At 63.8% G+C, this 65,755-nt stretch overlaps 17 protein-coding genes across 17 annotated transcripts in view; 8 read left to right on the top strand and 9 right to left on the bottom strand.

Annotated features, from left to right (window-relative positions):
- The window catches only part of PFL1_06711 (uncharacterized protein), a gene marked incomplete at both ends in the record, with an annotated part of 3,639 nt that extends 2,384 nt beyond the window's left edge, over positions 1-1,255 (bottom strand). Inside the window, one exon of the mRNA XM_007884257.1 lies at positions 1-1,255. This exon is cut by the window's left edge and continues 2,384 nt beyond it. Within this exon, the coding sequence (XP_007882448.1) occupies positions 1-1,255 (1,255 nt within the window).
- A 1,701-nt stretch (positions 1,256-2,956) lies between these two features.
- Positions 2,957-7,621, top strand: PFL1_06710 (uncharacterized protein; the record flags this gene model as incomplete). The annotated part of the gene is made up of 2 exons (XM_007884256.1): positions 2,957-3,209; positions 3,321-7,621. The coding sequence occupies 2 exons, from the start codon at positions 2,957-2,959 to the stop codon at positions 7,619-7,621; spliced, it is 4,554 nt and encodes a 1,517-aa protein (XP_007882447.1).
- Positions 7,622-8,549: 928 nt separating this feature from the next.
- On the bottom strand, positions 8,550-10,673 carry PFL1_06709 (uncharacterized protein; the record flags this gene model as incomplete). Its single annotated transcript, XM_007884255.1, has 2 exons — positions 8,550-9,765; positions 9,874-10,673. The coding sequence occupies 2 exons, from the start codon at positions 10,671-10,673 to the stop codon at positions 8,550-8,552; spliced, it is 2,016 nt and encodes a 671-aa protein (XP_007882446.1).
- A 3,466-nt stretch (positions 10,674-14,139) lies between these two features.
- On the bottom strand, positions 14,140-24,059 carry PFL1_06708 (uncharacterized protein; the record flags this gene model as incomplete). Its single annotated transcript, XM_007884254.1, has 4 exons — positions 14,140-14,712; positions 14,854-15,384; positions 15,524-16,684; positions 16,776-24,059. The coding sequence occupies 4 exons, from the start codon at positions 24,057-24,059 to the stop codon at positions 14,140-14,142; spliced, it is 9,549 nt and encodes a 3,182-aa protein (XP_007882445.1).
- A 917-nt stretch (positions 24,060-24,976) lies between these two features.
- PFL1_06707 (uncharacterized protein) lies at positions 24,977-27,101 on the top strand (the record flags this gene model as incomplete). The annotated part of the gene is made up of 6 exons (XM_007884253.1): positions 24,977-25,107; positions 25,219-25,274; positions 25,394-25,507; positions 25,651-25,799; positions 25,925-26,076; positions 26,225-27,101. 6 exons carry the CDS (start codon positions 24,977-24,979, stop codon positions 27,099-27,101), a joined length of 1,479 nt encoding a protein of 492 aa, XP_007882444.1.
- Positions 27,102-27,297: 196 nt separating this feature from the next.
- On the bottom strand, positions 27,298-29,736 carry PFL1_06706 (uncharacterized protein; the record flags this gene model as incomplete). Its single annotated transcript, XM_007884252.1, has 3 exons — positions 27,298-27,477; positions 27,600-27,674; positions 27,832-29,736. The coding sequence occupies 3 exons, from the start codon at positions 29,734-29,736 to the stop codon at positions 27,298-27,300; spliced, it is 2,160 nt and encodes a 719-aa protein (XP_007882443.1).
- Positions 29,737-30,209: 473 nt separating this feature from the next.
- On the top strand, positions 30,210-30,764 carry PFL1_06705 (uncharacterized protein; the record flags this gene model as incomplete). Its single annotated transcript, XM_007884251.1, has 2 exons — positions 30,210-30,329; positions 30,405-30,764. 2 exons carry the CDS (start codon positions 30,210-30,212, stop codon positions 30,762-30,764), a joined length of 480 nt encoding a protein of 159 aa, XP_007882442.1.
- Positions 30,765-30,990: 226 nt separating this feature from the next.
- PFL1_06704 (uncharacterized protein) lies at positions 30,991-31,571 on the bottom strand (the record flags this gene model as incomplete). Its single annotated transcript, XM_007884250.1, has 2 exons — positions 30,991-31,337; positions 31,478-31,571. 2 exons carry the CDS (start codon positions 31,569-31,571, stop codon positions 30,991-30,993), a joined length of 441 nt encoding a protein of 146 aa, XP_007882441.1.
- A 1,265-nt stretch (positions 31,572-32,836) lies between these two features.
- PFL1_06703 (uncharacterized protein) lies at positions 32,837-35,019 on the bottom strand (the record flags this gene model as incomplete). The annotated part of the gene is made up of 2 exons (XM_007884249.1): positions 32,837-34,747; positions 34,993-35,019. The coding sequence occupies 2 exons, from the start codon at positions 35,017-35,019 to the stop codon at positions 32,837-32,839; spliced, it is 1,938 nt and encodes a 645-aa protein (XP_007882440.1).
- Positions 35,020-36,610: 1,591 nt separating this feature from the next.
- PFL1_06702 (uncharacterized protein) lies at positions 36,611-40,314 on the bottom strand (the record flags this gene model as incomplete). The annotated part of the gene is made up of 2 exons (XM_007884248.1): positions 36,611-38,834; positions 38,978-40,314. The coding sequence occupies 2 exons, from the start codon at positions 40,312-40,314 to the stop codon at positions 36,611-36,613; spliced, it is 3,561 nt and encodes a 1,186-aa protein (XP_007882439.1).
- A 1,028-nt stretch (positions 40,315-41,342) lies between these two features.
- Positions 41,343-42,878, bottom strand: PFL1_06701 (uncharacterized protein; the record flags this gene model as incomplete). Its single annotated transcript, XM_007884247.1, has 2 exons — positions 41,343-42,065; positions 42,186-42,878. 2 exons carry the CDS (start codon positions 42,876-42,878, stop codon positions 41,343-41,345), a joined length of 1,416 nt encoding a protein of 471 aa, XP_007882438.1.
- A 750-nt stretch (positions 42,879-43,628) lies between these two features.
- On the top strand, positions 43,629-44,342 carry PFL1_06700 (uncharacterized protein; the record flags this gene model as incomplete). The annotated part of the gene is made up of 2 exons (XM_007884246.1): positions 43,629-43,837; positions 43,967-44,342. 2 exons carry the CDS (start codon positions 43,629-43,631, stop codon positions 44,340-44,342), a joined length of 585 nt encoding a protein of 194 aa, XP_007882437.1.
- A 1,682-nt stretch (positions 44,343-46,024) lies between these two features.
- PFL1_06699 (uncharacterized protein) lies at positions 46,025-49,279 on the top strand (the record flags this gene model as incomplete). Its single annotated transcript, XM_007884245.1, has 3 exons — positions 46,025-46,130; positions 46,236-46,389; positions 46,540-49,279. The coding sequence occupies 3 exons, from the start codon at positions 46,025-46,027 to the stop codon at positions 49,277-49,279; spliced, it is 3,000 nt and encodes a 999-aa protein (XP_007882436.1).
- A 488-nt stretch (positions 49,280-49,767) lies between these two features.
- On the bottom strand, positions 49,768-51,434 carry PFL1_06698 (uncharacterized protein; the record flags this gene model as incomplete). The annotated part of the gene is made up of 2 exons (XM_007884244.1): positions 49,768-51,102; positions 51,225-51,434. The coding sequence occupies 2 exons, from the start codon at positions 51,432-51,434 to the stop codon at positions 49,768-49,770; spliced, it is 1,545 nt and encodes a 514-aa protein (XP_007882435.1).
- A 2,882-nt stretch (positions 51,435-54,316) lies between these two features.
- PFL1_06697 (uncharacterized protein) lies at positions 54,317-55,795 on the top strand (the record flags this gene model as incomplete). The annotated part of the gene is made up of 1 exon (XM_007884243.1): positions 54,317-55,795. The coding sequence occupies one exon, from the start codon at positions 54,317-54,319 to the stop codon at positions 55,793-55,795; it is 1,479 nt and encodes a 492-aa protein (XP_007882434.1).
- A 7,245-nt stretch (positions 55,796-63,040) lies between these two features.
- PFL1_06696 (uncharacterized protein) lies at positions 63,041-63,442 on the top strand (the record flags this gene model as incomplete). The annotated part of the gene is made up of 1 exon (XM_007884242.1): positions 63,041-63,442. The coding sequence occupies one exon, from the start codon at positions 63,041-63,043 to the stop codon at positions 63,440-63,442; it is 402 nt and encodes a 133-aa protein (XP_007882433.1).
- A 448-nt stretch (positions 63,443-63,890) lies between these two features.
- On the top strand, positions 63,891-64,298 carry PFL1_06695 (uncharacterized protein; the record flags this gene model as incomplete). The annotated part of the gene is made up of 1 exon (XM_007884241.1): positions 63,891-64,298. The coding sequence occupies one exon, from the start codon at positions 63,891-63,893 to the stop codon at positions 64,296-64,298; it is 408 nt and encodes a 135-aa protein (XP_007882432.1).
- Between the last annotated feature and the right edge of the window lie 1,457 nt (positions 64,299-65,755).

The raw sequence follows: 65,755 nt of genomic DNA, 5'->3' as shown, positions 1-65,755 counted from the left end.
CCATCGAGAGCCCAGAGGGCGCAAGCGACGCACGCGAGCGCGAGGGTCGAGGCTTGATGATGCGCAGAGGCTGCGTCTGGCTCCCAGCTCCCACCCTCTGGTCGTCGGCACCGTTTCCATCTGCAGCGGCCGCTTCGGCATCGGCGCCGTCGCTTGCCAGCATCGAGCCATCAAAGGCGCCCGGCATGGAGCAGTCTGCTGGCTCGTCGGCGAGGTCCTGCGCGCTGCTGCTCGAGTCCTGGTCGTGCTTGGAGCCGACGTCGACATCCTCCCTGCGCCTCTTCTCGCCGGCAGCCTTTTTCGGCCCGCCGCCCTTGGAGAGCGAGCCCATGCGCTGCAGCCCGTTTTTGAGACCCTTGAGGCTGCCGCTCAAGGTCTTCCAGGGCGACGAGGTGGAAGAGGCTTTGCTCTGGACCGATGCCGAGGCGGGCCGGGAAGCCTCGCCGACAATGTCCATGGCGGCCATGGAGCCAAACTCGGCCATGAAGGGTTCCAGAGGCGGCTGCTGCGGCTGCTGTTGCGCCGCGGCCGAGACCTGTAGGGTAGGGGTCTGCCCTTGGACGTCCATGGAGCAGTCCTGGACGTCGGGCTCGGCTGGCTCCGGGCTGTGGATGTCCCTGAGCATGCGGTCGATGTCGAGAGAGAGGTCTGCGACCTGGGCCTGGGCCGACGAGGGCCTGTGACCGGCCTTTGAGCTGGAAGCGACGGGATCTGAAGCAAAGGGGCGAGGGCCCTTTGTCGATTGTCGGAGGGGCTGTGTTGGCTGGAAAGGGGCGGGAGGGTCGGAGTGCATGGCGATGCTGCTGTTGATATTGCGCTTCCTCGGTGAGCGACGCAGGCTCTGGGAGGGCTCGGAGTGCTGAGAAGACGAGGGGATGGCGATGATTTCTGCTGCAGCGTCCGGGGCTGGGGGCGGCGGACGGGGTGGTTGCGAGGGGGATGGTGAGCGACGATGGCGGAGCGGGTGGGCGGTGGGGCTTGTGGCGAGGTTGTCGGCGTCGTCGTCGTCCGAGTCTGGCGCTTCCTGGTAGCTGGGCCTGGAGCGCTTTACGTGGCGGAGGAGGGCGAGGTTGCCCCTGGTTGGGCTGTTTGGGCTGATGTTTGCTGCTGCAAAGTGCTGGAGCCTGTGTATGAGGTCAGCGCTCTTGCCGTTTGCCTTGATGTCGAGCCTCCTGCAGAGGCTGACGAGCTGCTTGCGCTTGAGGCAGTGGAGTGCGTCTGGATGGAGGAGGATGGAGTCGTCGTCGGCGGCCATGGCGTGCGACGGTCGAGGCGGGCGGGCCGCGTTGGTTGTTGGTGGCTGTCGAGGTGGTGGTGGCGGGTGGGGTGGCGGTGGTAAGGTAGGGTGGCGGTGGTAAGGTAGGGTGGCGGTGGTAAGGTAGGGTGTTGGCGATGTTGCTGGTGGTGGTGTTGCTGGTGGTGGTGGTGATCTTGGCTGGGTCTGGTGGTGGTGGTGTCGGGTTTGAGCAAGAGGTCGACGTGTGGCTGGCTGGCTGGCTGGCTGGGTTGTACGACGCGGTCAGAGGGGATGAGGCCGAGGGGGGTTACGTTGATGCACTTTCCAACTGCGTCTCGCCCCGAGGCTGTGTGGTTTGCAGGGTTCTCGGTGGGAAATCACGCCGCGCCGCCCTGCCTGGCTGCCTGCCTTTTTCGGTGACTTGTGCCTGCCTGGTGCGTGGACCCTCGACCTGCCCCGTCACGTCGCCAGACCAACACAACGCCCCCAGCCGAGACCAACACAAGGCGCGCACACGCCCGCCGTCTGCCTCGCTGGCCCAAGGTCGGACTGTCGGGCGACAGAGGGCCACCTGATTCATAGGCGCCCCGAGGCCTAGCCTGTCTGTGCGCCGGGGCGCAGCGCCCGGGCCTACCTACACCTTGGGCCATGTCCGCCATGCACCCTTTCTTGGCTCTTTTCTTCGTCGTCGCCCGGCCTCTCTCGTTTCGTACGACCACCATCTCAGCCCCGCTCGCCCCATCACTCTCGGACCTCGTTCATTTGGCCCGTCTCGTCGGCCTGTTGGTCCTCCGCATCCAACGTGCCTCGCCCAGCTCGCCCCTCTTTTGGCTCTGCCTCTGCATCTGCCTCTGTCTCTGCCTCTGCCTCTGCCTCCGCCTCTGCCTCCGCGCCTCACCGCACCCGCGCACCCGCGCACCCGCGCACCCGCGCACCCGCGCATCCGCAACATCCGTACCCGCATCCTCGTCGCCGGTCACCATGCTCGCTCCGCCCCACTAAGCCATCTCAAGGTGCGCCGCTCCACCCACGATGCGCCACGCTCTTCATCGTCCAGCACGGCCCTACATAGCCTGCCTCGTTTCGGTCCATTCGTCTCTCTCCCTGCCCCGATGCGCAGCCCGTCACGGACGACACCTCAAGTCGCCGCGCCGCACCGTTCCCTGCGCCTCAAGCTCGTGCCCCTCCGCCTGCGCATGCAAAGTCACGGAAAGCAAGCGTATGTAGCCTCTTCCCTCGCACCAACCTGTCAAAACTCTTTTTCGCCCGTACCGACACTCCCTCCATCTCAACAGCAAGCCGCGCCTCGATCATCAGCCGATCCGCTGTTCTATTTGGCTCATCTGCACATGCTCCTACACGCCGTCAACCACCCATCACATCTCCCTCCCTCATCCTTTCTATCCTCTTGGCCTCAATATCCACCTTTGAGCTTCTTGTCCCATCACAACCACGACCCGGCCGCTTCTATCCTTGCACACCCTACGCACCGGCAGCTCGACGTCGCCCTGCTTCCCATGCAACCCTCGACACCCCTCGACTGCTCGATCCGGATCATCCCTGCCCCCTGACTACGCTCGCCTCGATCCCATTCATAGACACGATACCCTGCACCGCCCTGCATTGCTCCCCTCCTGCTCGTCTCCTTCGGCCACCACCTCGACCGCATGCCCCGCCTCGACCCTCTCCCTGCCCTCAATACCGCCTCTCATCATCATCATGCAAAGGACGCCTCGATCCACCCTCGATCAGCTCAGGAAGTTCCACGCCATCTCCTCGGCGAGGGAAGCTGCCCTCCTCGCCCTTCTCTCCGGAGACGATCAGGCCACAAAGCACGAATTCTTCGCTCTCCTCAAAACCCTCCAGAGGGACCTCTTACCGCTCTCCGACGACGAGGAAAAGGCCGCTCCGCGCAGGCGCTTCGATGCCGGCCTCGCGACCCTCCTGTACCGATCCAGACTGGACGAGCAGCGTAGGTAGCAAGCCACAGTCGCCCGCCTTGCCCAGCGTCCCTGATCTTCAGCTGAACAACTCATGAGCCTCGCCGTGTCCTAAACTTGACTCTCAAACATCTCCCTGGCAGCCTCCCGCATCGACGCCTCGCGCGCACCTCCTTCCAAGACGCCTAGTCCGCCTTCCAGCTCGTCATCGAAGCTCACATCGACGACGGCTGTAATCACAAGCTGCACCGCCAGCTCTGCCTCCAACAAGCGCCGCTCGCCGTCGACGCCGTACGACGATTCGTCCCCCGGCTCCGAGCTCGAAGTCTCGCCAGGCAAGCGGATCCGCACCCTTGATCAACGCACCTTGCCGGCACGCTCTCCTTCGCCGACCGACAAGCGCGGAACCGCTGCTCGCCTCCTAGCCAGCCGCGGCTCGTTTGCCGCGCGCGGCAGGCCGCAACGCACTCGAGCCGGTGAGGCTTCCACTGCAGCGCGTCTTGATCGCGCGCAGGACACGCTGACCGGAGTCACTGCCAAGCTATCGCTTCGCTCCGACCAGTCCAAGGCGCCGGCGACCCGCGTTGATCCAGCCTCTCATAGGCCTGGTCCGGACTCGGAGATCTGCACGCCGGAGCCGCAGCGGCGGCCGCTGCCCGCGTTGGCCCCGGTGGCTGCGACAAAGATGCCCGCGCTCAACAAGGCCGGAGCGTCCGCAGGACCGACTTCCGATCCGACCTGCAGGATGCCCGCCGCAGTCAACGACGTCGTCCCTGCCTTACACCGACTTAAGATTATGCAAAGGCAGTCCGACGGCCGCAGCGGTGTGCCGTGGGGCACCCAATTCTTCCTGGCATCCCTCGTGTCCGATGGCTGGATCACATGGGACAACATCAACATTGTCGACGGCATCGGCGCGCTCCGATCCGAGTCGAGCCTTGCTTCGATGCGCCAGTTCTACGACCGTCAAGTGCAGGCCAAGCTGTGGGACGATGCTGAGCAGATATGGCTACCCGCGTGGCAGACCATTTCGCAGCAAGAGGCCGACACGCACGCCGAGCTCGATCGCGAGAATCAGGCTCTCCGTCGGTCCCCGGTTGCCGGCGTGGGAGCGAGCCCGGACCCGAGAGATGACTGGTTTGGCGGCAAAGTCCACTTTGAAGCGCAGGTGGCGCTGGCGGAGGGGGCCCAGCACAAGGGCTGGAAACCTTCCGCCGTTACGCAGGATGTCAAGTTCGAAGTTCGCCTCTTGCCCCCTCGGCTCGGTGCCAGCTGCCGCCTGACGAGGCGATTTGGGAGCGAGCGTTTCATTCGGCTCAAGGTGGCGCCGTCGCTGCTCAAGTCGCTGCAGCGGTACGACCCGAGCAAGGAGGCCGAGCGCGATTTCCGCGACTTTCTCCTGCGACCCTTCCACATCCTCGGCCGCATCTTCCGCCCCTGCCTGGTCAAGGAGAGCGCCATCTGGCTGCTGCAGGTCGACGAGATGTATCCGTCATTCTACCCCCTGGAGCTGCGCAGCGTCTTCTCGCTTTACGATCACCACGGCCCTTGGGAGGAAAACAGCGGCAGCACGCTGGGCAAGTATCTCCAGAGGATGCTCCTCGCCATCTCCATCTCGACGCCGGCTGTACTCGTCGACGAGATCGTCTACGAGGATGACGTCCTGGGCGACGTGTACGAAGGCCGCGGCTCTCGACGCGTCATGACTGACGGTGCGGCCTCGGCGTCGTACTCGGTGTTCAAGGCAATGGCCGATCGGCTCAACTATCCGACGCTACCGTCGGCAGTCCAGGCCCGCGTCGCCGGCGCCAAGGGCGTCTGGTTCCTTGTCCCCAATACGGATCAGCGCTACGATGCCAACGCACCCCGGGTCATCCACGTCCGAAGCAGCCAGAACAAGCTCAAGCTGCCCAACTTTGACGACTGCGACCCCTGCCATAAGGTGATCGATCTTCTCACCAACGCCAAGACGACCCTGCCCTCGACGCTGAGCCAGCAGATCCTCATGGTCATGAGTCACGGCGGGGTGCCGAACGAGACCTTTATGGCGCTGCAGCGCGACCACCTGTCCACCATCGTCGAACTCTTCGCCAACGTGGACGCCGGCGACGGCGAGGTCTTGATCAACCTTGCCAAGGAGGTCGACGACTGCGCCGGCGTCGCGATCGGCCGCGTAAAGCGCTCGATGGAGATGTCGGCCCAGCGCGCACACGGCCTCATCTCTCGCACGGACGACGATCGCAACGACGCTCGCCGCTCCGACGGGCAGGACAGCTTCTTTTCCCACGACGGCTACCATCTGTGGTCCAGCCGACCACTGCGCCGGGCAGAGTGCGCCTACGAACTGCTGATGGCCGGCTTCCGTCCGACCGAAAACCGCTACCTTGCCGACGAGATCTTCTCCATCGCCGATCTGGAGATGACCCGCGTCCTCAGGAACTTTGCCATCCCCCTGGAGCGCAGCGCCGAGGCAATGTGCATGCCGGACCCGACGGGCGTGCTGGAGGAGGGCGAGATGCAGTTCCGCTTCAGCATCGAAGGCGTCGTCGACCCGGACACCAAGTTGCGGATCCACCACGTGCCCGAGGGCGATGTCCTTGTGACTCGCCACCCCTGCCTCCTACCCACCGACATCCAAAAGGTCCGAGCCGTGGTCAGGCCGGAGCTGGCCGTCTTCCAGGACGTCGTCGTCTTTTCGACCAAGGGCAAACGGCCGCTGGCGGACCTGCTGAGCGGCGGAGACTACGACGGCGACCTCGTGCGCTGCTTCTGGGACCCGCGCCTCGTCGAGCCCTTTCGCAACGCACCGGAGCACTTTGCCGACCTCACCCCCAAGCTCAAGGCCAGGTTCGTCGACAACAACGTGGCGGTCGCCGACTTTCTCGATCGCCACCGGGACAAGCCGACCGGGGAGCGAGACGACGAGCTGACCCAGCTGCTGATCAAGTCGCTGTTCGCCCGTCAGCTCAAGGGCTTCTACGGCAACATGCACCTGGTCGCGAGCTACCGGTACGGCTGCGACAGCGCAGAGGCCGTCTCGCTCGCCCACACCTTCAACCAGTGCATGGACTCGTCCAAGACGGGCCTCGAGCTCAAGGAGGACGTCTACCGGGCCGACTCGAGACGCTTCAACCTCCAGCTGCCCCCTTGGGGCGTCAAGGACGATGGCCTCGAGGACCTCCGCAAGAGGAATGCGTTCATCTACGATGGCGACCGGCTGCCGACCGTCAAGAGAGCGGCGCGGCTGCCTCCGTGCATCCTCGACATCCTGCACGAGCAGGCACAGAAGCACTGCATCGAGCTCAAGGCACAGCTGCGTCTGCGGCTCAACATCCTGGAAGGTGCTCGCCTGGACGAGGATGTCGCGCTTTCGCGGCCGTGGAAAGAGGCCATGGAGAAGGGCCGCCTCGAGCAACACTTGGTCGACGCCATCTGCCGGCACGTCGACTTTGTGCTCGAGAGCGTTCGCCTGACCAACCGACAATTGGCGAGCGATTACGAGCGGGAGGGCAAGGCTGCCATCGCCGCCGGCGGGCGCGGCGGCAAGGCCGACGTGAGGCGCAAGCCCAAGCAGCGAAACGCGCGAGGCGCCAAGTCGATGCAGAGGACCAAGTCGGCGCCCTTTCCTCCTTCGTCGCAGCGGGACGAGATCGGCGCGAGTGCCGAGCACAGGGGCGGCAGTGGCAAGCTGACGAGGACCCGGTCGGATGCCGGAACTTTGTTCGATGAAGCGCTCGAGAGCAGCGACGACGGCTGGGAGGCTCTGCTGCGCGACCCGTCGGCGCTGGCCAAGATTGAGGAGGTCGAACACGGAGCCCACGCCCGCCTTAGCGCGACGGCCATCGCCGAGCTCGAGGACGATGGCGATGGCGACGACGAGTTTGTCGATGCGCGATGCTACCCTCCGCCGTCGTCTTCGTCGACCGAGGCGGGCGATACGCCCGAGACGTCGATCCTCTTTCCCTCGACCTCCGCCTCTACCTCCGTTTCGACGCCATCGACGGCGGCCGTATCGAGCGGGAGCGCAACAGGCACCCTCATCTCTTCTTCTGTCTCTTCGCAGCTCGCCCCGGTCCCCGGCCTCGCCGACGGGTCGTCATCGTCGACGGAGATCAGCTTTGCCTTCGTCCCTCCAATGGCGCCACGGGCATACGACACGATCGACGAGCTGGTACAGGTCTTCCACGCATGGCCGCTCGAGCTGCAGGGCTACCTGCGCGGGCTGGACCGCGAAGAGGTGGAGCGGCTGCAGCGGCTCCGCGCCTCGTACGCCTACTCGTGGTGCCTGTCGCGGTACAACTGGTCTCCGCACAAGATCCGCGACCTCTTTGAGCTCGCATGGAGGGACTTGCTCGTCCTCAAGGCCAAAGAGACGGGGAGGTCCGTCACCGTCAGAAAGGAGGCGTGGCTGCACTGTAGACTCAAGAAACCCCCGGGTCGTTAGGCGGCGGCGGCGGCGGCGCCGGACGTGGCCTCATCGCGTCGCGTCGTGCCGGCCGACGCTCGATTCCGCGTACCTCTTTTCGTTACGACCATCGTCTAGGCTCGTCTTGATCGCCTTTGTCGTCTTGATTCCTCGGTCGACGTGGGCGTTTCGGGCCCGAGCCACGACGCCGTGTCGCGCCTGCCTTTCAGCACTGGAAGGCCTCCTCCCTCGACCCAGCTATCTTCAGAGGCGGGGTGCCACAGCGGTACACGACCGCCCTGTACTCCGTCATCGAGCCCATTTCGCCCTGCCATGCGCATCCATACCATCGACGTTCCATCGTTCCCCCCTCACTCTGTCCTAGCAAGCTGCCACACCATCCCCGTTCTGACATCCCGGCGTGCCTCTGACAATGCATGGGCTACAGCCCTCTGCTACGCGTCGCTGCACCACGATGGGGGCCAAGTCGGAATCGAGGCGAGGCGGCGCAACGATGATTCCCCCCTCTTTCTGTTGCGAATCCGAATGGGGTGCAGCGCAATGCGCTGCAAGGATGCCTCTACGTGCCGTGCCACCCACCGGTCGTCGAAGCGTCGCTCTTCGTCGCGTCGAAACCAGTTTCGGCGAGCGCGAAAAGGCACACGACGGCCTCGTCGGCGTCCAGAGCGGGGACACTTCGTTTCAGGTGCGCAGCGCCGCGCAGCCCACGTTTCCGGACTTTGTCGGGCGCCGTCCGTGTCGCCATCGAATTGGAACCCGCTCTTCCTCCTCTATAGACACTCGATGCGGGGTTTTGGGGAGGGCCAAAGGGGCGTCTGTGACGAGTCTCGTCTCTATGGAAGTCAAAGTGTGGATCGCGCGCGCTGATGTTCTTGTCTGTCCCTTCCCTCCTGGCCCCTCCTGCCCTCTTTTCTCGCCCGCTCCGACGAACATGGCAATCGCCGCTTCAGTCCCGTTGTTTCTCCTGACGCTGCGACGGCAGGGTGGTGGCGGTGGCGTTGGCGGGTGGAACCGAGCGGCTGGCCTGCTTGGCTGCCGGACGGGCCGGAGGACGCCATCCGCACCTGCGCAGCTCGACGACGGCGCGGATCCACTCCTTGACTTCGTGGGCATACTCGTTGCGCTTGCAGAGCTCTTCGAGCCGGTCCATGGCCTGCTGGAGCAGCCGCGCACCGTCCCTGCCATCTCCGACCGCTCTAGACTGCGCTGCAGAAGGAGTAGTGGCGGGGCCATCGACGCCGGAGCGCCGAATATCGAGACCGCTTGAACGGGCTGCGTGCCGCTTCTCCGGGCTAAAGAGGCTCGCTTTCCGGCCTGGACTCGGAGTCGGCGGGCAGCGGATCCAGTGAGAGGCGGGCGCGCTGTCCTTACGGCCTGGAGAGACTGGGTGGCCAGAAGGGCCGCTGTTGAGGAGTCCCTCGACCGGCAGCGACGACTTCGAGGGCGTCTGGAGAAGGCGGAGGTGGATGCGATCAGCCGGACTGAGCTGGATCGGCGGGCCCGGCCGGCCGTCGCGTTTGGTCCTGCTGTCGCTCTCGAGCGACTGACCGCAGGTGATGAGCAAGGCGCAGGCGCACTCGAGCTCCCACACCGACGGCAGCTCCGGCCGGGCGGTGTCGTAGAGCAGCCGCTGCAGCCAGTCGCGGACGCTGCTCAGAGGCTGCAGGCCCAGCTTGTAGAGCTCGCCGAGGAAGCGCACCGTATCGATCGGCATAAACATGTGCCGCGGGCTGCCGCGTGCCGCCGTCTTGAACTCCATGTCCCTCCGCTCTTCGTTGGTCAGGCCATCCTGCCTGATGCGACGTAGCTTGTCGAGGTGATGCTCCTCCCGGGCCAGGCTTGGCTCGGGAGCCACGCTGAGCTTCCGACGAGGAGCTCCAGATCCGACGGTGAGTCGGCTGACGCGATCGCGGATCAGGTAGCCGCGCTCCAGTGCCTTTTCGAACTCGTTTTGCAAGCCTTCGAGCAAGACTGATGACGGCTTCGGCATGCCCGAGGCGCAGGTGCCCTTGCGGCCCATCGGGTGCTGCGATGATTGAACTCCGGTCCCGTGCGATCCTGGGCTAGCCTTGACGTCCGAGGCGATGGCCGCATCCAGCCGCCTATCAAGCGTGTCGCAGAGTCGCGCCATGGCGGCGGGACCGTGATGCGGCATCATGACGCTGGAGGAGGGGAAGGAGAGACGGCGTCGCCGCAAAAGGGTCAGCACTGCTGGCAATGTGGGCGGTCGTCTTACGACGCGGAAAGTCTCGCATCGCCGTCCTACTCACTCGGCGAGAAGGCAGCTGAACCCACTGACGAGGATGTCGCAGAGCTTCTCCACGGCTTGAAGGTGCAGGAAAGCCTCTGCCGAGGCCTTGCGGGCGCGCAGCTCTTCGTCGGGCAGCGCTCGCTGCATCGGCTCGGAGAGGAAGAGCTGCTCCCCTCGGAGACTTGGCGGCGACATGGCCGAGATGTCTACCACGCCCGCGCGGGGACGAAGGGAAGCGGGGCTTGCCACTTGGAGCTCGCGTCGAGAGGCAAGGGTGATGAGCATGACGAGGCGTTCAAACGTCTTGTCGAGGTGGCGAGGCTGTTTGAAGTTGAGAAAGTCGCTGAGACAATCGTCGATCTCCCTCGATAGCTCGAAGAACGCCCGGGCATCTTGTAGGTTGCGGATCCGGATCAGCAAGGCGAGGCCTTCATCCCACTCGCTGGCGGCGTCCTCGCTCATACTTCCGAAAGGAGCTTCCTCGCCTTGAGAAGCTTCGACGTCGGTGGAAGAAGGCTCATCGACCATAGACATCGCCTCTGAGGATCCGACCTGCGTCGTGCGCGGAAGAGCTGCCGAGGGGAAATGGCGAAGTAGCTGCGCCTCATCTGCGCGATCCTCGAGAAGCTTCGGCTGGAAGTCGAAGAAGGCCCGGCGGAGCAGTTGCGTGTCCGTGCTGGAAGCGATCGATTCGAGCGGAGCGTGGGTGATGCTGATGCTCGGGACGCAGACCTGGCGGATGTCGCGACGGACCATCTGGTATTCGTCGCGTCGCTCTGCGTCGCTGCCGAAAACGACAGACGAAGTGCTGCAGAACATGCGGTCTGTGGACGCGGCCGGGATGCTGATGCCTCTGCAGCTGCACGGAGGGGCCGGGACGGTGCCGAAGCTGATAGGTGGCCGACACGAACAGCTCCGGCTGTCGGCAGCGGGCCGCACTGGTGAAGGCAGGCAGGCGGTTCGCGAGGGGGAACCCGAGTTGCTGATCTTGCTCGCTGAGCCAGGGCGAAGGTCGATTTCTCCCTTCGTCAGAGGCGGCACCGAAAGACGGCTGGAGCTCTTCGATGCTGGCAAAGTCTGTCCTCGGGCGGAGCTTTCGACTGCAGAGGGGCAGAAGAGGGAGGGTAAGCGATGCTGCACCGTCGACTGACCGATGTATGGCGGCTGAGACGTCGACATACCTGAATAGAGCCGTGAAGCGATGTCTTGAGCGACGGGGCCGTCGTCGGAAGAGGATGAAGTTGCGAGCTCGAGAGTGGTGGAGATGTCGTCTGAGGTCATGAGCGGGCTGATTTGCAACGGCGGGCTCAAGGGTCGAATGTCGGCATTGAAGCTCGGGCTGTGCTGCCCTGCAGGGGAAGGTCGGGATGCCGGGTCGAGAGTGCCGGCTGTCGCGCCTCTCGTCTCGGTATCAGCCTGCTGCGAGGAGGCACCCGGGTCTAGGGCGTTCCGAAGCTGTCCAGCTCCGTCGCTGTGACGGACGTTGTCGTATCGCAGGGCTGAGGAAGTGTAGTCGCCTGTCAGTGTGCCTTTGGGTTGGGTTCCACCGTCCCGTGACTCGACTTTGGCGCCCAGCAGCTGAACTCGGACCTCGGCGGCCTTTGCATCGCCCAGCGGGTGCGGGGTCCTGTACTGGAGCGGATGGAGTTGGCTATCGTTGTCGATCCGGGGAAGAGGAGAGATTGGAGCTAGGTGACGGTCAGCCTCGGTCGGTCCGTCGTCCGATGAGCAGAGCACCAGGCTTGAGGGGGGGTCCGAGGGCTGTGGCTGCGTCTGCTGAGGATTCGACGGGCCATCAGCCCGGCTCGCCTTGCTGTTGCTCGCCTTGCTGAAGCGAAAGGACAGGGGGATCGCCTTGCGAGTGGTGGGGGCCGGTGCGATGATGCGTGATGGCTTGACGTCCACAATGTCCGAATGCACGGCGGCCTTGATCTGGAGCGGGTCTTGCAGCCCGACTAGCATACCTCCATGCGGCAGAGGAGCGATGGGAGGCGGAGCAGCAGACGTGAGAGGTCTTTGTGGCGCCACGAAGAGGTTGCGAAGCGAGGGTCGAGGCTTGGATCGAGCCGGAGTGACGGCGCCGACCTGGCCGCGCGCGGTAGTCTGCTTGGCGTCGCCATGCTCGTCGAGCCTAGCGCGGCGGCCTGGAGCCATGTGTGAGGCTCGGAGCGGGCTGGAGCTGATCTGATGGGCCGTCTTGGTGAGGAGGGGCAGCTTGCTTCGACCGGTGTGGGTCGATGGCGTGATGGTAGTGCGGCGGACCGGACTCGAGGAAGAGAAGTCCAGGGGTCCCCTGGCTACCTCCATCTTGCCCGTGCGGGGCGGTTCAGCCCGTGCCGTGTATGCGCAGAGGATGGGTGTCAGAAATCGCCGTGCGAGATCGATGGAGGCTGTGCAAGCGCTGATCTGGAGCGTGGTGGAGAAGGCGGGCAGGCGTGTGCAGGGTTGGGAGCAGGGAAGGACTGGAACGGCAAGACGGGGAGCGAGGTAGGGACAGTTGGGGTCAGGCTGGGAAAGGCGAGCACGATGAGGGAACTGGACAAGTGGAAGAAGAGAAGAGGGAAGGGGGAACAGGGAAAGGGTGGGTCCAAGAGCGACGATCTGGCCAAGATGCGGGTTGGTGGTCGAGCAGAGCAAAGGAGAAAGCCAGAGAGAGAGGCGATCAAGGTCGTGCGACGATGCGGCGGCGTGCTCGGCGTAGCGTAGACGCTCGTCACCCTCCTGGCTCTGCTCTTGGAGCGTGTCGGTGGTTTTGAACCTGCGGGCTGGTAGCAGCAAGCAAGGGTGCCGACGCCGTCCGGGAAGCCTCGCCGACCAGCGCAGCCCAGCTCAGCCTAGCCTGGCGTGCGTGGGGTTTTGTTGGCAGGCCGGCAGGTCGAGGCCTAGACATCCGTACCCGACGTGACAACCCGACCCGGCATCGGACAGAGCAGTGCATACCCTGCCTGAGCTGCTGTCGCTGTCAGAGCAGCGGCGGTACAGAAACAAGCAAGCAGCAAGCAAGCAAGGGTGCAGCGCGGTGCAGCGCTTTGCAGCGAGTTTCCAGGGGGGTGGTAGTAGGGTGAGGTGTGGGACGATTCGACGTCGATGGTCGGTGGTGGTATTGATGGCGGCGGTGGTGGTGGTGGTGGTGGTGGTGGTGGTGATGCAGCCAGCAAGGGGCTCGACTGTGCGCCCGCCAAACGCTTGAGTGCCTGCATGCCGAGAGGCCAGCCGTACAGCCTGGCGGTGCGTGATACCTGTTGGCTGGCTGGCTGGCTGGGCAGCACGTCGCTGTAGGCCCTTGCTTGGCCGTCGGTGTGGCGGTGCTCGACTGCTGCAGGTCGAGGGCGTGCTTGACGCAGCGAAGCCAGCCGGCCTGGAAAAAAAGGTACGGTACGGTGCGCTGCAGAACGATGGCTGCCCTTGTTGGCCTGGTGGCGTTGGCTCGTGATAGCGTCCGTCCGAGTGTGGCTGCATCGGCCACCCTGCACGGCCTCTCCAAATCATGTCGCTCGAGCTCGACGATACGAGGTAGGCAGGCAACCAGGCTTGGGCGGTGCGTCGCTCGGCCTCGGCGAGACCAGCTGGCCCCTAGCCTAGCCTGGCCTGGCCTGCCACTCGTTCGGTAGGCTGCTCGTCTACCCTACCCTACCCGGCCCTACCCTAGTCTTCTCCGTCAAGCCACGCTCGCCCACTCGACTCAAGGCGCGACCGTTGGCATGCATGCACGCACCACCGTATCTCCTCGATCGGTCGGTGGATAGGGGTTAACTTGGCTCCATCCAAATTTTCCTTCGCGCGCCGCCGCCGCGATGCTCCTCGACAACGAGCCGCCGACCCGTTCTCACGACTATCTGCCTCGATGCCCCATCGTCCCCGTTGACCAAAGCGATGGACCCTGCCGCTGCTCTGAAGGCCACAGAAACTTGCAACGCCAGATCCGAACGATCGTCGAAGCCAAGACGATGTCAAAGACTCGGGTGCGGCCAGCCAAGGCGAGGTCGTGGCTCGTCTTGCACTTGCAGCGTCTCATCCGGCCGCGCAGGCGATCGCCAACCCTCGCCTCTCGGATCAAGGTGCAGGACCTGCTCGATGTGTACACACACGGCGCCGAGACACGCAGACACACACCCGGCTCGCATCATCGGAAGCGGTAACACCAAGTGGCGCTCTGCAATTCCCTGCCTGGTCCGTCGGTACGCATCGTCCGTCGATCTCTCATCCACCTCCTTCTCCATCCAAATACCGCCACCCTCGACGACGCGGTGCCGACTGTCCCGCTGTCCGGTCCATCTCCCTGGGCCTACAGGGCAGCCTGCCAGCCTTGGAAGATGGCCGAGAGGTTACCGGCGTCCATGGCCTGCTGGATGAGCTCGTTGACCGTGTACTCGACGCTCAGGCTCGACGAGAGCTTGGTCATGACCGACGTAATGGCCCGGTCGGCGCTCAGCTCCGCCGTGTCAATCGTCATGAGCGACGTGGCAGAGGGATTAGGCGGCGGCGGCGGCGTAGGCTCGACGCTAGGCGCGGCACCGCGTCCGTGGTCGCTCCTCCTGCCGCGGCCTCGCGCTCCCATACCCACCGCGCTCTCATCCCCGCCACCGCCGTTTGTCTCGTCGTCGTCGTCGTCGCCGCCGCCGCCCGCAGCACCCTGCGCCTTGAGCACCTTGATCGGGTTCGACGTCCATACAAACAGCGGATCGTGCTTGAACACCTCGAGCACCGTCTTGACCACGTCGCGGCCGTCGCGCAGCACCCGCAGCGTCTCCTCGCAGCACCGCCGGTACGTCCCCTCGATGCCCGAGAGGCCCATGCCGTCGACCAGGTCGCGCGTCAGCCGGAACGGCACCAGCTCCGGAATCGGCAGCAGCTTGCCCTGTCGTCGTGGTAGCAGGCGGTCGGCGAGAAGGGTAGACCACAAGCGCGCGCGCGAGGTGGGGAAGGGGGCGGGCAAGAGCAATCTGTGTCAACACTGCACCCGTCTCGACCGCGGCGTCCCGCGCCTCTGCAATCTCACCTGGTCAAAGGCCACGCCAAAGTCGATGTGGACCAGCTCTCCGCTCTGCTTGTCGAGGAGGATGTTGGACACGTGGCGGTCGCCGAGTCCGAGGATGTGGCCGACGATCGACGTCGTCGCCGCGCTCCGGGTATAGTTGAGGCGCATGGCGAACCAACTGGGCGGGTCCTTTTGGCGCTCGGTGAAAAAGAAGCGGAACGCCGGCGGCATGCGCTCGCACACGTCGAGGAACACTTCGAGCTTCTGGCTCGCCGTCAAGCCCTGGGCCTCGCGGATCCGCGTCCGCGCCTCCATCGGCGACATGTCCTTGGGCCCGTACTGGCCGTGCATTCGGATCAGCACCTCGCCGATGGGCACCGTGTTGGTGACGAATTCGAGCAGCCCACACTGCGGGCCGAGCGGGATCACGGCGTACGTGCGGACCGTCAGGCGCCGCTGGCTGGCCTTGCGGTCGCGATCCAGCAGGCCGTTGACCAGCCGGAACACCTGCTGCATGACGGCGTCCTGCCGCAGATCGTCGTCGCGCTTAAACTGGCGGAGTAGGCGGGCCGATGCAGGTGTAGGAAGATGCGCGCGAATCAGACAGGGGGGCACGAGCATGAGATTGGCATCATCATCAGGCCAGCAGGCGACCAGGCCCGGCTCCACTACCAACAGGCGCACCACTCACCAGCTGCTTGTACCGCTTGCCGTCGCTGCCGATGCACTCGTTGATCTTGGGGAGGTGGATGCCGCCGGCCGTGGTGAACGTCTCGCTGTAACGCACAATCGAGACAATGTCGCGGTACTCGCACGACCGGTCGATGGGCACCTCGGCCGTCGCCACAGGCACATCGACGTCGCGCAGCCGGACCAGCCTGAGCTCCGAGGCGGGCGGCATGCGGAGCGGACCGCGCTTGATCGCGCCGTTGGGCGTAAAGTACCGGCTGAACTGCTGGGCAAGGTTGACTTCGGCCCACTCGACATAGGCCTGGCAGACTTCGTCGAAAACCTGCAGGCGCCGCCGGAGCCGGTCCGTCGTCCGGACACGCACCCAGATCGATTCGGCCGCCATCGACCTCTGTCGCTGCGACGACTCGGCGCCCTGCGAGGCCGACACGTCGCGCCGCTCGCTGGCCTTGGCGTCCTTGCCCGCCTTGAGTAGCGCGAAGAGCGCGTACAGCGTGTGGAAAGGGTGATCGCGGCACACGCGCAGCACCAGATCCGAGAGGTTGGTCTGGAACGTCGACAAGCCCTTGCCTGCGGATCCCTTGGCGGTCGAGAGGCGCGCAGAGAGCTGGTGCGTGAGCGGTATGAACTTGTGCGAGGGAATCTGCGGCAGCGTCGCCGAGAGCGGGCGGTTGGCGTTTTCGTCAAACGCGTTGTCGAACCACAGCGACGTGAGGCGGCCGACGGCATCGTCATAGCGGTCCGACATGGTGAGCGAGCGCGAGTACATGGCAATGGCCCTCTGCAGAAAGAGGGTGCGCGCCGACTCGAGCTCCTTGAGGTGGTTCTCGTCCTGACGCAGGATCTTCTCCGCCTGCCGCTGGAACTGCATCAGCCGCTGCTTGAGGCTCCGCGAGACCGTCCGGTCGCTCTCGACCTGGTTCTGGCGGATTTCCTCCTTGCGGCGGTCGATGTACACCTTGAGCCGCTCAATCTCTTCGGCGTCGACACCGCGGTACTGCTCGTCTGCGAATTTGGCCCATTTGTACGCCACCTTGGCCTGCTCCTCGGTGCTTTGTGCGTGTCCGCTGCTCTGCGCGACCATGAGCTCGAGCGCAGGCTTAAACAGCGTCGTGTCGATGGCCCGCGGCTGCTGCGATCGCGCCGTGGCTCGCCACTCGCCCTAAACGCCATCGCCATCGTCAGGCCATGGTCAACGGTCAGCGCTGCATTCGACGTGCAGGATCGACGATGACCAGAGCGGAAAGACTCACCAGCCTCGCCATGAGCACAGCCTTGCGGTACCTCGAGCGGACTGCCGACTTCTCGCCAACCTGGAAGGCCTCGATGATGGCGCCGAGCGACTCGAGCGCGAACGCATGCTCGCCCTGCGCCCAGAGGACCGAGGCAAACTCCTCATCGGTGAGGTTCGATTTGTCCGACAGCGCCGCCTGAAGCCGCTGCGCCTCGGAGGTGGCATTGATCGAGACCTGGATTCGGCCCTGCTTGCGTGCGGCAGCGCTGAGGCAGATCATCATCGACCTCTCGAGCCTCATCGATTCCTCGGCAGCAGGGGAGAGCAGATTGCCGATCTCGTGGAGCTGTCCACGGGTCCGCTCGGCCTGCAGGATCGACTGACGCACCGACAGCACCCGCTCGTGGCACTCGATGTGGAATGTCGGCCGGGGCTCGGCCCAAAAGGCGGTCAAGTGGGCGACAGCCTCCTCTGCGCCGAGTTGCGAGGCAAGCTGACGCCACTCCCGCACCTCGTGGAGGCTCAAGAGATCGAGCTGGACCTTCCGGACATCGTTGATCGCCTCCGGCTTGGCGCCGGCGAGCCCCTCTAGCTCCCGTGCGAATCCTCCGGCCACTGCTCGATCAATCGATGCGCCCGAGCGGTCGCGGTGAAGCGCCTTCAGTGCAGCGTACGTGCCGCGGCTAGTGCCTGCGACATAAGGGTCGCTGCATGGGAGGTCCCAGGAGCCCATCCTCCACGCCATGTCGTACTGGAATCCGCCGTACTGCGGGCCCGCGGCGCCGAGGACCGGCGCGCTTGAGGCCGGAGTGGCGGGGCCTTGCAGCATCGAGGCCAAGCGGTTGAAGCCAAGCATGTGGAAGTCTTTGGCGACCAGCTGGCCGATCCCCTTGCCGGCGGACTTGAGCAGGGTGGCCGACGCCTCGTATGCGGCGGCGTGCAGCTGCAGGGCGCGATGCCACTCGCCTTCGTGATGGAGCCGACGAGTGAGCGACTCTTGGATATCGGCGTTGACGACGCCGTAGAAGCCGTCCGGGTCCTCGACGTTGCTGTAGGCGTCGTAGAGAAGCGACGAGATGGCGCCCTGTTTGGCCTCGGCGTCGCTGGCGTCGGTCGAGTGCTCAAAGTAGAGCTCGACGAAGAGCAACGCCGCCGTGTACATCTTGCAGTCCAGGCCGCGGCGGGCAAGGAGGAGAAAGTCGATGTCGAACCACAGATCCGAGGAGGTCGGGTCGCTCTCGAGAACACTCCATCTACGAACATGCAGCAGGCCCTCGATGATGGCGGACCAGGCGCGTGGATCGGAGCCATCGCTCGTCAGGACCTCGCGGAAGTGGCGTGCAATCGCCTCTCTGGAGGCGTCGAGGTGGCGGATCACCTCGTCGCCGCCCTCGCACGACTCGTCGGCGGTGCAGAGCTGCAGCAGAACGGGCAGCACCCGGCTCGCAATCTCGGCTTCGCCCTCGACGAGGCCCTGGATGTGGTGAAAGAACGTGCTCGTCGACGACTTGATCAGCATGTGGCTGATGATGCCAGTGATCTTGCGGATCCAGACCTCGAACGCCGTGGCCGAGGCTACGAGGGTGGGATCCTCCAGCTCCCTTGCCGACCGTGTCGGCGCCGAAGGTTCGGGCGCCTCGAATGCGGCGAGGAACGTGAGCTCTTCGTAAGCCTGGTTGGGCCACTTGGGCAGCGCGGCCGTCAACGTCTTGGCGAGCGAGAGGATGCCGCGCAGGGCGACGTAGGCTTGCTCCGCCGGCGTGATGCTTCGGCCTCGGAGGTGCTGGAGGACGATGAAGATCGTGACGGCCTGCAATGCCCGGCTCGGATTCTTGAGCGACATCGTCGACTCGAGAGCGGCGTGCACTTCGGACGATGGCAGGCTCTGCATCGCGCCGAGGCCTGGTGTCTGGAGGCGGCCCTCGCAGATGTTGAGCATCTCCGAAAGCGCCTGCCCCATCTGGGCAAGCTCATCAATCCGCTGGCCTTGAAGCTCGTCCAACCGGAGGCGCTCAAAGAGCAGCCAGACCGTCGACCGCGCAAATGCCTGCCGCTCCTCGGCCGAGGCTGCCTTGAGGCTGACGCGCAGCCGGTTCAGCACGGCCGCCGTCACGCGCACATCGGGGCATCGCTGGAGGGCGGCAGCGATGTCTCGAGGTCTAGCATCGGCCGGCGCGAGCGACTTGAGCTGCGGAGGGATCTCGTTGGGCCACATGTGCAACGCCAGCCGGACAGCCTCCGATGCCGGCGGCAGCGCAGCGATGGTCGTCTCGGCCCACCGGCAGGTGGAGCTGGTGGCCCGGGCGGTGTCCATGATTTCTGCCGGGCCCTCGTCCGGTCCGAACGCCGCAGTGCGCGCGAACTCCGTAAGGATCGAGGCCACGCGCGCCTGAAGCCAGTCCTGCTTGGCACACGCCGAGATGGCCCAGCTCGCCAGCGAGAGCGCCGCTTCGTGGACGGATGGCTGATCGACCAGGAAGCCGATACCCTGCAGCAGCACGTCCAACAGCCGCGGACTGGAGCTGACTCCTTCGGCGCACATGGCAACGTACAGCTGGACCGCCTGAACATAGCGTCGCTGGTCGTTGACGAAAGGCGCGTTGCCGATCCGGAAGAACGTCTGCCGCAGCACGTGATAGGCTACCTCGGTGCCGGTGGGGTCGACGCCGGACTCGGCGAGGACGAGGATTGCCTCGTGCACCGTCGTCGCGGCGAAAAAGGGCCGATTGGGCTCGTGCGCGGCGATGCGGCGATCCTGAGACCCGATGGTCGGCGCGATGAAGATGAGGTTGCGGTGTGTAGCTTCGTCCTTGATCCGCAGGCTCTCCGGAAACGCTGTCGACGATGCCGGCTCGTAAAACATGGCGAGAAGAGCGGTCACGACCTGATCGGCGATGGACGTGACCAGCTGTAGCATCTGCGCCGCGTCTACGTCTGCGCCTACGTCGGGATCCCACTGCTTGATCGTGTCGAGGACGCGCGCCCACAGCGCTGCCCTGGAGCTTGTCGGCGCACCCTGCGCTTCCTCGGCTGCGAAACCGAGCTCGCTGGCAGCCAGAAAGGGCAGGCACTCGCGGATGCCCTCCTTGACCGTCTTCCGCGCCGTCCGGGCCATGGTGGCAAAGTAGTCCCTGCCGGACCCTTGGTCCGAGGCCAGCAGCATCGCCCCGCTCTCCCGGAACGTCTGCTCGATGCACTCCTTGCGCGAGCGGAAGCCGAGGATCTTGTAGGGCACCTTGAGCGGGTCGTACGAGTTGCCCACCATGCCCCACGTGATCTGCCCAGCAAAGCACTTGAAGAGCTGCCGAGGACCCGCAAAGCCAAGCCTCGCCGCAATCTCCTCAAACGCGCGCCTCAGCGTGGGCTCGAGCGAGCCGGTGGCGAGAAAGATCTCGAGCAGGTGAAAGAGCGAGACGTTGCGCAGCGACGAGCTCGAGATTGTCACGTTGGAGAGGCAGAGGACGCGTGTGGCGACGTTTTCGCGCTTGGCATGGTCGAGGGGCAGCCGCTCCTTGAGCTTCTCGTAGAGGGCGGCGAAGCCGTCGTCGTCGCGGTCGAGGTGGTCAAACAGGCCCGCGGTGATCGTCGCGCCCGAGGCCCGCACGCGCACGTCGGCGTCGCAGTTGAGGTGGAGCGCGGCCTCGGACGGCGGGCACCGGCTGATCAGCTCCTCGTCGTCGTTGATCCAGAGGCGCTCCTGGGGGTCCGCCTGGATATAGTCTGCGATGAACTCGGCGGCCCGGCGGCGGGTCTTCCAGGGGGAACGCCACTTTTGCTTGGTGACCTGCTCCGTGAAGAAGACGCAGAGCTTGCGCAGCTTGTCGAGCAGCTCGGTCGTCAGGCGCTTGCCGCCAAGCCACATCGGCATCGTCGCGGACACCAGGTCAATGGCCAGACATCTCGCCCTCTGGTCGCGCGCAAAGTGGTAGGAAGTCAGCAGATCCGATCCGATCTGGTCAAGCAGGTCGATGACGTCGCGCAGCGTCAGCCAGAGGCATCCGCTCGACACCGCCGCGACCAGGCTGGGACCGAGCTTCACCAGCGAGTCGAGGGACCCTTCAAACATGAGGTTGACCAGGCGCTCGTCTTGGGTCGGCTCATCGCTCCCCGCGGCCAGCTTCGGCGCCTGGACCAGAGCGGCCACGCACAGCGCGATGAGGTCCTGGGAGTAGCCCTTGGCCGCCCCCTGTTCGCGTTGAGATCGAGACGTATCGTGCGACGCCATCCTCGCCGTGCCGATAAAATCGTCGTCGTTATCGTCGTCGTCGATCGTGGCGCGGACATCGCCGCCGCTCGATTCGCCCCTGCTCAGGCTTGCGTTCAGCGATGCCGGCTGCGAGGCGTCGACCGTCCCATCGGTGAGGTCATGGTGGACCGAGTTGTAGAGAGATTCCAGTAAAGGCTTCAGGCCCTGCGCCGAGAGCAGCGTTCGCCAAAAGCCCGTCGCGAGCGCCTGCTTTGCAGCAGCACTCAGCGCTGGCATTTGCGCGCTCCGCTTTTTCGACGATCCAGCGTTACGCACTCCAGCCCTGGGTCCGGGCTGCACCAGGAGGACGTCGCTCGACGTCGGACTCGCTGAATCGGCGAGAGGCAGCGGCAGAAGAGGGGCTAGCGCCTGCAGAACCGACAATCGCTCGGCCGGCGTCCAGTCGTGCCGGCCCAGAACGAGATTGACGGTGTGGTTGAGGAGCTTGGCGGCAGCGCTCGCCATCGCGCCCAGTGCAGCGATGCGCCTCTCTGCAAGCACCGCGTGGAATGCAAGGGCAAGCAGCGCCAAGTCGAGCAGTGTTGCTGCTTGCTCGGGTTCGAGCGACTTGGCCAAGCTCTTCTCGCTCGAAGCCGATGGCATCATCGACGCTGCTGCATCGGCCCCCGACGGCATCAGAAGCGCATTGGCGCAGAGTACGCCTCGCTCCAAGGCGTTGCAGATGCGGCGCTGCTCGGTGTTCATCGGCGACAGCTGCGGTGTCGATTCTCCCGACGCGTCCCCGGGAGGCGTGACCTTCGCCTCGTCGGGCAACGGCGACGTCGTGCTGCCTGATGGGCGTCGATCCGACTGCACCCTCTGGAAAAGCAGAAAGTTGCGCAGGCTGTCGAGCTCCTTTTCGTCGGCGATGCTGGCCGTGAGGTCCGTATGCCTGGTGTGCGCGTTGAACGCCGAGTAGGCGAGGCCCGGGGCGGCGTGGTCGACGCAGGCCGAGAGGAGTGCAAGCAGATCCGTCCACTCGAGGTCGGAGCTCCGCGGCGGCACGTGCCTCATGGCGAGCACGACGCCCGTCCGCCAGATGACCAGAAGCCAGTCCAGCACCTTTGGGCGGAGATTGAGCGAGAAGAGCTGCGCGTCTCTGCTAGCCCGATCCAGAGCCGCCACGAGAAAGTCTGAGCTCGAGTCGCACAGCACCGAAGGCCCAAGGGCGTGGATCTCGGCGAGGATGGAGCGCAGGTCCGCCAGCACCGTCGCTTCCGGCATCCTTGACGAGCGAAGCAGCGTCGAGAGCAGGTGAGCGGCCGGACGCGTCACGGGAGCCGATGGCAAGCGTCGGCAGGCCAGCGTCCACGCCTGCGCCAAGGCGGCATCAACGCCGGCGGCGACGGTGGTGTCGTCCGATGCTTGATCGTGGCTCTCTTCGGGCTGTCGATCCGCAGGACAGTGCCGGGCAACCTCGGCAAGGCAGACAAATGCCCAGGACTGGATCACTGCGTCCGCGTTGCTGGCAAGGCCCAAGACGGTCTCGGTCAGGCCTCTGCGGACTGCCGCGTCCAGCTCCGGCCAGCGGTCGATGACAAAGAGGACGAGCTGCAGCTGCCAGAGCAGGGAATCTTGGCCCTTGCTTCCGGTGCGCAGCGACGTCGACCGCCTCAGGTCGCTCAAGAGCGCGCCGATCAGGGCCGATCCGGTCTTGCTCAGGACCACGCCGGTCCCAGCTCGTCGCCTCTTTGTCGAAGATGGGGCGTCTGGCGTGGTCCGTCTGCGTTTGGTCGGAGACTGAGTCGCCGTCGTCGGAGGCAACTCGTCCGTGTCGTGCACCACCGAGGGCTCGCGCGAGCTTGGGTCCTGGGTCGCGGCGCTTCGCCGAAGCTGCAGCTGCAGCTGTTCCGGAGGCGGCGGCAGCAGCCCGATCAAGGCGGTCGCGTTGAGCTCGAGGATGGCCCACGCCAGGGCATCCGACTCGGAGAAGGCAGCACCCTGTCGCAGCGTGAGGAGCTCGTAGGGCCTTCGTCGATCGGCAGGTTCCGAAGGTTTGAGCCTGAGGCTGGTCAACGTGATGGGCCGCGACCCGGATCGACTCTCGTGCTCGCGGAGAATGGAGCGGTGCAGGTCGACGAGCGTCATGCGGGCATCGTCTTGGACTGCAGGCAGCGTGGCCTTCTCGGCCGCGGGGCATTCATAGGTGGGGCTCAGGCAGCTCGACACGACGGGAACGAGGATGCGCCAGCAGATGACGAGCTGCTCCTTGAGCTGGCGATTCTTGGTGTGCCAGAGCGCCAAGAGGGTCCTGGATGCGCGGCTCGAGAAGCGGATGACGTCTAGGGCCTCGTTGAGCTCGAGCTCCCTGAGCAGCCTGTTGAGTCCGGCGAGGGCGGGCAGGTGGCTCGAGGTCTCGACCGGGTGGCGTTCGAGGAAGGCGGCGTAGCGGTCCAAGAGGCTGAGGCCGCAGCTGTCGTCGCCGCGCAAAGGTGCGGTGGGCGACGCGACGAGGTGGTGGAGGCAGACCATGTGCTCGACGTCTTCGAGGCCGAGCGGGCGGTTAGTGGGCTGGGCGGGGGGCGTGTGCTGGGCGAGGGGCGTGTCGGGGTCGTCGCCGAGGACGACGTTGGAGCATAGCTGTGCGACCATGGACCACTCGTCGACCTCGAGGTGGTCGACGTGGGGTGGGAACTGGAGGATGGTCGAGAGGGCCTTTAGGTAGGACATGGAGACGGGCTGGAAGACGGCGCCGTTGTGGACAAACATCTGCACGATGTGCGAGAGGATGGCCTTGATGGCCCTGCGGTTGAGATGGCGTACGGAGCGCTCGACGAGCTGGCGAAGGGCGTATGCGGCGTCGCGGAGGCGCGAGAGGGCGATGGGCTGGGCGCTGGCGATGGAGCCCTTTTTGAGGCAGGTGGCCCTTTCGATGACGACGCAGGCAAAGAGGGACTGGAAGGTCTTTAGCCAGGGCTTTCCGTCGCCGCGCGGATCGAGGTTTGCGACGTTGGCTGGGTCGGCGAAGATCTGATCGAGGTTTGCGAGTGCATTCTGGCGGTCCTTTACCCTTTCGGAGCGGAGCTGCTCGAGGGTGTCTTGGAGGGAGACGACCATGGTTGGGGATGAGTTGGCCGGGGGGTTCGAAGGGGGATTGGGTATGGGTTGGGTGGCGGTTGGGATGGCGCTGGAGGCGGCTGAAAGCGCTGTCCGGCTCGAGGGCACTGCCTAGGTGGAGCCGGTGGAGCGGCCCAAGCCGGTGGACCAGGTGCGGCGAGCGCGCATTCGGGATGGCGGGATGACGTGGGCCTGGATGTGACAGAGGCAGAGGCGGAGGCAGAGAAGAAAAGGAGAGGCGATGAGGCGGATTGAGAGGGTGGAAGCAGGAAGACGAAGAGAAACCAGCCGCCGTTGAACACTACACTCACTTTGGCCCCAAAGGTGCCAAGGGCGGTCGAGGAAGCCAAGGCGACCAAGAAGGCGGGCGTGATTGCGGCTGGGGGGAGCTTGAGCTTAAGTGGGCGGAGCGGGTGGGCGAGGGCGAAGCTAGGGAGCCAGAGCAAGAGAGAGAGAGAGAGAGAGAGAGAGCACGCGGGTGACCCGGTGGCAAGAAGGAAAGCAGCCAGTGAGGCCAGCTCAACCAGGGCTCAACCCGACCTGGCTAACTGCTGGGGCCTTGGTGTTGGTCTCGGCGGCGGGCCGACGCCGGCAGGGCAGCAGGCCAGAGGCTAGGCCTAGGGCTGTGCTCGCCGCCAGACCCAGGCCACGCGCCCTCCACACCTTCTTCTTGGCTGGCTCTTCTCCCTGCCTCTTGGCCAAAGCGGCGGCGGGGGAACGGCCCTCTTTTCCATCCCTTCGACCACCACCCTCCTCTCCTCTCCTCGCTTCCCCTGTCCTCGCCTCTCTTCTCGACTCCCCTCTCCTCGCCATCACCGAGCAACCAGCCCTCCTCTTCCTCTTCGTCCCCGTCTCACACACCTCCTTCCAGACTGCCCCTGCTTCCCGCCCTCGCCCAGGCAAAAACACCGCCCAACATGGCCACCACTTCAACAACACCCCCGAGCGCCGCCCAGCACGAAATGGACAACGTCGAGATCGGCATCATTGGCATGGGCGACATGGGCCGCCTCTACGCCCGCATCTTTCGTGACGCAGGCTGGAAACGGTGAGCACCCATCATCGCCCAACCTAGACCGTTCCCCCTCCCGCGTCCCTCGCCCATCCTCACCCTCACTCCTTGGGCCCTCCGCCCCGCCTCGCCTCTCCCCTGCCCCAGGATCAACGTCTGCGATCGGCCAGAAAATTACGCCAAGCTCAGCGCAGAATTCAAAGGTGACGCTGCTGCACCTTCCACTCCACCGCCCTCCTCGATCCTTCGTCTGGTCACTCGCCAGCTGACCTAGGCTCCATGCACCTTTCGGTACCCTCCCGTCCCCCCTTGCCCCGCACAGATTCTGGCATCACCGTACACCCCGATGGCCACCACGTATCCAGAAGGAGCGACTACATCATATACTCGGTCGAGGCCGCCTACATCGATGCCGTCGTCGAGCAGTACGGCTCCTGTGAGTGCCACGGGCCACTCAGCCCCATGTTGCGCCTCGCTCTTTGTCGCTGCACCGCACCGCACTGCAATATGCTGCTGCTCGCTGCGCCAGTACCCAAGCCCGCACGCTGACCGATCCCTGGTCGCTCTCCTCGCCCACAGCGTCCAAGATGGGCTCCATCGTCGCCGGACAGACATCCGTAAAGGCACCCGAGAGGGCCGCTTTTGAAAAGCACCTCCCCGACGACGTCTACATCATCTCGTGCCACTCGATGCACGGGCCCAAGGTCGACCCCACCGGCCAACCCCTGGTGCGTCATCCGACCCGCTTTCGCCAGCGTCTACCAGCTGGGGCGATGCGGACCCGCTCTGACCGCCGCCGACCAGACCCGCTTCCCCGCCCGCGTTGACCCCTTCCTCGAACCCCGCACCGCAGATCCTGATCCAGCACCGTGCGCCAGACGAAAAGATGCGCCTCGTCGAGCGCATCATGGCCGCCTTTCGCTCCAACTTTGTCTACCTCTCCTACGAGGAGCACGACACCGTCACCGCAAACACCCAGGCCGTCACCCACGCCGCCTTTCTCTCGTGAGTGCGCCGGCCCGCCTGCCCGCTGCTGTGGGTCTGCATCGGTGCTCGCCCCGACTGTGTCTGATGCTGATGATGATCATGCTTTCGTGGCTCCCGCCCGTCTCGTCCCCCGTGGCTGCCTCTTCCGAATCGCCTCTCCGTGCAGCATGGGCACTGCGTGGGGCTGCTCGAACCAGTACCCGTGGGAGAGCGAGCGGTACCCGGGCGGCATCGAGACGGTCAAGATCAACATCTGCCTGCGCATCTACTCGGCAAAGTGGCACGTCTACGCCGGCCTGGCGCTCCTCAACCCGTCGGCAAAGACGCAGGTGACGCAGTACGCCAAAAGCTGCACCGAGCTCTTCAAGCTCATGGTGGCCGAGCGCGAAGACGACCTGGCGCGCCGCGTCTTTGCCGCGCGCCGCGGCGTCTTTGGGTGGGACGACGACGAGGACGACAGCACCAGCGTCAAGACAAAGAGCAGCGGGTCGCGCGTCGAGCGCAAGCCCATCCTGATGAGCGACACGATGCTCGATCGCTTCCACATTGCCGCGCGCAGGGCGGCCGCTGCCAAAGGCGAGGCGGCAGCAAAGAGCCCGACGACAGCGGCGAGCGGGACATCCGTCGACGCGCACTTGGACGCCACGTCCGGTCCGACGCCGGCGGCCGCGTCGCCGCCCAACTCGCACCTCTCGCTGCTGGCCATTGTCGACTGCTGGCACTCGCTGGGCATCAACCCCTACGATCACCTCGACCTCGCCGCGACGCCCGTCTTCCGCATGTGGATCGGCGTGTGCGAGTACCTCTTCCGCTCGCCCACGCGGCTGCGGCAGGCGTGCCGGGCGGCGGCGCGGGACCACGACTTCCGCGCCGACGACACCGAGTTTGTCATTGCCTCGCGCGGCTGGGCCCAGGCGGTCCAGTTTGGCAGCTTTGACAACTACCGGCGCCGATTCGAGGAGACGCGCAGGTTTTTCGAAAACCGCTTCGACGAGGCCAGCGTCGTTGGCGCCGAGATGCTCAAGGTCGTCCTGGCCGGGTGAGGGGACGCGATGGGATGGAGAGGGGTGAGGGACTGCAAAGGCAGGAAAGCAGGTCTAGTGAATTCCCAGGCGGACGACGAAAGGGGCCGGCCAGAGTCTAAAGGCCGGGTCAATGGGGCGGCCGGGCCAGGCCAGTCCGCGAAGCGGTGAAGGCAGGTTGGCCGGCGGGCTGACTCGGGCGCGCGCGCGAGGCGCGTCATTCGCCCTCGAGGACCCAACGTTGCAGTCCGTCGCTGGCGCCCCAGATGCGGTCGAGCATGACAATCTGGATCCAGGATTGGAGCGACTTCCGGCGCGCCTCGAGGTACCTTGGGTCGTACTTGTGCAGCAGGCCCTTTCGCTTCGACGGCAGGGGGGGCAGATACCTCGCTTGGTCCTGCGCGGGTCGCGACCCGCGCAGCACAGTCGTGTGCGTGGCGAGATGGGGGAGAGGGGGAGGGCGTGATATCAGTCTGGGGCATCTCTTCCTCTGACGACTTGAGGAGCTCGTCTTCTCACCTTGATTTCGTTGCAAAGCACCTGTCGTAAGCGGACAAAGGAGCTGAACCTTCGGAAAATGGTAATCGTCGTTCCCTGGATGCATCGTCGTACATGGCAAGGGGGAAGCGAGCGAGGTCAGCCTCTCGTTGTCGTCGGTCGTCGAAAGGCCCCGAGCTCGTTTTCCATGCTGCACTTTCTGCGTGCAGGCAGGCGACAGGCGACTGAGCGAGGGCGGGGCGGGCCGACTCACCTGTTTGGAAATGATGCGGATCTCAAATACGACCCAGCCTCGCGCCTGGGATCCGACCTGCTTCCAGCCTCGTATTGCTACATCCCTCGCAAACCTCTCCCCGTTTCCACCGGTAGAGGTGGCATCTTCGGACCTCCCACGCCCACCCCTTCTCCTCCTCGAATTGGACGAGATCGATCCACCGCCGCCGCTGCGTCGTCGTTCGAGACTCGATGCCAGACTGGCGGAATGCGACGACGACGTGATGGTAGAGACTGGTAGCGAGAGGAGCGAGGCGGGCAGCGAGTCGAGAGAGGCCCTCTCTCCGTCCCCACCCTCGTCGTCGTCGTCGTCGTCGTGACCTCGCGTCCGAGGCTCGAATGTCGGGCTTGATGGCGCAGAGATGCTCGTCCCCGCGCCAGAGTGACGTTGGGAAGACCACCGCGGCGGGTCCTCCCACGTGCCTTCTGGTGCCTGCGCGGAGGATTCCGTCGCGAGGGGTACGAGTGGCGTGTGGAACAGGCTCTCGATCCGACTCCCCAGCGTATGTGCTGCCGGGGGCGACGACGGCGGCCCCGCTGTCGATCGGTAGGTCGACACCTTGTCCTCGACTCGGCCCAGCTCCCTCTCGGAGCGGCGCGCCTGCAGCTTGTTGCCGTGAAGTGTGAGATGCTCCGTCTGCGTAGCGCTGACCTCGATGGTCGGCGTCGCCCGCCGCGAAATGGACGGGATCTCAAGCTTGCCGCCCCTCAAATTACCTCCCCTTGACGTGCTCGCGACGCTGTTGCGGCTGGTGGGCCGGTCGATGCCGATGAAAGTGGGGCCAGGCGCCGTCAAGGTGGCGCTGGATGCCAGGTCGGCCGTGACCGCACCCCTGCTTGCCATGGGTGCGACGCTCGCCTGGTGGCCCGATGAGGATGACGCGGCATCCGAGGAGGCGCTGACCATGTCGTCGTCGTCCGATGACAGTCCATCGCTGCCGTCGTCACCGCCAAAGTTGAGCGCCCTGGCCGTTGGCTTGGGTGCTCGAAGCGCTGGGCCCGGGGGGTTGCCTTCGGCGCCATCGGCGCTGGGAGTGACGGTCGCAGCAGGTTGGAAACCAGGCTTTGACGAGGGCGCGCGCCGGCCGGGTTGCAGCGCGTCGGGAAAGGATTGCAAGAAAAAGGCCGGTGGTGTCCCCTGCCGCATAGTCTCGGCATGCCGCTGTATGGGCGAAGCGACGACAGCGGCGGCGGGCGCAGCGGCTGCGGGCGCTTTGAAGGGCGAGTCGAGCGAGGTGAGTGGACGCGACTGGGCGCTGTCGCCTGTCGTGCTGCCGTCTGGCGGCTCGGGCGTGGCGGTCTTTTGGTCGATGCGCCTCCTGCCGCCCCTCATGCGGCCTACGACTTTGCCATTGACGACGCGCTCGCCAAACTCGTTGAGGTAGACGTCGTCGAAGGCGATGCGGGATCGAAGGCCCGATGCGGGTCGATCGGTCGAGGGACCTGCTGATGGAGACGAAGGAGGGATGCGATCGTCGTCTGTCGTGTCGGTTTGGTGTATGGGCCCGGTGAGGATGATGCTCTGCACCTGCTCTCCCCTGACCGAGGCCATGGTCGAGGAGAGGCCGCTAAGGGGCAGGTGGTCCTCATGGTCATCGCTAGGCTCGCCTCCATCGTGATTGGTCGATGTCGTGCCCGGGTGCGGGACGCGGCTGGCGTGGCGGGACGGAAAGGGGGAGAAGGAGGGTGGGCGCACGTCGGAGGGCGAGTATATCGGTTCCAACTTTGACTCTGGGGAGAAGGTGGGTGCGGGTATGTCGATCGAGGGCCGTAGTGTGCGGCTGTGCGAGGATGTTGGGCGGGACGGCGCCGAGAGATGGAGAGCATCGAGGTCCAAAAGGTCCGAAGTGGCCAGCTGGAGCTCCCTGGCCAGCTCGTCGTCCATGGTGTGCGACGGCGGCGGCCGCGGGGAGGTTGGGCAAGGGGGGTGGGGATGGTGGAAGTAGTGCTATGTTGGTATGCTTGTGGTGTGTGAGCCTGTCATGATGCAACGCTGCAGGCTGTTGCTAGAAATGGCCGGTAGCGGTTGATGGCAGCGGCGATGGCCGTCGTCGTGGTGGTGGTAGTCGTGGTGGTGGTGGTGGTGGTGGTGGTTAATGGCAACGGGCCAAGCCTCCACCTGCTCCTGTGGCTTTGGGTCCATGGCGCGTCTCGCACGGGCCCTCTGCCTGTCCGGCTGCCCCTTGTTGCGTTGCCCCGCGGCCCCAACGTCGATGGCAATACCAGTAACAATCTTCCAACAGTCTTTCTTGATCGCCGCTTTGCTTGTCATCCACCACGGTCTCTTCTCGCTCTAGCAGCCGTGCACTTTCCCTTCAACCCACGATTGCCCTGCCCTGACCTGTACCCTTACCCACCATGGCATCTCAACAGCAGCAGCAGCCTGCCGAGCAGCTGCCAGTCACCCTCCAGCAGCTCAACCTCGTCCACGCAAAAGTGCTCGAGGCAAACCCGGTCTACACCTTTCTCCTCAGCGACGTGAGTCGGCCCGCCCCTTTGTCCAGCTCACAGAGACGTTGAGGCCGGCTTCCTGACCCTCGACAACCCTCGCAGCTGACGCTCACCTCGGTCGCACCGGGCGTCGTCACGGCCGAGCTGCCCGTCACCCGCAACCTCATGAACTCGCACAACATCCTCCACGGCTGCACCTCGGCCACCATCATTGACTGGATCGGCGGCATCGTCATCGCTTCCACCTCGCCGGACCGCTTCCAAAAGAGGGGCGTCTCGGTCGACATCCACGTCACCTACGTCGGCGCCGCAAAAGAGGGTGAGACGCTCCTCATCAAGGGCACCGCACAAAAGGTCGGCTCCCGCCTCGCCTTTATCAATGTCGAGGTCAAAGCAAGGAAGCCCGGGTCCACCGACGAGAGGGTCGTCGTCACGGGCAGCCACACAAAGTTTGTCGGGTAGGCGTCCAGCCAGGGGTCCACGGGTCGATCGCACTATAGCATCAGTCGAGGGCACGAGGTAGCAGTACAAGGGGCGGCGCGACGAATAGCGAACCAGTAGAGCGGTGCAGCGCGGGTCGGGGAAGCGGGTATAGGCGCTGCTGGTGCGCGAGATCCAAGTCGTATTCACAGGGGCGGGGAGCGGGTGGGCAAGCTGAGCGAGCAGAGGGACTGCACAGGCGGCCGTCTCAGGTGGCGGGAGCGCTGGGAGCGGCGGCGGCGGCTGTCGAGGCTGGGTTCGACATTGTCGTCGTCGTCGTCGGTGCTGCTGCTGCAGGCGCCTGCGAGACAATCTGCATCTGCTCGGTGGGGCGGTACTCTGGCGGCGGCTGTTGCTGTTGCTGTTGCTGTGCCGCGTCGATGTGGCCGGCCTCTCGGTCCTTTGTGACGTCTTCGAGCTGCCGCGCCTGTCCGTTGGGGTCGTGTTCGAGCGAGTTGGGGTTGGGGTAGTCTTCGACGGGCAGCGCACCCTCAGTGTAGCAGCAGCGGCAGCGGCAGCACTTGTCGCAACAGGAAAAGTCGGAACCGATATGGGCTGCGAGGGTGCGGCGCGGTGGTCGGGCATGGGTTGATGACGGGATGTGTTAGATGGTGTGACAGCGGAAGACGAGTGACACGCGGGGAGAGCTTTGACGACGTGCACGTGTGCGGAAAGAGTGGCGAGGGGGGACTTACAGGTGGCGCAAAAGGTCCACTGTAGTGATTGTGCGACCGCAGCGCAGAGTGCGCCGCAGAGACCTCCGACGATGCCGCCGCCGATGTCGCCCATGGGTGGCAGGGTGGAAGCTTGTGGTGTTACGTGAAGGAGGGAGGCTGGAGCGAGGCTGTTAGTGGGCCGAGGATAGTCCGAGTCGCGGCAAGGGCGGTTTTGCGGCCAATGCGAGGGTGGAGGTCAAGATGGCTTTGGTGATGGCGATTGGTGTGGTGGCGGTGGCGGTGGCGGTGGCGGTGGCGGTGGTGGTGGTAGTACCTAGCAGCGGGTAACGAGGCGGGTGAGATGGACGAGGAACGGAGGAGCTAAGCAACTGTACTCATCAGACCCGAGCGGCCCGGCAACGAGACCCTGACCCTGACCCTAACCCTGACCCTGGCCCCAGCTGCACAGCCTGCCCGAGCCAGGCCAGGCCGGATTCAGTCATCCGAAGCGCCCACCGCCCGCCAGACGGTCAGGCCAGACGGCAGGCCACCAACGGCACGCGGGGCCGGCGCAGACCTACTCTTTCTCGGGCGACAGATGAGCTCCCACTTTGTGCTTTTTCCCAGTCGGCTCTCTTTTTCTTCGCAAGCCAGGCCGGGTCGACGTCTGTCCAACGCAGAAAAGCAGTAACACAGAGCGGGGCGTCGTCTTCCTTCCTCTCTTCCTTCACCACTCTCCCTGCCTTGGCCTTAGCCTCGGACACCACCACCACCGTCATCATCATCATCATCAGCTCTCTTCGTCCCCTTTGAGCCTGTGGTTCCGTCTGTCGATCCCGACGCGCCTCGGCATCGACCCCATCTCGCTATCGACTGTGGTCCTCGCTCATCGACCCCTTGTTCCTCCTCCGCTCCCGTCCCATCCCCTTCCACTCCCCCTCACACCCCAAACCTTCCGCCTAACACTCTGTTTCCGACCCATCTCTCCATGGTCGGCACCAATTTTTAGTGGCGGATAGACTTCGACCCAGCGATCCGCCAGTTTCCCCTCTCGGTCGACATCGTCAACGGGTCGGGCGGTCCCTTTGGTCATGCCCTTCTTCGTCGTCGATGTTTTCGAGAGGGGAAGGCGGTCGTTCCCCCTCAGACACCGTCCCTCGCCTTTTAAAGAAGATGGGGCGGTCATTATGCTGGGGAGACATGCCATCCCTTTGTCGCCCTCGCTGTCCGCCTTTTCTTATCTGTTTTGCGGTCTGTTTCTGTGCGCCATACCCAATCCAACTGAATCAATTGCATCTGAATCCCACACACCGCTTCACTCTGCCCACCGAGGGATGGATAGACCAGCTCCCCTACGCCATCGCGCTCGAGCAACCGTCCCCGTACACCCTCGCGCCCTCAGATTGGGCCGTCGGTATTGCGCACGAGGGCATGGATAAAGCGCGTCGTCTTGGCATGGGCGCGGATGTCCATCCTCTCATCGACCGTGTGCTTGCCGCTGTTCATCATAAACGTGTTGGGGTGGAAGCGCCAAATGTTGGTCGAGAGGTCCGAGTACCGACGAAGGTCGGTATTGCCCGCCATGACGCCAGGCGTCACGATCCGGTCGCTACCGGTGGCGTTGCCCTTGCCCTTTTCGTCGGCGCCATTCTGGCCCTCTTGACCGCGGCCAGGAAAGACGTGCCGGATGGTCGAGGCCAGCATGCCAAACTGGCTAGACGTGACGGGCGAGACGGGCGTGGGCTCCGTCGACTGTATCACCGTCAGCTTGACCTTGCCTCCGCTGGCCTGTTTGCCCTCGGATGGGGCATCGCGGCGCGCCGGCTCCGACGCGTCCGAGGAATTGGCCTTTTCTGGACCGTCGACGCTGAGCTCGAGGTTGTGGCGGCGCGCAACGCGGGCGACGAGGCCCTCGACCTTGTCGACAACCTGCTGCACGGTCGCGTCGACCGAGACGCGGTAGTTGATGGTGGCGCTGGCCGACTCGGGAAGCGCGTTGGCCTTGACGCCGCCAGTGATGACGTCGATCGCCTGCGACGTCTGGATCACGAACCGCTCCGTCCTCGTCCCGTCCTTTGCGATGCGACGCGCAGCCTGAGGCCATTGGTCGGGGCGACGCAGCTGCTTGCGCAGCGCTCGGTCCAGCACGAAGCCCTCGTACGTCTCGGCCTGGTCATCGCCGTCGGCGCCGCCGCCGCCACGAAGCTCCTGCTCGTCGAGGGCGTCGGCCAGGCAGATGAGGTGCGTCAGGACCGGGTTGCGCGTCGACAGGCTGGGTTCAAAGGGGTTCTTTTCGAGATCGACGAGCATCTCGGAGAGCATGCCAATGGCCGTGTGGTCCGGGGGAATCGAAGAGTGGCCTCCCTCGGTCTCGATGTCGATGCGCATGTCGGCGTACCCTTTCTCGCCCACGGCCGGCAGGGCCACGTCGAGGCGACCCTGCTGCGTGGTGCCGATGCCCAGGCCTCCTTCGTCGATGATAAACTCGAGCGGCTTGTCCGTCGTCGAGTTGCCATTGCCACGCTCGCCACTGTTGCCGTAGCGCCTCAGCATCTCGACGAGTAGGGTGCCCGCGCCCCGCTGGCCTCCAATCTCCTCGTCGAAGCCGCTGGACAAGAGGATTGTGCGGCGGGGTCGAAACCCTTCGCTCTGCAGCTGCTCGAAGGCCTCAAAGATCGAGATGAGCATGTTCTTGTCGTCGCTGCTTCCCCTACCCCAGACCAGGCCCGTTTCTCGATCATACTCGCCGCTGAACGGCTCGTGGGACCAGCGAGACACAGTGTCTTCGGGCACGGGCACGACGTCCTGGTGTCCCTGGTAGAGGGCAGGCTTGAGCGAGGGATCGCTTCCGGTCCACTCGTACAGCAGTCCGTAGGTGTTGACCTTGGTCAGGTTGGCCACCGAGTGGAAGAGGGGGAACGTCTCGGCCAGGAAGGCGTGGAAGTCGACGAGCGGCTTGAATCGTTCCTCGCGCGTCGGGTCCAGGTCCATATCGTCGTAGCTGACGGTCCGGATGCGGACCGCCGCACCCAGCCTCGCGGCGCTCTCGTCGAGCCAGGTCGAGTTGGTCTCTGGCTGCCACACGACCGAGGGCGCGCGCGCAGGCGGCTGCACGGGGCACTTTGGCACCTCGTCGTCGACAACGGCGGCGGCGGCATCCCTGGGAAGATTGAGGGCTTGGCAGCCGCCGATGTTGGGCAGCCAGAAAGTCAGGCCGAGGCAGAGAGGGAGGACGACGAAGGCCAGTCGACGGGCGACCCATGCTTGAGGTCGAGCCCCGCCCGCGGTAGGGCATCGCCCGTTGTGATTCTTGGTCGGCATGTCGTTGCGTGGAGGTGCAGGTTCAGAGGGTGGCACGGTCAAAGTGCGAGAGTAGGCTTGATGGAGTCCGTCGTCGAGGGATTGATCGATGTGAGGACGAGCGGTTGACACGTCGATCTCGAGACGAGGATCCCCCATTCTTATATGTCTTGCGCGGCATGGTGGGATGCTCACCGTCTGCCTCGTTGCCTGACACACGGCGAGACTGTAGACCGCTGTGCGCCTCTGCCTACGTGGCTCCGTCGACCAGCCACACTCATGGTGCGAGTGTGGTGCTGTACCTTGGTGCAACCACTTCAGGCCTCTTCAAGCGTCGATGCTGTCCATTACTGCACGGATCCGTGGGAAGAAGATAAGAGCTGTGAAGGCCGACTTGCTGACCAGCCCGCTAGTGGTTGCAAAGAACAGGCCGTCCAGGAAGATGTTTCGGTAGATACCGGTATGTACAGTCTTGGTACCGTGGTACCAGTACCGTGGCACCGCGCTGTCAAGTCCGGCGGCGCGCGGCGAGCAAGGACCAAGCCAGGCGAGGTGGGCGGGAGCTGGCATCGCGTGCGCCTGATCCGGTACCGTGGCCACTTGGGCTGGCGCGTGCGAGGTTTCCCCTCTGCGTATGGCATCATGCACGGAGCTCACGGCACGGCAACGGCCAGACCTGGCCAGGAAAGGCAAGAAGACGGCTGGACGCGGGGAAGAGAGGGCTCGAAGCCGGTGCGGGGAAGCCCCGGGGTTGCAGGGTGCAAGCGGCAACTCAGGAAGCAAGCCAAGCTACGGCACCAAGCGTGAAGCAAGCTACCATAGGGCAGGCCGGCACGAGATACCGCACGCGATGCGACAGGCCAGGCGGTATGTACTCACAACTACAGCGTAACTGTGTCTTTTTTCGCACCGCACTGTATGTAGACTTGTAAAAGCCCGCGCAAGCCGAGAGTGCGCTAAGAGAGCGTGTTACCGGTAGTTGGAAGCTAGACCTTCTTGGCGCCACTGTCCACGCGAGGTGGGAGGACTGCCTGGCCTGCGCCATTTTGGCAAGCGAGCGCCGGCGCCAAGGACGGACGGTGGCACGCGTACGATACCGTGTCGACCGGACGCCCAAGAGATATCGCGAGCCTCCGTCCGGGAGACTAGCACTCATACTGGCCAAGTCAAAACAGGCAGCGAGACGACGGCAGGAGATCGTACCGGTATGAGGCTGCAACCCCAGGCTGGCCTGCAATTGATTGCACACCCGCGACCTGGCGCTCGCTACGCGAGGCGGGGTGACGAGGCGGGGTGACGAGTACGTGGTGGGAGGTGGCTGAAGCCTGACCGCAATGGGGTCTAAAGACGAAGAAACGAGTCGGGCTCCTCACTCGTACCGACCGCTTAAGCCGACTGGGGTCCGGATCGCCTGGTCCAAGGATGGCCGCCGATCGCATCCTCGAGAGACGGGGGCGCCGCGGCTTGCGAAGCGGCTCCCAGGCGATCCGCGCCGGGACAACAGGGAGGATACGGAGAGGGGAAGAAAGACTGGCCTCCTGACCACAGCCAGATCCGCCGACATGAGCCTGGCCGAGCATCGTCGTGCAAGCGGCTGACCTTCGACCATGGGCACGACGGGCTCCAATGCCGGGTGGGGGAGCTCCTGTGTGCTCATCGAGCGCCCCTCGGATGCTGCGGCGACGAAACGGGCAGGGGACGGATGGTTTCTTTGCGGAGGGTGGGACCAGCCAGCGTTCTTCTGGCTACCCTAGCCAAGTGGCTTGCCGCTCCGCAGATACGGAAGATGGATGATCACTGAGCTCCATGCCCACGGGAGGAAGATGGAGACGGCGCGCTACTCCGATCCAAGCGCTCCGGGCAGGCCGGCGCTCATCGCGGGTGGTGAGGATCGAATGGGCTCTGCGATCCGCTGCCGAAAGAGCTGTGCATGTGCCCATGAAACAGGCGCGGGTCAGCACCACTCGCGGGTCGAGCCTGGCCCAGAGGAGCGCCGCCATCCGCAGAGTGCATCGCATCGACGAACGCCGCTCCGCCGTAGTACTGAGCGTGCACCTGCCCATAGGGCGAGCCGAAGTGCTGCTCGGCGTAATGCGCCGAGGCCATGTCGCCGCGCAGGCCCGAAGGCTGCCCGAGGCCAACATCCGTCCCAGCGCCGACGCCAAATGGATGGGAGCTGGTCGCCATCGTCCTGTGCCCTGCGAAGGCTCCCTGCGCCGACGGGTCGCGTGCAAGATGCTGGGGTGCGGGCGAGCCCGCCGCCATCTGGCCCCAGCCAAAAGGGGCCGGCGCGGGAGGGGGAAGCGCTGAACCAAACGAAGCGCCGCCAGACGGTGGCGAGCCGACGCGAGCATCCGACGGGCCAGAGCTCCAGATCGACCTGCCGCCGTGGCCGTCGGGTGAGCCGTTGGGGCCAGAGACGCCGCCAAAGAGCAGCTGCGGCTGCACCCCGCCAGCGACGCTGCTGCGTGCCTGAGCCGACAGCACCTGGCTGGGCGGCGGGCCGGCGGGCCCACTCACGCGTCCTTGGAGCATCTGGAGAAGCAGGTCCTGAGCCGTGGCGGCGGTCTTTGGAGTGTCGGAACCCGAGGCACGCGGGTCCGGATACGCGCCGGGCGCTGCGGGCCTCTCTTGGCCGCCGGAAGCGTTGGTGGCCTGCGCAAAGAGGCGAGCGGCTTCGTCGTCATTTGTGCGGCTATCGTAGCGGATCTGCGAGGGGACGAGAATGCGCTCTCTGCTCTCTTCGTCCCGGTGCTGATCGTCGTCGACGCGCACGTCGCGCATCGACTCCTCCATGCCGTCCATGAGGCTGCTTTCGCCGGTCCTGCGTCCGTCTACGGCCCGCATGGCCAGCTCGACCGGGTCGTCGGTCATCTCGGAGAAGCCCTCGGACGACGCCTCATCCTGTCTCTCGTTCCTTTCGCCCCGGTCGGCGTCGGGCTTGGCAGCCCCGGTCGACGAGGGCGACACGCGGGCGGGCGATGCGCGCGCCTCGAGCTGGGAAGGTGCCGCACGGGTCTGTGATGCGCCAGCGGCGCTTGTTTCGCCGTCGAAGACAAAGATATTCTGGCCATCCTCGTAGCGGATTGGACTCGCATCGGACTCGGCGACCACCTTGGCGTCGATGAGCAGGTCGGCAACGCGCATCAGTTGCTCCTCGTTGGGATGGACCTGGCTCGGGCGGACCGCGTTGGCGTGCGAGCAGGCCTCGCCCATGCCTAGGTTGACGACGACGCTGCCACCGCCGATGCCGGGAGCGGTGAGCTGCATCGCCTTCTTTGTCGGCGTCAGGCCGCGCATGTCCGAGTCTTCCTCGAGGCAGAGCGCCGGGGCGCCGACGGGTCCCGCCTTGCCGATGTTGGGCAGCGTCTCAAAGGGAAAGGCGTACCGAAGGACGTTGATCATAGCCACGTAGCTCCTCCAGAAGCCCTCAATCGCCTCGGCAGCGTCGGCATCGGCCCGCACCCGCACCTGCGCCTCTCGCAGCTCTTCCTCGTTGGGGATCGCCTCGAGCGTCGGGTTCAGCGACGGCTGCAGCAGCGACACGTCCGAAGCCTGGCTCGAGGCGGCGGCGCGCTCGCCCGATCGCTGGATGTACTCGAGATGCGTCTTCATCCACTTGGTCGCGACGCGGAGTGCCGGCAGGGTGCGCCGCACCACGGCGGTGAGGTGACGCACCGCGGCAGAACCTGCTGCGCCACCTGCGGGCGCCGAAGGCGGGTTCTGCCGGTTGGACTGGATGGCCTGCTGCGTCTCGTCGACGACCACCTCGGCCAGCTCCCGGAAGACGCCGAGCACGTGGGCCAGGATCTGGTGCTCGATGCAGAGCCGGCTGGCGGGATCCAGGTCGACCGAAGATCCCTTGCCCGAAGAGCGAATGGTGCCGGAACGCGAACGCGCGGCATTGCCTCGAGCCCGCTGGCCGTTTGACGACGAAAACGACGATGGCGTGTTGCGCCAGAGCCGCGTGGTCCAGGAGGCGCAAAGTCCGGTGACCACAACGCGGACGACCAGGTCGGCCGGGACGGCCCGGGCGCGCACAAGCGACGAGAACTGAGCCAGTACCGAGTGAGAGAGCGGCATGATGCAATCGAGGCTGTCGGGGGGCGTGCAGCGCAGCGCAGTGGCAGGATGAAAACGACCGTCGGGGTAAAACGACGCGACATTTGTCAGCCAGGTGATATGCCCCGAATCGCTGGCGCCGCATCGAGGAAGGTATCGCCGCGGCTGAGCACTCACTGCACGCGCTGGAAGAAGAGGCCGTGCAGCACCACGACGTCTCCGATCCACTTCCTGAACGCCGCCTCGCTGTCGGGCAGGTTGGTCGAAAGGCGCTCGACGGTGCCGGAGGAGCGCATCCTACGCTCGTCGGAATCGTCCCAGGACCTCGCATCGTCCATGCCACCCGACTCGAGCCAGGCCTCGATCGGCTTGGCGAGCGTCTTGTCGAGGTTGATCTTGGCCTTTTCGAAGGGGAGCCGGACGCAGAGGGCGCGGTAGCAGTGATAGATGGACAGCAGCGGGTCGGCGTTGTACGTGGCGATCACGGCCAGCTGGTTGGAAGGGTTGCCGTTGTCGGGAAGCAAGAGCCGAGCCTGCTCGTAGAAGGCCAGTGCTCTGCCGAAGTCCTGCTTGTACGTGGCCGCGTCATCTGCTGGCGCTGCGGCCTTGTGAGGGCCCGTGGCGGTGGCGACGTTTGCATGCGCGTGCGCAGGGCGGCCCCCGCGAGCTCCTCCGCGGGCGCCTCTGTGCGGTGGGCCGCGATCTTCGGTCTCGAGGACAGAAGGGGCGGCGTCGCTGGGCTGCGGGCAGTGGAGCTCGCGGTAGCGTGCGAGGTCGCCGCAGAAGATGAGGGCCTTTTGGACCGCCTCGAGCAGGTGGGTGCGGTTGGCGGGGAGCAGCGCAGCCTGCGAGAGGGCTTCGCTGGGCGGCTGGTGTCGGCCGAGGGACGATGCGAGCGTGTCGGAGGCCTGGGAAGGGGTGCCGACGGTGGTGTCGCCGTCGCTGTCGCAGGCGATGCCGAGCGCCTCGAGATTGGCTCTGGCCTCGTCGAGGGTAAAGATGCGGACGATGCTGGCGGCCAGCTCGCGCCAGAAAGACTCGTCGTCGTGGAGCAGCTTGCGGAGCTCGGTCTGGGTGCGCGCCACGTCGTTGGCCAGCTTGGCCCTGGCGTTGCCCGTGGTCGGGGCGGCGGTGGCGGCGGCGAGGGCCTTTTGCTGGGTCGAGATGAGGGTGCGGAAGGCCGATATGAGGCAGTAGGTGGTGTCGGTCCACAGGAGGTTGTCGACGCCGTGGGCGAGGCGGTTGAAGGTGAAGGTGAAGAGGAGGGTGAGGTAGGTGTTGCGCAGGTTCTTGCGGTTGAACTCGATGTCGGCGTTGAGCAGCTTGGATGCCCTTTGGTGATGTTGGGCTGCACCGCCGCGGCCGCCGCGGCCGGGCTGCGCAGCGGAGCGGGTGGTGGATGCGGCGGCGAGGGATCGCTTGATGAGGGCATCGAGCTCGAGCTTCTGGGACCTCGCCTGGGCACGCAGGTTGGCGGCCTTTGCATCGCGCAAGTTGTAGCCGGCGGTGGCCATGGTTGCGGGTGATGCGCAGCGAGCGAGATGAGTGGACAGCACGAGCTGCGGGGAGAGATCGACTTGGGTCTTGGGTCGATTGATGGCCACCGTCCGTCGCGGTGGGGCCAAAAGCCGAGGCAGAGGCGGCGGCCTGGCTGGCTGGCTGGCTGGCTGCAAGGGGATCAAGGGGGCCTCGTTACTGGGCGGTGTTCATCATTGTAAATGGCATGGTGCTGGGCAAGAAGAGCGGTAGAGAGAGAGGGAGAGATGAGGGGGAGGAGCGACGAGCAAGGTACGCGTGGATAGGGTTGGGATGATGATGGTGGTGGATGTGCGCCCGTCGGCCATAGGGGCAGAAGGCGTTTGGGCTTGGGTGGAGGAGGTGTCGCCAGGCAGCCTACAGTCGGCTTCTGAGTCGGCTCAGCCTCTGTCCCGTCTGCGCCTCTCCTCTCTCTCTCTCTCGAGACGCTTCCGCCCCGTCGACTCACAGCCAAGGAGACAAGCCGGCCCGCCCGCCTGCACCTCTCGTGCGCCACTCTGCCCGAGAGAAAATATGTAAAACAAGGTTGGCCCCGCCGCTGCTTTGGTGAGCCAAAAATGCAAAAGACAGCCCGATGATGCCCTCGCCTTCCGTCAGGCCCCACGCGCCTCACCTCCGATTTTCGTGCGCATTTTCCTTGGCCATTTTTCGCGCACGGCTGCACCGCCGCACCCACAAAGACACACATACAGATGCCCTCACACGGGCGACCGGCAATGCGGGATCGTGATGGCCTTGCGCAGGGCCAAACGACGACTAATCTTACAGCTAGAAATACACGCTGACCAGCGAGGCAGCCAGAGGTGGCCAGAGGGGCGACAGAGAGGCGTGAGAGAGGCAGAGAGGAGAGACAGCCTGGAGAGAGGCAGAGAGACAGCCTAGACAGAGGCAGGCACAGGCCCGCATAGCTGCGTGCTGGGGCACCAAGGCCAACACGACACGGCACGATGCAACATGGACAGCAGGCGCAACAGTAGTGAGGTGCTTGGATACGGCATCGTCTCGGTCACGCTTGCCGCTGACGCAGTGCAGAGGCCACCCGGTCCAGTTCGGCCGCGTCGCCCACGGCTTGCAGGGGTGCGTGCGTCATCGTACCGTCGCCGTCGCCGTCGCCATCGCCGCCATGGTCGATCGCGATGCCGCTATCCGCGGGCTGCTTCCGGTTCCGGCTGCCGTTGGCCGCTCGCCGCTTGCTCGACGCAGGCGCCGACAGCGCCCCCTTGCGCCGCTTGGGCGTCTTGCCCTCCTCTGCCAACGTCGCCTCGGCCGCGTCCAGCGTCTCGTCGCCAACGGCCCCGCCATCGTCGCCACCACCCTTGACCTTGGCCACCATCCGCTCTGCCTCCCAGTTGAGGTAGGCCTCCCGCCCGCGCTCCCACACCCGCGGCTCGTCGTTGGCGGCGTCTTCTTCGCCCGAGGCAGATCCTTTGCGCGCCCGACCATCGCCCACCGCCGGCAAAAGCGCCCGACCCAGCGGATCTTGGCTCCGCAGCTCCCCGAGATTCCTCAGCAGCAGCTCGGCGTCGACGCACAGCTTCCGTGCATGCTGACCCAGCACAGCGGTCACCGCGGGGCCGCCATCCGGATGCGGTCCATCATTGCCGTCATCGCCCGCCACCTGGGAATCCGAGAGGATGGCCGAGAAGCGCTGGTGCAAGAGGTCGGTCTGCGCAAGGCGAGCTTCTGCAGCCTGCTTTCCCAGGAGCAGATCGTGCTGGACCGAGCGAGCCTGGCAGATGCGACGGGAACGACCCGGAGACAATGTCAAGTCTCAGAGGTCAGCTTGCGGGGTCGTGCACGCGGCTCCGCAGCACCGAGGCAAGAGGCTCCTCGTGCAGACGCCACTCACCGCTGCCAGCTTCCGCTTCAGCGTGTCCTCTTCGGCGCCCAGCATGTGGCTCCGCTCGTTTGCGCTCGTCGCAGCCGCCGTCGTTGCGAGGCTCTTGCGCGACCTGGCGACCTTGGACGAGGTTGGCAATGCCGAGCCCCTGGGTCGCAGGTCTAGACCGCGGTGGTGGTCGAGCGTCATGAGCCGCGCCTGCCGCGCCTTGATGCCAAAGACTGAGCGTAGGCAGTAAAGCTCAAACGTGTCGAGGGTGTGGTCGAGGGCGTTTTCGAGGAGCGTCAGCACGGCGTGCACGCCCTGCTCGGCCTCGAGGTCGCCGCCGTCAAAGTCCTGCAGCTGCTCGAGCGCCGTGAGCTCAAACTGCTCGGCCAGCTTATACAAATGCTCGTTGGAGAGGTAGACGAGCGCCTCGACGAAGGCCTTGGGGCTGAAGCCGAAGTGCTCGGTGAGCAGCGCGATGTGGGCGTCGGTCGAGGGCTCGTCCCTGTCGGCGTGGTCCGAGGGCCGGGCGACGCTGTCGGAAGCGGCCGGGCCCTGATCTGCCGCGGATGCCTTTGACTTGGACGATCTCGGCGCTGGCTTGGTGGCAGGGTTTTGGCTGCTGGATGGCGACGACAGCCTTTGCTCTGTTGCGGCGGCGGCCTCACTCGGCACCTCGGCAGCCGCCTGGGCCGAGGCCCTCCTGGTCGATGGCATGGATGCTTGCTAAACGGTGCAGCGGATGACTCTGGCTGTCGAGCGAGCGCGATCGAAGTGTGCTGTGTGTATGCGTGCGAGAGCAAGAGAGCGAGAGATGATGAGAGAGAGGGGGAGAAGTGGATAAGAGGGCTTGGACAAGGCCCCCCGCAAGGTCGAGGTCCCTCGACAACCAACACACGCGCCCCGCGCCTGCCTGCCTGCCTGCAGCCTGGTGTGTCGCGTCGGGTTTTTGGTGGGCGCGTGCCTGGCCAGTGTCGAGCAAGCCGATTCCCGAGCATCTCCTCTTTGGCTTCGATCACCGGCTTCGTCCAAAGTGGAGAGGCAGCGGAGGGTGGAAGCGCAGAGGCCACGCAACAACGCACCCAACCCAACCCGGCGCCCCTTCGACCTTGCCTGCTTGCTCGAACTACACCACCTACCGACCTCGACACTCCCTCTGGCACCTCGACTGCAACCTCATCATCGCTGCACGCCTTCCATCGTTCGTCTCTCGCCCTTGGCATCACATCCGCACGTCTCGACCAGCGCAGTCGCCGGTTTGCACCCCGAATCGAGCGCATTCGACCGCACCACACACGCAAGCGCCCACATCAACTCTCTCGCCCTCGCTCCTCTGCCATCGCCCGCCCGCCCGCCCGCCTCACTCGCCCGCCCGCCCGCCCGCCTCACGCATTCCCCGCTTCACCGCTTCACCGCTTCACCGCTTCACCGCTTCACCGCTTCCCTCGTCCACGACCATAGCCCAAGATGGAGTGCTCGTTTGGCATCACCGGCAAGGGTTACACCATCATCGCCTCGGACTCGAACGCCGCGCGCTCGATTGTCAAGATGAAGACCAACGAAGACAAGCAAAAGGTGCTGAGCGACCACCTCGTCATGACCTATTCGGGCGAGTCCGGAGACACGCTCCAGTTTTCCGAGTACATCGAGAGGAACCTGCGGCTCTATGGCATTCGGTGAGTGAGCGCGCCCGCCGTTTGACCTGGGCGGCTCCGCCGATCTGCCCCATCACGCTGCTGCAAACCGGCGCTGACGACGCTCATCGCTTGTCGAATCCCCCCTAACCCACCCCCTGCCCCTTCCAGCAACCACGTCGAGCTTCGACCGCGGGCGGCGGCGTCGTACGTGCGCAAGGAGCTGGCCGAGTCGCTGCGTTCGCGCAAGCCGTACCAGGTCAACTTGATGCTGGGCGGCTTTGACCTGCCGACGTCGGAGCCGGCGCTGTACTGGGTCGACTACCTGGGCACGATGGCGACGGTCCCGTTTGCGGCGCACGGCTACGGCGCCTACTTTGCGCTGAGCACGCTGGACCGGTACCACCGACCCGACATGAGCCTCGACGAAGGGCTGGACCTGCTGAGGCGCTGCATCAACGAGCTCAAGACGCGCTTCATTGTCGACCTGGGCACCTTTACCGTGCGGGTGGTTGACCGCGAGGGGGCACGGACGGTGCAGCTCTGAGCGAGGATGGGCTCCCACCTGTAACACGAAACGACACGGCATCGACATCTTGATCACACCAGCAGGCTCGAGCCCGTCTTTCGGTCCGCCGGCAGGAGGTACATGCCCTACCGGGCGGCGCTTCGTTGGCACCAGATCAGACGTGGTCCGGACGCGCTGCGGATGCGCCTGGATACCGGTAAGAGAGAAGGGCTTCGATTCTTGTGGTGTGGAAGTGGCGGTGCTGGAGCGGGATGTCTGATTGCGTCGTCGGTCGATTTCGGCCGATTGACTGGCGCGGTAGTCGCGTGGGCCTGTGTGAGGACATGGCACCGCGGACGAGCCAGGACGCCTTGAGGCTTACATACGTCTGGACCGCATGGCGAGGAGGCGCTGGGCGGTCGGGGCGTCCGGGAGCGGGTTGCTCGGGCCTCGAAATGAGGTGACGGCGAGCAGCGTGCGCAACCTTAGCTTGTTCTTGCTGGGCTGGCAAGCTGGCGACGAGCCGTAGCATGCACGGCGGCCGGACCGCCTGTCCCATCCTAGGCCGGGCCTGGCTGCCTCGCGAGGTTGCACACGGACGATGCCAGCCAGGCTCTGACCAGTCCAAGGCGATGTAGGGCCTGGATTGCGCTCGACAATTGTCGCTGTGATGGGCAGCAACAAGGCTCGGAATGGCGCCATGAGGTCCTCTTCATTGGGGCTCGCGGCGAGCCAGAGAGAGAGAGCAGATCGACGACAGGCAGGCGGCCATGGCCGGCAGAGTGGGCAGCAGCTCAAGGGGTTGAAGAGCAGGCCAGGCCAGGCCAGGCCAGGCCGGCCTGGACCGTGATGAACGACGCTGCCCTGCCGCCTCGATCGACCCTTGGCTTGCTGGGCAGGCCGTCGTGGCCCGAGCACCCGCACTGCCAGCTCGAGGCTGGCCGCCGGCCACCTGCCTGCCTGCCTTTTTTCTTGGAGCCCGGCGCAGGGTGTGCAGCTGACCTGCAGCTCAGAGTGCGCTGCGCCATGGGGCTGCCTGCGTTTCAGCGCCCCTTCCCACCACCACCACCAACGCCACCACCACCACCAGCACCACCACGGACCCGTTTCGGCACGGAACCTCATAAACCTTCTTGGCTCTCTCCGACCGTACCCTGCCTCGCCTCGTATTCCTGCCCCCTGCCCCCCCTCAGCCCCCCGTCTTCTCTTCACCCGCCGCCGTCTGCGCGCTCGCTTCCTGCGCCCCGCCCGCGCAAGCCGGCCCGCTCAGTCTATCTAGTGTGCCGTTCGCGCCTCACGCGCCATCCCCTCTCCTTGCCCGCGCCGCGCATCTCCTCTCATCTCGTCTCAGCCCCGCTCCTTCTGCAAGAAAAGGCCGGCAAGAGGAGGAAGAAGAAAAAAAAGCACGGATCTGCCTGGGAGGAACGGCTACACAACAAGCAAGATAGAGCAGCGCCGTCCCTGACCCCCATCGCCTATAAGACCTGCACACATCTTTACCCCTGCTTCCTCTGTTCCCCTACACTCCCAACGCCCACCTCACACCACCCGCACTGCCTCCCTATCCCGTTCGCATATCGACTGCGCACCCATCGACCGCCTTGACCCTACCGTCCGTCGACCTACCTGAGCGCGCCCTCGTTCTCCTCCCTCCCTCCCTCCCTCCCTCCCTCCCTCCCTCCCTCCCTCCCTCCCTCCTTCCTTCAACGACCCGGGGCACGATGGCCACCGCCGAGGCCGCTCCTGCCGTGGCTACCGCTGCCAGCGGTGTCGCGCCGGACCCGGAACAGGTCCGCCTGCAGCTCATGCAGAGCACCACTCTTCTCAGTGAGTGTCTCGCTCGCAACCTGGTGGCGCGCTGCTGCTTCCTTCCATGCCACCGCCTACATGCCTGCTGACCTGCCCCTTGCCGCACTCGGACTGTCCTTACAGACGTTGCCAGGCGTCCCGACAAGGGCGGAAGCCAAGGCAACCAGATCAACGTCCTCATCAACGCCTTCAAGATGGACGTCGGCACGCCCAGGAACAACGTCGTGTGGCAGCTCGACGTCAAGATCGAGCCCATCTACGAGAAGGGCCGCGCACCGTGAGTGGATCTGGCTCCTTGCCATAGCTGCGGCTGTCGCTTGGAACCATCCGAGTCCGACCTCGTCTGTCCCCTTCTTTGCAGACGCTGACGATACTCTCTGCCCTTCGCCCTGGCGGATCTTGGTGGCCTCTTCTCGTTCCCTTGCAGCGCCCCGGGCCGTGCCTCGGAACGTGGCCTGCCGCCGAACCTTCAGTTCTCGATCTTCGAGCACGCCTTCGCCGAAGCGGCTCGCGCGGGCGACCACGGCCTCACCACCGGCATCGTCGACGGCCTCACTTTTGATGGCCGCAAGAACGCCTTTGCCAACCGCCCTCTGCCCTTCGAGGACATCACCCTCGAGGTCGGCCTGCCTCCCAGAGAGAACCTGCCCGCCATCCCCGGCACCCTTGGCGCCACCGTCGGCGGTCCGGCCCCGACCCGTCGCCGCGACAGCGACCGTCGATTCCGCATGAGGGTCAAGAAGGTGCGCGAGGTTGACCTGTCGCGCCTGGCCGCCTACTGCAGCGGCGACCGCCAGATCGCCATGGCTTCGGGAAATGCCAACGTGCTCGGCCAGGTCTTTGACGGCCTCCAGGCCCTCGACATCCTGCTCGCCAACGAGCCCGCCAAGAAGTACCGCATCCAGGGCGCCGGACGCCACCGCTACTTCGACGGCAACAACACCCTGCCCATCTTTGGCGGCGCCGAAGTGTGGCGCGGATTCTTCCAGTCGGTGCGCCCTACCATGAGCGGCCTGGTCGTCAACATCGACGCCGCCTTTTCGGCTTTCCTGGGCAGCGGCGACCTCGTCACGGTTGCCGGCAAGATCCTCAACATCATCCCTAGCGGCGGTGGCGGCGGTGGCGGTGGTCGCGGCGGTGGCGGCGGCGGTCGAGGTGGCCGTGGAGGTTTCCGAGGTGGACCCCCGGGCCGCGGAGGCTACGGCGGCGGCGGCGGCGGCGGCTACGGAGGAGGCCCGTCGGGTCCGGCTCCCGCCATCGACCGCCTCCTGCCGAACCAGCTCCAGGAGCTGCGCAGGAGGCTCAAAGGAAGCCAGGTCCGCGTGACCCACCGCCCCACCAACAAGGTCGAGCTCTTCAAGGGGTTCACTCCCAAGACGGCGCGCGAGATGAAGTTTACGCTGAAGGACGGTACCGAGCACACGATCCTCTCCTACTTCAAGTCCAAGTTCAACTACACCGTGCGCTACCCGGAGCTTCCCTGCGTCATCCTCGGCGACGGCAAGAGCTTCGTCCCCATGGAGGTGTGCGCCCTCGTCCCCGGCAGCGCTCCCCTCCCTCCGCAGCGCCTCAACCCGATGCAGGTGCAGGACATGATCAGGGAGTGCGCGCAGCGTCCCGACGTCAAGATGCGCCGCATCGACGAGATCCGCCGCCAGCTGAGCTACGAGGACGACCGTCGCATCCAGGAGTGGGGCGTCCGCATCAGCCCGCAGCTGATGCGCGCTCCCGCTCGCCAGCTGCAGCCCCCCACGGTGCAGTACTCGCCCGGCGGCCAGCGTCCGCGCATCCAGAACGGCTCCTGGAACCTCGTCAACGCCAGGTTCATCAGCGGTGGCGACCCCCTCATCGTGTGGGCGGTCGTCAACTTTTCGCGCCAGCCCGAGAACCTCGTCAAGCGCTTCGTCGGCGCCCAGATGGGCAAGTTGCAGGAGCTCGGCGTCAGGGTCATCAACACCGAGCCGCCGTACTTTGAGCAGGCAAGCACCGACCCGGGCCAGATCATGCGCACGCTCAACGATGCCGGCCGCGCGGCGTACGCGCAGGGCAAGCAGATCACCAAGGGCGGGCAGGCGGTCCTGCCGCAGCTCTTTTTCTGCATCATGGACCGCGTCGACACGCCCTTTTACGACGAGATCAAGCGTGCGTCGGCGCTCAAGCTCAACTCGCCCGTCGCCTCGCAGGTGGTCAACACCAAGAAGGCCTTCAGCGACCGCGGACAGCCGCAGTACCTGGCCAACGTGGCCATGAAGGTGGCCATCAAGCTCGGCGGCACCACCCACTCGGTCGACGGCCAGGACCTGCCCGGGCTGACCCCGCACACGATGCTGATGGGCGTCGACGTCACCCACCCCGCGCCCGGCACCGATCTGCCGTCGATTGCCTGCTCGGTGGCCACCGTCGACGGCAACCGCAGCCGCTACTCTTCCGAGATCCGGGCGCAGCTCAACCCGCGCAGCCGTAAGGGCGGCCAGGCCCAGGAGGTGCTGATGCACGCCCAGTCGATGTTTGCCGGCCACCTCCAGCGCTGGAAGAAGCGCGCCAACCGCCTGCCCGCCTCTGTCGTCGTCTTCCGCGACGGTGTGTCCGAGGGACAGTACCAGAGCGTGCTGGACCACGAGGTCTACGCGCTCAAGAAGGCCGTCAGGCAGGTCGAGCCCAAGGGCGAGGTCAAGGTGACGTACGTCATCTGCGGCAAGCGCCACCACGTCCGCATCTTTTCCGAGAGGGGCCAAGGCACCGACGGTCGCTCCGGCAACCTGCTCGCCGGCACCGTCGTCGACCGCGACATCACCTCGCCGTACGCCTTTGACTTTTACCTCCAGTCGCAGGCCGGCCTGGTCGGCACCACCATCCCCGCCCACTACGTGGTGCTGATGGACGAGAACCGCTTCAGCTCGGACAGCCTGCAGAGGACCATCAACTCGCTCTGCTACTCGTACGCCCGCGCCACGCGATCCGTCTCGCTCGTGCCCCCCGCGTACTACGCCCACCAGCTGGCCACCAAGGCCAAGGCGCTCGTCTGGCCCGACACCAGCGGCGACACGTCGACCGTCGTCAGCTCCGAGGGCAGGGAGGCCAAGAGCATCGAAGACATCGACGCCGAGGCCACCATGGGCAAGCTCAGGAGGAGTCAGATCTTCACCGAGACCATGTGGTTCATGTGATGCCCTCCTGGCCCCCCCGTTCGTCACTCGTTTAGCCCCGCCATCCTCGGCGTGCATGCCCTCGATCCGTTCCGACCCGATGCGCCGACTCGTTTTCCCTGATGATGTGATCCGACGATGCGATCCGTGGCGAAAAGCTTTGACCTCGACAACGACAAACAACAACAACAAGAACAGAAAAAAAGAAAAAGAAAAAGACAAAGAAGAAATCCGCTGTTCCCGTCCTCTTTCTCCGCGATTCGACCCTTTCGCAATCCCTGGCCTCGTTGATGCGCCTTCTCCCTCGTGTATGCCCGTTGCTCAGTCTACGACGGCGAGCCCGAACCCGCGGCTCTTAATAGAAGCAGCCGGCGATACCGTGCTTTGCCAGTCTTTCGTGTGCACGATTGCCGCCTGGGCGCGCAGGCAAGGGATGAGCTATGGTACAACCTGGCCCATGAGGCGCTCGCTCATCGCCTTGGGCGGGTTCGAGCCTCACAGGGGGCGCATTATGGTGCTAGCTGACCGGTCCCTTTTCCTGACATTCCATTGCCGTCGCTGTCGCCACCCCTGCCGCCGCCCTCCTCTGCACGACAGCCTTTGACCCGGTACAGCGCCGAGCTGCCGAGGCGGTACCACAGGACGAGGATGATGAGGGCGGCGAGCACCTGCATGGCAAAGATGGCGTAGTTGGCCGTCGGGTAAAAGGGCGCCTCGTCGGCCTTGAACAGGTAGGGCGCCGTGATGCCGCCGATGTTGGCAAAGGCGATGGTGGCGCCCGAGGCGATAGCCGTGGCGGTGCTGCCGCTAATGGTCGACAGCCGGAAGGCAAGAAAGGGGATGACGGCGGCATTGGTGGCCGAAATGAAAAAGACACCAACCAAGCGAGGGGCGACGGACGAGGTCGACGCCAAGAGGATGTAGCCGACGCCGACAACGACGAGGCCGCCGAGGGCGTGGACGCAGCGCTCCTTGCGCCGGTCGGACCAGACGGCGTTGACGAGGATGATGATGGCGCCAAACACGTTGGGAGGCACCGTCATGGCCTGCCCGCGCCAGCCAGAGAATCCCAGGCTAGCAACGAGGCTGGGCAGGAAAAACCCAACGGCGTTGAGCGAATTGGTCATGCAGAAGTAGGCCACGGCAAACAGCCAGAAGTCGACGTCGACCACCGTCGCCCGCAGCACGCGCCAGTCGACGGTGCGATCGGAGCCCTTGGGCGCATGCCGACCCAGCCTGGCCTCGGCGATCCGGCGCTCTTCTGGCGTCAGGAAGCGCGCCGTGGACGGGTAGTCGGGCATCCAGAAAAAGGCGAGGACGCCAACGACAACGGCTGGAATCGCCTCCAGGATGAAGAGCCATTGCCACGCAAACAGGCTGCCCTTGCCGTTGAGGAAGGAGATGGCGGTGGCGAGGAGTCCGCTGAACGCACCGGACACGGCGACTGAGGCGGCAAAGATGGCCATGCGCTGTCCACGCTCCTCGGGCCGGTACCAGAAGGTGAGGTAGAAGATGCACCCCGGGTAGAATCCGGCCTCGGCGAGGCCGAGCATCAGGCGGCACGCCACCAGGCCGGCGTAGTTGACCACGGCCGCCTGGCACGCCGTGACGATGCCCCAGCTCACCATGATCCTCGCGATCCATTTCGACGGCGTGAAGCGCTTGAGGAAGAAGTTGGACGGTGCCTCCATGAGCGCGTAGGGGACAAAGAAGAGGGCGACCAGCGTCGAGTAGCGCGTGCCGCCGAGGTCGATGCGCGACGAGAGCGACGCGCCCGGGACGTCGTTGCTGAGCGTTTTGGCGTTGCCCAGGTTGGCGCGGTCAAGGTAGTTGCAGAGGTAGGCCTGGTGGCGATCGGTGGCGAGGGCAGGCAGAAGCTAGGCATGAGGGGCCCGTCGGACTTGAGTGTCGTCGGACAACGTCGGCCTGCCTGTCGCAGCAGGCGGCACGCTAAGACAATACTCACCACGCAGATCCACGGGAGAATGTGTCGGTCGATCTTGCGGACGAGGCGTCTCTCGACCTCGGCGTCGATGGCGAGATCCTCGTCGCAGTCTTCCAAGCCGTCCTGCAGCGTTACGACCGGCAGGATCCGGGGCTTGCCGCCGATTTTGTCGACATCCTCGGGCATCTTGGCCAGGACGTCGACTCGCTTGTCAACCAGATCCATGGCCATGTCGTTTTGATCCCGGTGTCGGTGTTAGAGCGTCGTCGATGCGGTAGCACGGGTAAGAGCGTCCGGCGATACGGCAGGAAAGGAGCATCCGGCGCCCTCTATATACCCATCCCACCCTTATGGGACCCCGCAGCCAAAGTTGCCGCTTCGAGAAGTCCTCGTAGAGTGGGCCGAGGACAGGCTCGCGGATCCTTCCTCCTTATCTAGCACCAAGCACGACCCCGCCCGCTCGCTCGCCCGCTCGGGTGCCCCACACGCCCCTCGGAGAAGCGGTTGGCACCGTCGGCTGCACTACGTACGTACGAATAGCGACCGAGGTGGGCTCGGAAGAACGCCGGTCCCATGCCAGGATGCCTGGACTCGCGTTCGATCTTATCTGCAGCTAGGAAGTGGCCGGCCAGGCGATAAGGAACATCACCGGCCAACAGGCTCGCCCGCGTCCCCTCGGCCGAACTTGCGCCAATTCCTCCAAGGCGCAGTGAGAGGCGAAAAAGAAAGCAAAAAAGAAGACCCCTACGGGGATTGAACCCGCGACCTACAGGAATCGGACGATTAGTGATCGTGCACTACCAGAACCGGGACCTGTCGCTCTACTACTGAGCTAAGAGGCCTTACTTGGAAGGTCAGCGTATTATGTTAAATATGAACGCTTACAAAAGATTCGTTCATACGAAAGCCGCGTCCAGGCGGGAACTTGAGGTTACAATTCTCACACAAGCCTAGCAAGAATGGCCCAAGGTGAGCACCAAGATCAACTTGGTCGAGCACCTTGGTCACCTTACTCAGGAAGCTTGCTTGTTTTTTCTGCTTTGAGTCTGCATCTCGCGGTGCACCCTGCAGCTTTCGCCTTGCTCCGAGCGATGGCCGACTGCCGAGATTTTGAAATGCCAGACGCCCCTTTCATCCGGCTTCAGACTCCTCACTGGTTCCCTCCTTACCACGACCGTCGGATCGCGTTGCCCACTAGGCTCCTCCGCCTCTCCTGCATACCACCGCATCATGTCGCTCATCATCACTCGCCGGTCAATGCACCATCGTCGCTGCACGGCGGGATCAGCATAGATCGGCAGCCCTCGACTCTTTGCCTGCCTCGCCCCCGCTCTCTTCGAGCGCCGGGCCCGATCCCGGGTCATGGCCGACCTCGCGCATTCATCCGCCGACGAACCCATACACAGTGCAATCGAAGTCTCTGCGCCGGACCCTTCGACACTCGAGCGTCAAAGGCTGCAAGACCTGACAAACTTCGTCTCGCAGCATGTGGCTCCGCACACCAACAGCGTCACAGACAAGCTCATCTTCGTTTGGACGACCACGCGTGGTAGATTTGGACGATCTTTGCCTCGCCAAAGCTGTGCTCCGTCGGACCTTTCGAAACTGGGTCCGCTCTTGCCTGTCGCCCGATGTCGAAGCGCACCTGCCCAGCTCCCTTCGCCCGCTCCTTCTCTCGACTGGCGTCCGCCGCCTGACTGAGGACGCCAATGAAATCTACAGAATCGTGCTGCCTCACCTGTCCGGCAGGCTGGAGAGCGATCGACGTGCCGGCACCTTGTCGCTGCTCTTGCGGCTGCTCGTCGAGGCTGCCACACGTGAGTCTGCCCTGCACCTTTTCATGCTTTCGGTCACCACGACTCTTTGCAGCTGACCTCAGCCCGGCAACGGTCCTTTCACCTCCTCCTTCGCAGAGCGCCTCCCCCCCCCCCCCCCCCCCCCGAACATCTTATTCCCTGGCAACCTGGTCGAGCGTGACTTTTAATCTGACTTCCACGGCGACGGCCATCTAGCTCTTTGTCGTCATATCGAGACGCTCCGCGTGACATTCGATAAAGCGAAGCATTACGGTCGCATTTTGCCGATCATTCAGTCTTCCGGCTCCGGCAAGTCGCGAACCGTCGACCAGGTGATTCGCAAGCACCACCTCGGCATCATGATCTGCTTCCGCGGCGCAAGCGATATCGTCTCCATCCCAGCCCGCGATCATGCCGCGGCCGACATCCTCTGCACACCCCTGACTGAGAAGAAGAGGCAAGACAAGCCTGCGATGCCGATGGAAGACGTTCTCGCCGAAGAGAAGGAAACGGCAGAACAACAAGAGACTCTCGCTAAGAGAGACGACCAGAGTGCGGAACAGGCTCGCATCCTAGCTGAACAGGCCCGCGAGGATGCTCAGCTCGTCGAGCGTAACAATCGCCATCGCGTATTGGCCTGGTTCGAGGCCTTCGCGCACGTCTTTGCTGAAGAGATCTCCGAGGCCAAGGCTTCGTACGAGCCCAGCCCGCCGTCTGAAGGTCGGCCCTCGTTTGTCGAGGAGTTCTACGAGCATCTGCAGCTGGAGTCGCCTTCGAGTCCCACAGATCCCAAGAGCAGAGGTAGACGTGTCCCTTCCTCACGTCGACAGGATCTCCTGGGTGCCATCGCCCGTCGCTACAAGACCAATTTACCGAAGCTCAGCCCCCTGGACGACTCGTCTGCAGAGGCGTTTGAAGCGGGTCCTTGCGCGCAGGCTTTCGCTCGTCTGCAGGCGGCGGTAGTAGCCGCTTATCCCGCCGGCCCTCGGCGCGACGAGGGAGTCTTTCTGCTGGCTCTTGACGAGGCCATGGGTTTTGGCGATCTCTTGCCCATTATTCGGCGGCTCTGGCAACGAATCGGCGAGGCGCCCTACGACGCGGACCGCATCTTTCTTATCTTGCTGGACACCAACTCCAATGTACACCACTTGGTCGGCAAAGGAGCGCTGAAACGGTCTGGACGCTTGGCAACGTTCCGGCTGGAACTGCCTGCGGCATTACAAGCTTCCGCTCGACGTTGGCTACGAGGCGCTCCCATTCGAGAAGCAGGACAAGCAGGGCAAGGATTGGACAAGTCTCCTTCATCAGCTGTCACTCATGGGCCGGCCGCTCCTCAGCAACAGGCACGTCAAGTTCTCGAGTGGACACGATCCTTCCAGGACGCAGCTGCTCCCCTTGGTTGGTGACGTTTCGTTGGCCAAACTGCAGGCCAAGCTGATCTTCAATGCCGACGTTCTCCTGCTTCCCGACATCCGCGCCATCGATGAAGACGAACTGTCCCTGGATGCCATGGACCGGTACTTGGCGGCGCTGAGCCAGCGCGTTCCGCTGCTGTTCATCGGTTTGCCAGGGAACGTCGCTATCGAGCTCTTCCTGCAACGTCAGGTCAGCACGCACTTTCGGACCATCATCGACATCGAACCGAGCACCTCATGCGTCATCACGAGCACCCCGTCCGAGCCATTGCTGAGCCTCGCTGCTGCGGATCTCTTCCGGAAGCAACTAGGAGACCCTACGCACGGCGTAAGGCATCGCTTGCGAGATTCGATCAGGATCATCCGGCATTTCAGGTCGTTCTATGGCTTCACAATGGGCCTCGATGACGAGGAGATGGCTCGACTGCTTCTGACGATGGCCACCGACATTGCCTCTGTCAACGAGCTCAACCTTGCCGCCGAACGCATTGCCCTCGACAGGAGCAAGGCCGTAGCGGAGGGCGTTGCCGGGAACATGACGGAGGCAAGGCTCGAGCTCTGGCGCGAGGGCATAACACTAGAGCCTCTGACGGTGTGGGCATGGCTCGTCGCGTTGCTTGGCGATCAGATTGTCCGAGCCACGGCGTTTAGCATGCCAGAGGGGTCGTCGAGCGCGGCGCGGAGCAAGGGAGCCAAGTCGGACTTTGAGAGGTTCGCCCGTTCGGCCACGATCACGTTCACGCACTTTGCCCAGCTGCCCAACAACATCCGCACCGTCAGCAAGCGGCAGCTGTCGGAATGGTTCGCGGAGCACGTCGCCATCTTCGGCGCCGCGGGCCAGGAGAGCTGGGATCTGCTCATCCCGGTCTACCTTGATGAGGACTGGAACGGCCCCAGCACCATTATCGACATCGCCAAGTTCTCCTTTGTCGTCATTCAGGTGAAGAACAGGAGCACACTCGTGCCGTTGGGCCAGATCGGGATCGATCCACCCAAGGTCGTCGCTGAGCCATCCGACCGTTCATCGCACGGCGCTGCTGGTGCCAAAGGAAAGGCGTCCGAGCCCCTCGAGTACCTCTCGATCTTCATGCAGCTCAAGGCGGTCCCGAGGCGAGGGCGCGAGGCTGTCTCGTACTCGTGCCACCACCGAGGCAAGACGCGTGCTCACGAGCTCCAGACCATCGGCATCGAAGACGCTTTCGGCGAATTGCTGCGGCGACTGGGTGATGATGGTGCGATCGACGATGCGTACGTCCTTCTGGGCACAAATCGCTCCCGCCTTGTCTTTGAAGATACGCACCATCGAGAGGAAGACTCCGACATCGACCCGCGCGTCGCCTATGGACGCGCACACAAGCGCCCAGATGAGGCACCCGCTTGAGTTGCCCTCGTCGTCGGGCACAACTTCGACACGTCACCTCGTTCCTCGCCCACCGTCCCGCAGGCAGGCAGGCAGGCAGGCAGGCAGGCAGGCAGGCAGGCTACAATTTTGGATCGTAGCTAGATCGTAGGTAGGCTGCGCGCCCAAAAAAAATCGTACACAGGCATCGATGCCCGATTTGAGATCGTAGGCAGGCTGCGCATCGGAAAAATCGTAGACAGGGGTCGATGCCCGATTTCAGATCGTAGCCTGCCTACGACCAAAACCGGGCCCAACCCTGCTGCTAGCTATGACTGTTGTCTTCCTTATGGAGCAGAAGAGCGAAGTATACGCCTATTTCATCAAGTACAAGCTGTTCATGGAGAACCAGACCGGTCAGACCATCAAGAGATTCAGATCCAACAACAGAGGAGAATACACCGGACATGAGTTCAAGAGTCACCTCGAAAACTGTGGTATCATCCACGAGACAAGCGCTCCTTACACCCTGCAACAGAATGGTGTTGCCGACCGCATGAACAGGACTCTATTTGACAAGACTAGAGCTCTACTGTTTGAAAGCGGCGCTCCAAACATCATGTGGGGAGAAGCGCTCCTGCATGCAGTTTACCTCCAGAATCACCTACCGACCAAGTCACTTCACGGAATGACTCCCTACAAGGCAATGTGCGGCAACAAACCAGACATTTGCATCCTGAGGGTATTTGGATGCGCAGCTTGGGCCCATGTCCCCGAAGAAAGGCGCATCAAACTCATAGCTAGCAGCAGGATCTGGTCAAAAAAAAAACGCACTTGTATAAAGATTTGAAATTCCAGCTGCAGCCAGCTTGTGCGATTTCTCAGATTGCAGCAGGCATGCGATCAGCTGCGATCTGAGATCCTGAATTTTTCCTGCCTGCGATCTGAAATCCACTCATAGTGGCCAGGATCTTAGATCGCACTTGTATAACGACTCTCAAATCCTGGATCGCACAGCCTGTGCGATAAGGAAAATCGGGAATTACTTTTGCTGCTAGCTATGACTGGACAAATGCGCAATTAGGACCATCTTCTTGGGAATTGCGGTCGACACAAAGGGATACAAGCTATACGACCCAATCTCAAGGACTACATTGGTCACCAGACATGCCGTCTTCGATGAAGATGTCTTCCCATTCAAGACCAAGATGATGCTCACGCTCTTTGGAAACAGCAAGCTGAGCAACCAGGTTGCATCAACCCTGGCCAATGCTGAGCCAAGCAAGGAAGAGCAAGGACCGACCGACAAGACCTGCACTCTAACCGTCGTTCCAGAGCACTACAATAACATGCCTGACTCACCACTGGGTGCTCCCATTGCGACCGCCACAGAACGCGACAATGGCATCCGCACGCCAACAGACAGCAAGCCACTGCGAGCGTTTCACGTTGCTGACGTGCCGGATGTTCCAGAGCTCAAGACATCAAATCCAATGGATAGGGAGGACACCTCGATGCCTGAAGACTCAGCTCAAGCACCATCATCGATTGACAATGAACCAAACACGTTTGAAGAAGCTCGATGTCGTGCCAATTGGCCGCTCTGGGAGGAACCAATCAATAAAGAGCTGAAAGCGCACGATGACAACAATACCTGGACGCTGGTCCATAGGCTTAGAGGGCGCAACATCATCGGAAGTTGATGCGTGTTCAAGACCAAGTGTAAAGCAGATGGCTCAATCGACAAATATAAGGCTAGATTGGTCGTGCAAGGCTATACGCAACGTCACAGCATCGACTACAAAGAAACGTTTGCGCCAGTTGTCAAAATGTCAACACTTCGCCTTCTCCTCATCATCGCTCTACAGCTCAAGATGACTGTCATCCCAATGGATGTAGTCACTGCTTTCCTCAACGGCGACATCAATTGCAAACTTTTCATGCACCAAGCGCTAGGCCAGAGCTCTAGAGACGACAAAGTATGTCAACTCAACAAGGCGCTCTACGGCCTCAAGCAAGCAGGACGCACTTGGTATGAAAAGGCCAGTGATGTCTTTGACAAGATGGACTTTGAGCAGTCTGACTATGACCCTGCTCTATTCCTTTGAACGGTCAAGAATGCCCCACCGGTGATCCTGATGCTGTACGTTGAATGACATCGTTATCTTTGCGCAACGACCTGAAGATGCCGAGAAGGTTAAACAAGAGCTCTGCAGTCACTTCCAGATGACTGGAGGTGACCCGCTTCAATACATCCTCGGAATCCAAGTGCAGTCGACCACGGACTCTTTCCATCTCTCCCAAATGGCATACATTGACCGACTCCTTTTCCACTTTGGCCTCAGCGATGCCAATATTGTCCACACACCAATGAAATCAAGCTCTGACCTGACCATTGGCGAGCCGCTTTCGCAAATTGAGCACTCGATGTACCGCACAATGGTAGGCTTGGTACTCTATATGTCTACTTGCACTCGGCCAGACATCGCCTTTGCCATCCAACACCTCAGCTGCTTCCTCCAAGAACCGACCACTAGCGCTCTTGTGGCGGCAAAGCACCTTCTACGCTACTTGAAAGGCACTCGGAAACATGCATACAGACAACTGGATGTCGACCCAACGGACTGGGCCAATGCAATGGCGACATATTCCGATGCAGACTTTGGGGGAGACACTCAGAGTTGAAAGTCTACATCTGAAATCGCCAACACCATACAAGACATGCCGTACAGCTGGTACTCCAAGCGTCAAGGCCTTATCACCGACTCCACCACGTTTGCCGAGTACGTCGCAATGCAAGAAGCGACGAAAGAAATCATGTGGGTCCTGCAGGAGACTACTCCAGAACATTGGACTGCTAGTCTAGAGCCCTACACGGCTCCATGCCAACAACCAGGCAGCAATCCAGCTAGCCAAAGACCCGAAATTCCACAACCGCACAAAGCATATCAACATCAAATACCACTTTGTACGCGAGCAGCAAGCTCTCAACACCATTTCGGTTGTCCAGACATCTACACATGATCAGCTTGCTGACATGTTCACCAAGCTGCTTGACCAAGTCACGCTTGCGAAGAACAGAGACTGGCTCTCTGTTCTAGAGCCCTACTTTGCCAACTAATAAGCCGGGCCTCCGCCCCGAGCTATACACTGTCATTTTGTGACCTGCACGGACCTACCCCACGAACAAACCATAAACTTCGTCAATCTTCCTTCCCTACCTACAAACAAGCTTCAATCACCACAGTTGCATCAAAGCCTTTACCATTCTAGGATTGACTTCTGGCAAGTCAATCAGGACCCCAATTTCCGCTTCCGCCCTTTACTCTACCTCCACACGGCTAACTTTCCAAGGGCATCAATCAAGACCAACAAAGGGCAATGGCCACGCCACCCTCCAACTCTCCTTCCCACTACCACCATTTCCACCCTCATACTGCTCCCAACTCGCTCCTCCAACAGCAAGCACCTGCCATCCATCCACCGGCACCAACAACCAGTCATCTACACCACCAACGCCAGCACAATGACCGACGCTGCCAACACCATGCTGCGCAAGTCCACCCGCGCCAGGAAGGCCACAACGCTCCAGGTCATGCCGATCGTGCAGACCGCAAGCAAGCGCAAGGACAGCGCCGACCACACCACCAACAAGCGCGCCAGGGCCAACTCGAAGGCCAAGGAGCCAACACAAGAGGCCAAAGGCAGCAACCAAGAGCCCAAGACGTTGCTCCAGGGCTCTGGATCCACTCAGGCCAGCAGCACCAACACTGACAATGCCAACTAGGGCGCTGACAACAACACCACCACCACCAACCAGCCAGAGGAGGCCACTGGCGAGGCAGAGGGACGCGCCACGGCCAAAAAGGACAAACAGGCTGCTTCCAAGCATGCCTCCATTTTGAAAGAGGCCATGCGCGCCACCACACCCGAGCAGCTCGCAGCAAGCACCGCTGCCCAATCAGCCCATTTGCAGGCACCTGAAGGCGTTGGAAGGTCTCCTCAAGCCCACTCCAGCACTCTGGAAGAGCAAGAAGATGTCGGGATGACGTCTGAGGAGCAGCAGGAGGCCAACAGCCAGCTTGATGGTCAAAGCGGCATCGACTCGCCCCTCCAGACATAGCTAGCGGCAAGGATTTAGCTACGGCCTCGGGAGGTGGAGATCTCCTTCGCTACCCCAGGGCCGTAGCCAGCCGGTCTACCACTTCAGCCTTTGGGCCGTAGGACCCCTACGCTCCGCTGGGCCGCAGGACAGCATCGCTCCCACACCGTAGGCACAGTACGCCCCACAGCCGTATCTTCTGCACAACCATTCAATTGCAATACTGATACGGTACCTACAAGGACAGCAGCAACAGCAGCAAGGTGGCAGCAGAGCGGCAGCAGCAACAGCGGCAGAGCATTGTCAGCAGCAAAGTAAGGCGGTGAGGGAGGAGCAGGCAAGTAGAGGGGAGCAAAGGAGTCAGCAACGGCGCGCGGCAGAGTGGTAGAAGAACAAGATCCATAGCTAGTGTCAAAGGGCAGGTGGTTTTTGGCCGTACGCCAGCCTACGGCAGAAAATCGGGAAATCGGGGGTCATCTACGCTAAAAATGGCCGTAGGGCCACCTACGGCCGGAAAATCGGGGCTGTAGGGCTACCTACGGCCATTTTCTGAGGGGCAGCTACGTCATTTTTGGCCGTAGGCCTCCTACGGCACTGGGCCGACCCCACCCTGCGCAGAAAAATGGCCCTTTCTGCTTACGTCAGCTCAGGGGCCTGCTGGTGCGCGCGCGCGGCCACCCGGCCCTTTGCCAATTCCGTCCACCCGCCCGTACCATCTCCTGCCCTCCAACCACCACCACACGACGCCACCTGCCAGCCGCCCGCCAGCCACCTGCCAGCCTTCAGCGCAGCGCAGCCGCCACCTGCCTGGCCCAGCCCAGCCAGCCGTCAGCCAGCCGCCAGCCAGCCAACAGCCGCCAGCTGCCAGTTGCCAGCCGCCACCACCCGCCAGCCAGCCGTCAGCCAGCCGTCAGTCCAGCGCAGCCACCCGCCAGCCTAGTCCAGCCGCCCGGCTCAGCCAGCACCTGCCAGCCAGCCGCCAGCCGCCAGCGAGGCCCAGTCAGCCGCCACCCGAGCCAGCCAGCCAGCCAGCCAGCGAGGCCCAGCGAGAGGCCCAGCCAGCCAGCCACCCAAGCCGCAAGCCCAGCCAGCCAGCCAACAGCCAGCCAGCCGACCGTCCAGCGCAGCCGTCAGCCGCCAGCGAGACCCCGCAAGGCCCAGCCAGCCAGCCAGCCGCCGCTCAAGCCAGCTTCCCGGAGCCGCCAGTCCAACCAGCCAGCCGCCAGTCCAGCCCGCCATTTGCCAGTCCAGCCAGCTGCCGCTGCTGCCAGCAAAGCGCAGCTGCCTCGCTGCTTGCATCTGCCCAGCTGCCTCATCACCGCTTCTGCCCGCTTCTGCCTGCCTCCGTCAATCATCGGAGACGTCGGAGAGGCCCTCTCCGGCGTCTCCAATGATTGAGACCACTGACCGCTTGCTTCCGCTCTGCATGCATGCACAGCTCGCCTTTGCTTGCCGTTGCCTGCCGGTCTGCTGCTGCTCTGGTGAGTCGACTGTTTCCGCTTGCTGCTGCTCTGCTGCACGCCATTGCTGACTCCTTTGTTCCCCTCTACTTGCCTGCTCCTCCCTCATCCCCTTGCTTTGCTGCTGACGCTCTGCCGCCGCTGCTGCTGCCGCCCTGTTGCCGCACGCAACCACCTGCCTTCCTGCCTCCTTGCCCCGCCACCCACCAATGCTGTCGCTGTGTCGCCGCACGTCAGTGTAGCTAGATTTTGCAATACAATGTCCATAGAATACATACGGCAGTGGAGGGCCTACGGTAGGCAGGCCGTAGGATGCCTACAGCCAAAAATGCTGTAGGTGGTCTACGGCATCCCAGTGCCGTAGGGGATTAACGATCTCCTACGGCACTGCACTTTTGTAGATGATCTCCGATTTCCGAAATTGTAGGCCAAAGCCTGCCCCTAGCTATGATCGGCAACAGCAAACTCACATGAGCGGCAGCAGACCTGCAGGCAGCGGCAAGGTGATCTGTGCAGGCAGTCGGAGCGGAGCGGAGCAGAGCGGAGCGGAAGCAAGGCCTTCAATCATCGGAGATGCCGGAGAGGGCCTCTCTGACATTTCCAATGATTGAAGAGGGCAGCAGGGTGGAAGCAAGCGGTGCAGAGCAGCAGCAGCTCGCAGCTCACCGGGTGGCTGGCTGGGCCGGCTGGCAGCTTGCAGTTGGGCCAGGCGGCTGTGCTGAGTTGGCAGCTGGCTGGGCCGCGCGGGTGGCTGGACGGCTTGCTGGCTGGGCCTTGCTGGGCCTCGCTGGCGGCTGGCGGCTGGCGGCTGACTGGCGGCTGGCGGCTGGCTGACGGCCGGCTGGCGGGTGGCTGGGCCAGGCGGATGGCTGCGCTGGACTGACGGCTGGCTGGCTGGCTGGCTGGCTGGCTGGCTGGCTGGCAGGGTCGGTCGGCTGGCTGGGCTTTGTTGAGAGCTGGCTGGCATCTTGCTGGCTGGTGGGGCCCCGCTGGCGGCTGGCTGTTGGCTGGTGGCTGGCGGGTGGCGGGTGGTGGCTGGCGGGTGGCGGGTGGCTGGGTGAGTCGCAGGGCCATGTGACTGTGCTGGGCGCTGGCAGGGCTGGCGGCTGGCTGGTGGGTGGTGGCAGCTGGCGTCGGGTGGTGGCGGCTGGCGTTGGGTGGTGGTGGTAGGAGGGCAGGAGAGACAGGTGGGTGGCGGATGGATTTTGGCAAAGGGCCGGGTGGCAAACGGCCGGGTGGCAGGCCAGCGCGCGCGCAACAGCAGGGCGCCCCTGAGCTGACGTAAGCAGAAAAAGTCGTACTTTCGGCCGTACCAGTGCTGCGTTGCAAAACAGCGCGGGACCCTGCCAATTCCCAAGCGTATAGCCTGTGCAGCTCAAAAAAGTCGCAGGAGACCTCCGATTTCCGGCCAAAGGACTCTGGCAGCCCAAAAAGGCTGAAGGACACTCCCGAATTCCGAGTCTAGGGCCGAAGGACCCCTACGGCCTAAATCGTAGGTACCTTTGACGCTAGCTATGAGAGCCAGCAAGCCACAACACGCCCGCTGACCAGCAAGTAGTTGATGCCTCCTCCTCCCAAGGCGAGGATGACATTGACATGGAGCTGGACGCCGAACTAGAGCAGGCGAAGCGCGAGGCCCAGGAGATGCGACGCCAGCTCAAGATCGAGCAACTGCATCACAAGCAGCAGGAGGTCCAACGCTGACTTGCAGTTGTGCAAGAGCAGATGCGCCAGACGCAACTTCAACGCAAGGTGGAAGAGCCACGCAGGGTGCACAAGCAGGCGTACATCTACAGCTCAAGCAAGGAAGAAGCCGACTCCAGCGTTGAGGACCAGGACCAGGGCCAGGCCAGCGGCTCTGCCTGCCAAGTCGCCAACACAGAGGTCGAGAGGACGGTCCAGAGTCCTGAAGCTGCAAGAAGCAGTCCTCCGCCTGAGGAGCCCGTCCGCAAGCACAAGGGGAAGGCCAAGGCCAAGAGCAAGGGCAAGGGCAAGGGCAGAAGCAAGCGCGCCCACCTGCTCAAGCCCGCTACAGAACTCGACGCGCTCATCTGCGCTGGCAAGATCATTGTGGACCCCACCAGCAAAGGTGAGGACTCCAATGTCAAGGACGATCAAGAGGACTAGACGCACATCCAGTCCTCTAGGCATTGCAACCGCTCCCCACTTGTCGAGATCCCCAAGGAAATCCCCTACCATGAGCCTGAAGCCAAGTTCACCGCGTCTGAGGGCAACAGCAAGCGTGAGGACCCCGCCTCAGAGGCCAGTCAGGAGGACCAGGAAGAGGTCCAGTCCTCTGGAGAAGAAGAAGAAGGAGAAGGAGAACAAGACGATGACGACGACGACTACCAGTCCTCTGAAGGCAAAGCGGTTGCCTCCACTTCCAAGATCAAGCTCGCTCCGCTGCCTGCCTCCTCAACGCTGGCACGCAAGCCAACACCACGCAAGTTGAGGGCAGGCCACAAAGGCCATGTGCACATCAAGTGCAAGGATCCTGTTGAGGTAGCCTTCCTTCTTCCATCTGCCGGCGGATGCGCGCAACAACAGGCGCCTGGAAGCGCACTTCCCCAAGACCATGCTCACATTGGAGCCCATATTTGTCCTCCAGGATCCGGCTTGCAAGAAGTGCCAACTGCACGGTGTCGTCTGCAGGCGCAGCAATGGCTTCAACTTTGCCGGCAAGTCAAGGACCGAAGAAGGCAAGAAGTCAAAGTGCGACTACTGCTCCTTCCTTGGCAAGCCCTGCTCAACCGGCCCTAGGAACTTGACAGCCAAGGTTAGAGCTCTGGACAAGCTGCTTGAGGTCCATGCCTTCCTTACAGACTCGGCCACGCTCGCCAGGGACAACAAGAAGGTCCAACTCGAGTACACATGCATGGCTGCATCGCTGTTTGAGGCCTACGACAAGCTCTCTCAGATCGCAAAGGAGAGCGGCACCAGCAAGCTGGCTCCCAGAAAGAAGACAAGCGCCAAGAAGTCATAGCTAGCGTCAAAGGTAAGTACGATTTGGGCCGTAGAGGTCCTTTGGCCCTGAACTCCGGATTTGGGAGTATCCTTTGGCTTTTTTGGGCCGCCGTGGTCCTTTGGCCGGATTTCGGAGGACTCCTGCAGCCCAAAAAGGCCAAAAGACACCTACGGCCAGGAATCGGAGGCCATTTGCGCTGCTTTCAGCCGCAGGCTTTGTACGGCCGAGAAAATGGCTCTGCTTATGTCAGCTCAGGAGGCCTTGCGCGCGCACGTTGGCCCCTTTGCCACCCGGCCCTTTGCCACCTGGCCCTTTGCAAAATCCATCCGCCGCCCATTTGTCTCTCCTGCCATCCCACCACCACCACCACCTGACGCCAGCCCTCAGCTGCCACCACCTGCCAGCCGCCACCACCCGCCAGCCAGCCACCCAAGCCAGCCACCCAAGCCAGCCACCCAGCCAGCCGTCAGCCAGCCACCTGCCAAGTGCCAGCCGCCAGCCGCCAGCCGCCAGCTGCCAGCAAGCATAGCTAGGGGCAGAAATTTTCCTACGATTTCGGGAATCAGAGATGATCTACAAAAGTGCAGTGCCGTTGAAACGGACAAAGCACGCAAAGCAGGAGATGGATGGGAGGGCCACTTTTGGCTGGAGACTATGATGGTAGGAAGGGAAGGGAGATGGTCGTGCGCGCGCGCGGCAAAAAGCTCTGCCAGCTGGCAGGCAAAAAAGGCCGTCTCAGCCGAGAGAAGAAAACGCGTCAGGGTCGGCGTGGCCCAGGCTTCGGGCCCGCGTCACCGTAGGAGATCGTTAATCCCCTACGGCACTGGGATGCCGTAGGCCACCTACGGCATTTTTGGCCGTAGGCATCCTACAGCCTGCTTACCGTAGGCCCTCCCTCGCACCCACAGCCGTATGTATTCTACCGGCATTGTATTGCAAAATCTAGTTACACTGATGTGCGGTGGCACAGCAACAGCATTGGTGGGTGGCGGGGCAAGAAAGCAGGAAGGCAGGTGGTTGCATGCGGCAACAGGGCGGCAGCAGCGGCAGCGACAGGGCAGCAGCAGCAAAGCAAGGGGATGAGGGAGGAGCAGGCAAGTAGAGGGGAACAAAGGAGTTAGCAAGGGCGCGCGGCAGAGCAGCAGAAGGACAAAGCAGCAACAGTCAACTCACCAGAGCGGCAGCAGACCAGCAGACAACGGTAAGGTGAGCTGTGCAGGTGCAGGTGGAGTGGAAGCAAGGCCATCAGTGGTCTCAATCATCGGAGACTTCGGAGAGGTCTCCTCCGGCGTCTCCGATGATTGACGGCGGCAGCGGGGCGGAAGCAGCGGTGGCTGGCAGCTCACTGGGTGACTGGCTGGGCTGGGCTGGCGAGTGGCTGGCAGGTGCTGGCTGGCCCGGGCGGCTGAACTAGGCTGGCGGGTGGCTGCGCTGGACTGACGGCTGGCTGGCTGGCCGGCTGGGCCAGGTGGGTG

The sequence above is a fragment of the Pseudozyma flocculosa genome, assembly GCF_000417875.1.
Source record: "Pseudozyma flocculosa PF-1 unplaced genomic scaffold scaffold00029, whole genome shotgun sequence".
In the NCBI taxonomy this organism is placed as follows: domain Eukaryota; kingdom Fungi; phylum Basidiomycota; class Ustilaginomycetes; order Ustilaginales; family Ustilaginaceae; genus Pseudozyma; species Pseudozyma flocculosa.
Note: the sequence above shows the minus strand (reverse complement) of the source record. Positions and strands in the feature narration are given on the sequence as shown.